The sequence below is a fragment of the Lates calcarifer genome, linkage group LG18 (genome assembly GCF_001640805.2).
Source record: "Lates calcarifer isolate ASB-BC8 linkage group LG18, TLL_Latcal_v3, whole genome shotgun sequence".
Taxonomy (NCBI): Eukaryota; Metazoa; Chordata; class Actinopteri; family Centropomidae; genus Lates; species Lates calcarifer.
Window position 1 is genome coordinate 1634570 of NC_066850.1, and position 72089 is coordinate 1706658.

The 72089-nt window shown below is 42.5% G+C and overlaps 2 protein-coding genes across 2 annotated transcripts; both read right to left on the bottom strand.

The window, feature by feature from the left end:
* Window positions 1-9080: 9080 nt before the first annotated feature.
* Window positions 9081-37799, bottom strand: pdzrn4 (PDZ domain containing ring finger 4). The gene is made up of 9 exons (XM_018685182.2): window positions 37337-37799; window positions 20146-20417; window positions 19137-19239; window positions 15814-15912; window positions 14058-14120; window positions 12878-12979; window positions 12568-12684; window positions 10932-11996; window positions 9081-10847 (listed from the first exon to the last, which is right to left on the bottom strand). Exons 1-9 carry the CDS (start codon window positions 37550-37552, stop codon window positions 10275-10277), a joined length of 2610 nt encoding a protein of 869 aa, XP_018540698.1. The 5' UTR covers window positions 37553-37799; the 3' UTR covers window positions 9081-10274.
* A 23838-nt stretch (window positions 37800-61637) lies between these two features.
* Window positions 61638-70685, bottom strand: cntn1b (contactin 1b). Its single transcript, XM_018685189.2, has 24 exons — window positions 70460-70685; window positions 67969-68112; window positions 67827-67862; window positions 67609-67735; window positions 67303-67484; window positions 67092-67187; window positions 66756-66968; window positions 66565-66664; window positions 66220-66404; window positions 65968-66092; window positions 65724-65841; window positions 65478-65628; window positions 65234-65361; window positions 64972-65144; window positions 64741-64864; window positions 64415-64582; window positions 64172-64321; window positions 64016-64086; window positions 63639-63891; window positions 63423-63544; window positions 63119-63308; window positions 62902-63023; window positions 62656-62812; window positions 61638-62570 (listed from the first exon to the last, which is right to left on the bottom strand). The coding sequence occupies exons 2-24, from the start codon at window positions 68021-68023 to the stop codon at window positions 62494-62496; spliced, it is 3123 nt and encodes a 1040-aa protein (XP_018540705.1). The 5' UTR covers window positions 68024-68112; window positions 70460-70685; the 3' UTR covers window positions 61638-62493.
* Between the last annotated feature and the right edge of the window lie 1404 nt (window positions 70686-72089).

Below are 72089 nucleotides of genomic sequence, written 5' to 3' on the forward strand. Positions count from 1 at the left end.
CCTCACCACCCTTAAACTGGCTGAAAATTAGCTGTAAAAATGTAGGTTATCATCTGCGTGAAGTGCACTTAACAAAAAACCCTTATAGGCTGAGGGATGTGCAGAAGTACTGCAGATGGCTGTGATATTCACAGAACTTCTGAGGGGATTCAGAGAGAGAGGAAACACACAGAATTATTCAGTTATTATTCTTGTCACAGGCCAGAGTGAACCACAATGTATGATCCATCATCGTCAAAACACGTCTGAAATACTGAGGATATCAAATATTTATTAGCGTCGGACTCATCGAGCAGCACTTTAATGAGCAGAAAGTAGAGGCTGTTTGGGGTTACGCATGAAGAAACATTTACTCTTAATGTCTTGCTATGAAACCCGCAAAAAGCAGCTTCTGCTGTACCATTCTGCCCTCATAATTACCATGTAAGCTCCAGTGTGTGGGGCTCAGTCTCCTCGCGCTGCGGGTGCAGACTTAAACTGCCCACTGATAATTGCTCTGGCTCCGAGGATCTATTCCCCGGTGCTTACATTGAACGAGGGGAGCAGCTAATGTACTGGTGTCAGAAAATGTTAAATGCCTACACCAGCAATAAAATGTAATTAAGCTTTTTTCTCCCAACAAAGAGAAGAAGAAACACAAACGTACATTAAATACGAGATAACAAACATTCCCACCTTTTTAAATGTACATTCTTCTTTCCCTTTATATATGCGGTCGTTAACGAGACAAATTGCAAAATGATCACAGAATATATTCAGACACCAGTACATAGTGGGCTTTTAAAAATAAGGCTACTTTACACAGAAATGCTGAAAAATCATCCCTTGGCCATTCGGAGGCAAGGCACAGCAGTAAAGCGTTTTTAAAGGGCAGGTTTAATCATCTGATCGTACCTGTGATCGCTTCCCTTCTAACCTAATAATGGCATGTATGTCTGTTGGGGCTGTGCGTTGATTCCAGGGAGGCTGTGGGCTACAGAGGAGACGATTAACCATTTGCATTTAGATTGTATGTTGACACAATATAGACATATGGCCCCGCGATGCAGACATAGGAAGGCAAAAGCAGGCGAGGCGCAGAGGGCCCGGGAGATAGAAGCTGTCTTTGGGGGCCCTTAGTGTTTGTGTGTGTATATATGGATGTTTGAACGCGCTTGTGGTCAAGGTGGTCGGGTGTTAATAACAATGTCTATCTGCCTCCCCCCTAACGGCTTTCCTCGGGTCTTTACCCCTATCAGTGATGAAGGATTGGAGGAGTCATAGTATTAGCTCCACTGTAGCTTATTGCTTATTAGGCTGGGAGATAAATATAAGGGGAATTTAAGGAGGTTCCATCTAGTGAATGGGTGGATTACATGATTATGAGGAGCCCTACGGCGAGGCTTCGATGCTAGTGGAGGAAAAATCTGAAAATACAGAGTAAACAGGAGGGAAGAAAGGAGGACACCTTGAATGTGCACTGATATTGAAGAAATATTCTGTGGGCGCTTGTTCTCACCATACTGTGAGTGTCAGTGTTACTGTACTGGCATGTTATTGGTACTATGCCCCAGGCAGAGATGATGGCGCTGTTATATATTGGGATTGTTAAAGGAAATGTGTGTTTTTACAGTAAAAGCTCCACTGTGTTCACCAGCTAGTCGCTAACTTTGCCTGTCTGTCATTCAGTGCTACATAGGAGTTCATTCAGAGACACAAGGCTCAAGCAGTTCAGAGGATTATTCAGAGCTGTAGAAACAACTAAAATTTTCTGATTTACCTGGCTGGTTGCCTGGTAAAAGTCCACAAAAACACTGAAGTACTTAATCCAACAACCAAAAAACTCAGGAGAACACACAAACAGGACTGAAACTCAAAACACAGGCGCCAAACACATACGCAAGATACTGACAAAGACCAAGGTGGTGGCAGGACTAAATATACACACAGGGGATAATTATCAACGAGACACAGGTGGGGCTGGAAAAAGGAGGGAAATGAGACAAAGACTGGAAGTAAAAACATAAGAGACACACCAAGACCAAGCAACTTCAGAATCAAACAGGAAGTACCAGACAAGGACGCCAGAGACACAAGGGGAAGAAATATTATAATGAAACACAAAACAGAAACCGAAGCACATTAGAAACACAAAGATAACTAATAATTTCAGACTAAACCAAGAAGCCAGAGTCATTAAGTTTTAGGGAGGTTACGACAGAACCATTGTTAATATTAAAAAGAAGAGATTCAAATTTTAAAACCCACACTTGAGCCATTTCATATTGTAAATGTCCATTATCCCGCAGAGCTTCTTTCTGGTTCAGCTCTGTTAGCTCTCAGTTTTATCTATCAATGGATGATTTCATTTTAATTGCAGTTTCCCAGTACAACTATACATATTATACTACAATAAAATATCGTTTTGAACCAAACCAATTGACTTTTAGATCGTGAGTCAGTCGTTTTGTTTGAAACTTCTTTTTTTTTTTTTGTTTGTTTTTTCTTGCACCACAAATCAAACTAGAAGAGCAGTTTCTGGAAGCGCATACACACATTACAAACCCATGTTTGCCTCAGTCATTTCTGCGGCTCATGTGCAGCTGGAGATCCAAACTTTTCCCACTCAGCCTCACTTTGTCAAATGGCAATTACTGATGCGACGGTTACTCCATCAGATCACGACAGGGCCCGCAAATAACTGGAATGTGTTGATGCAGCTGGGTGGTGATGGCTTACATGACAAATCTCCTCATAAAAACGCTCAATCGATCAGCACGTGAAGTAAATGCAACACCTAGAATGTATTGAGTTTGTCTCTGGTTTCTCAGTTGATATTTACAGAGCTCTGCTGTGTGAAACAGTTAATTAGTGTAATCGATCCCAGGGCGTACACTTCTCTGTCATGTCGTCAAATAAGCAGCTTTGGTGTAAAGCTGTTTTTATTGATGGCTCTCAATGTTTTTTGTGTTTCACACCAACTTACTTTCCTCGCTCAGATGAATCTTTTATTGATTCCAACCTTCAAACCTTCGCTGACTTTTTGCTACAAAAGTCTAGAGGTGCACTCGAGGTGTTTGAAAAGTTAGATCCTGTTTTCACCCTCTGACTAAATAAGTCATAAGAAAGAGACAGGACTCGGTAACATAGAGCAGCCCTGTCAGTATGTAAGACGTCTTATTCAGAGTATCTACAGAACATGTGTTTTATGTAGGTTTCTGATTGCCTGAGGGCAGTTTGATGGAGGAGAGATGGAAAACGTTTCAGAAATGACTTCATGAATTAATATTCAAATGGATGAATGATGGAAAGTATCAATGGAAAAAGCTACATTTCTGCTCTCAATGAGAAAGACCTGTGACCCTGAGATTATCTCCTTTAATCTGACTTCAAGAATTTTTTTTCTGATTCACTAATGGTCAGGTTATTTTTGTATTTTATTTGGAAATAAAAGTCATTCAGTCAAGTGGAAAAGGGGCTTATAAATGAAAAAAACTTTTAAAAAGTGAGTGAATTTAAGTGTCAGCACCATGGATAGCACCATTTCCTATCTCCCTCTCTCTGCTTCGGCCTAAAGTGCTATCCATGGTGCTGATCACCACACCATCAGCTGGTGCAGGGGGAAGCTGTGCACTCTGTGGTCTACCTCAGTCTACCTCATAGTGAGCAGCATTTACTGCTTTACTGCTAATTCACCATACTTGAGGCAGAATTGTATAGTGGAGCTTTAAGCAGCCTAATTATTCTCAGTATGATTGCCCCCACTGCCCCCTTCACCCCCCAGTGACTTAACTAAAACGTCACAGTGAAGCCTCTCATAAAGCCAGATCAATTACTCCGACTGGGACCTGATTTTCGTCTAATTTCCCGTGTTCATTTTTCACAGCATCACAGGGACCGTATAAGCAGGGGGCACCATCTGTGCACTTTTGCCCAAACAGAAAAAAAGAAAACATGTCCTCTCCGTGTTTAAGATAATCTCATGGAGGCACTTGTTCTTCTGGAAATCCTCTTGCCACTGAAATCAATTTGCTTTCATCAGGCCTAATGACACTTGGTTAGGGCCTCCATTTCCAAGTAAGCCATTCAGGGAGCTATTTGTGGAGGATGAAGTAACTTGGTGAAAACACTTCAGCATCCAATGATCCATATGGTCAATAGACTTTGGTGGAGCATATCCTAATTGTATCTCTGCTCGTTTTAAAATGTGAAAATTATATGCCTTCAACTCAAGTGGCCTATTTATTTAGTTATTTATTCTTTTATCGGTTTATTTGACTTGTACATGATCCTTTATGCTCCAAAAACCTATGAATTAACAAATCAGTTGATTTCAATTTTTAATGAGCATGAGCACTAAAAAGAAAAATAGTCTCCTATAAGTATGCTTTTTGTACAATATTTGAGAAAAGTAATTTGTGGAAAAGCATTTTTTAAGTTGATTCCCCCCCAGCATATTCCCAGCACAATATTAAACCACTGAGCCCACCGGGATGCCTGTAGTAAACCACTAATAACTGAGCAAGATAAGGAGCAGTCAGCCAGATCAATAGTTGAGCACATCACTTGCTAATCAAAGCCTTCACCCCACAGGAGCGGCTGAAACAGAATATGTTTTTCTCTCAGGATAAACCAGGTGTCAGATCAGTTGGATTATGAAACCAGCTGCAACCAACCGCTATTGTCACTCCTGACACAGAAAAAAGCTACTTGAAAGGGACTGTTTCGAAGCTCTATACTGAAATTACATGTTTTGTACATACTGTGGCTCCAAAAAATACAAGAAACAAGAAGTGAACTCAATCATTTTGAAGTTTCTTTTATTTTTCTCATGTCTTGAAACATTGGATCAAAAATCTTAAATGGAAAGAGCAGCAGTGCTAGAATGCTTCAGAATGTGATTTCATTTTTATCATTTTTTAATAGAAGCAGCAGCTTGTTTTGAGCATTTTTTTCATTTAATCTTTTTTAAAGGGTTTTATTCAGATTTTTAGAGGTTTATCAGCTAGCTGTAGAGGAACATGTAATAATTCAGATGAAATTAAAAGAACCAAAAGGGAACCATGAGTCGTGCAATATTCTCCAAAACACATACACCCACTGTGCCACACTCGACAAAATCGTAGACAGCTGTTGGCACCTCTCGGTCGTCTTCTCCCTCCACCATCATCATCCCACAGAGGAACAGTTACTGCCTTTTTTGTTCCCGACCACCCCACCTCTTCTGTACGTGTTCTGTTCCAATTATCTCAAGTGTTAAATCTGCACTGGGGCTCTGAATGTTTCATATCGCTCATAAAGTACAAGTTGAGCCACCTCTGGTGGTGCTGCTACATCTCCTCACGAGTTTTCATTCTAAAATATCAGCTCTTTATGCTGTGTGGTCCATGAGTGCAGGCATTTAACAGGCACTTTATGGGGCACTGCCAAAAGGTAGAATCAAACTAACTACTGCAGAAAAATTACAAAAGGTTTTGTATAATGTGTATACAGATATTCAGACGGTACTTCTCATAATCTAAAAATCAACATGATAAAAATTAAAACAGGTACTAAAGTAAATTCTGTTGTGCCATCAATGAAAGTAGTTCAGTAATAGAGGTGACATTTCTGTGTTTGAAACTGACTGAAGTTCCTCAGCAATAAATCTAGTTGTCCTTCATGGCAAAAAGAAAAAATATCCATTTTGTTAAATAGATTTCTGAGTGAGCCATTAGCGCATAATTGAGGCTATGAATAGAAGTTTAATGAATGGAAAATTATCAGTCATTACCCCACCCTAATCAGTCATTTATTCCGTAATAAGACACAAGTCTTGATTGTGCTGCACAGTATAATACATGATAGGCTTAGCTGTAGTTGGAACGACAAACAACACTGATTGATTAAATCTACATCTGCAGGACGTTCATTCTACAATATGTACAACACAGAGCAAGATGGAGAAGGAGTTTGTATTGCAGATTGTATTTTTCCCACTTTTATTTTTCACATTTTCCTGTTGTCCCCCCTCCTCACATTAATACAGTGAGACACATTCATACCTGGGAGCAACCCAGTATAACCACAGGCTTACACTGTTTACCATTTACCAAATTCACTGGAGCAATTGGGGGTTAATTGCCATGCTCAAGGGCGTCTGAGTGGTAGCTGCTGAGTAGGAGGGACCATTACTCACTCAGCACTGAGGTTTTCCCACAAGGTGTAAAGATTCAAACAAAGGCACACTTTAGGCTACATTCATTTCTTCAAGGTGTATAAATTAAATACATGCAATTTCCCACCCATACTGTATCTGTAACACCTCTTAAGCAAAATTTGATCATTACATACCACACAAAAGTTCTGTATTATTCACTGAACATCCAGCATCTTGTATTTCTGGCCTGACAAAATGTCAACAGCAACTGACCATTTGCTGAAACCCTCCCCCTAACAGTGGCTGCTCAGCCAAAGCCCGGTTTGGTTTGAGAGTTGCATATATTTTTGTTGCCTTTCCAACAACCAAACATTAGATACTCTCTTCAGCAGCTAATGTTAGCTAGCAAGTTAATTGCTAGGCTGTGGCTGTGGCGACTGATGTCAGCTAGAAATCTTCTTAATGTCTATGTGACATCCCTTACTCACAGTTATCATTGTAAACTGCCATGAAAGAGAGAGTTTAACAGGTCAGAACAGAACAAGCGTTAATGTATATTTAAAACAACTGGTGAGCAAAGCATTATGAATAAGATCAGCCAAGATCAAATATTTAATCAGTTAAACCACAGACATGCTGCTTTTCCACATTTTCTTTCTTCTTCTAATAGAGCATCTTCTGAGCATCTCTCAAATGTTGTTTTTATTTATTTTTTAATAAAGTAACACTATATACTCGCACACAATGACACACAGAGTCAACATCCACACACACACACACACACAGTGTCACACACCTCCCATCACAGCAACAACACTTGACTTTGTTCCAGTCCCGCTCACTTGCTGCCGCTTCAAAGGCATCATTGGATTAAAGAAAGCTGGGATACCTTTGCTTTTTCATCACTGCAGCTCTGCTCACATCAGCTGTTGGAATTTGAATGAGACAGATCTAGATGAGAAGAATGGTTGACAAGGAGTCAGTGGGAATATGTGAAATCCACATACTCATGTTACTGTGCTTGGGGCACATACTGCTGTGTGAATGGATCCGGATGTTAAGGGATAAACAGCTGTAAAGTTTCTTAGTTTTGTTCTCATGCAAATATCTTAGTGATAGTTTTTCTATAAATGTCACATCCATCAAAGGAATAGTTTGATATTTTGGGAAATACACTTGTTCATTTTCTTGCCGAGATGCAGCTCAGAAGATCAATATCAATAGACAGATTGGTATTTGTGCTAAGATAAGTTAGCTTAGGACACAGTTCTGTTTTTACATACATTAGACCAACAAGATATATTGTGTTAATTGATGAGATTTAGAGGGACTGTGGACAAATTTTGTTTCCTTTGGACAGGGCCAGGCCAAGCTTTCCCCCCTGTTGTCAGCCTTTATGCTAAGCTAACAGGCTGCTGACTGCAGCTTCATAGCAGCATAGCTTCATAGGAACATTTAATTTATAATGCTTTACCCTCTGCATCTAAAATAAAATCTACTTAAACTTTAAAGATGTTTTTTTCCTTCGAGAGAGAGAAAGGAGTGGATTTTCTGTGTTCACTTTATAGTTATGAGACACTGAAGCCAAGGCAGTGCTCCTTTGAACAAGCTTGTTCCATATTCTATAGAGTTATACTGGTCTTGAAAGCCTGTGGCTTGAAAGCAACTTAAGCCTCAACGCCTTAGCAGTAAGCCATGTATTTTGGTCATGCCATTGTGCTTCATACATGTATGGAAATCAGAGTCTATTCCAGGTTAGGCTACCATGCCATGCCACTGGTGTGTGAAAGATCAAGATTTAAAATACATTCAATTATCTTTGCTGTGCACATTGGGATTAATCATTTATAATACTAGGTTGACTGCGACGAATTATTCCTCAGTTCCTGTGCCACCTCTGTCACACACATAGAACTGTTTGGATATTACACAGGGAGATGAGTAGCTTTGAGAAAAGTGGGTGCAGTGCTTTACCTGGTTTAATGTTATGCATAAAGGCCCTGGCGATGGGAATGCCAGTCTGATGTCTCTCATTAATTCTTCAGCTCAGTGGGCTGTGGACAGACACAGCAGATTGACAGGGGATGAGGAGACTTCACCGGCATCTCCTTAATGCTTTGAAACTGCAGTATAGTTTAGCTTTGATGCCTCCTATCGCTAAATGGACATGCGCCCCTTTCCTGGTGAGCAGGGTGCACCCGTATCCCACCCCCCACACACACTGTCAGTCAGTGCTCCCAGTGTGAATACATGAATACTGTAAACTGTAGCGACAGGGTAAATTACTATGTGTGCTATCAAGCCACAAAACATCAAAATGCTTTATGACGTTCTGTGAGTGTGAATATGGAGATCAGGAAGCTTGGTTTGGTGCAGCCTGAAGGCAGGTGTGGTAGTTTTCCAGGTGCAGCAATCACTGCGGTTCCCATTTCATTTTCCCATGTGTTCGATTAAGAATAATTTTCTGTAGCTGTAGCTGATTGCATGGTGTCGATCAGTAGCAGCTCTTACCACAAGAATTTTCCCACATTATGTATCTTACAGCCGAGCTGCCTCTCAATTCATTGCCTGACACCAATTCAAACTGAATCATTGAGAACTTTTGAGCTCTTCGTATTTTCTAAAAGTACGTTTTACAACCTGCAAGTGGCTGCAGATCAAAAGTCTGGATCACCAAAGTCATCAGGATACACCCTCTGGGTACCATGCATATATTTTCCAAATGTCATGGCAGTCTATCAAAGAGTTGTTGCTGGAGCGCCACCAACTCTAGTAAGTTGCTCTGGATAAGAAAGTGATCTACTGTAAATGTAGTGTTTAACACCAAACTTTATTACTATTGCCATCCCTAGAGCTATACTGCTAAAAATTGTCAGTGTAAAGATTAATAAGCTGACATGTGAAGGTAAACACATTCCAGTCACTAATGACAAAAGACAAAATGTCCATGGGGTGATTACTGACTGAAAGAGAAACATTTTTTAATGTTTCTTTTTATTATTGTTTTATTACAAATATCACCATCAACAAATACTGAAGTGAAGGCCTCTTCAATGAACTTTACAGTGAAAAGCAGCAGGTTTTGGGTTGAAAGGCTGCAATATATGATACATTGTCTTGACAGCGCCCTGGAAAGGTGTCGGCCTTTCAAGGCTAGCCACATAACGTGAAACATTTATCAGATGAACCATAAAAATTAATTTACAATAAATAGAAATAACAGTAAACAATATAAATATGAGTATATTTAACATTTTTAACATAATTAACATACATATTAAGGGCTGACGGTTGGCTCAAGATTTCCTTAAGTCATTGATTCAGTTACCCAAGAATTCAAAAACACTTTCATAGATCAGAGTTTTGACTGTAAGTTGAGGTAAAACTGTTTCATAAAGTCCTCCCAGCCCATGACTAATACAAGCCTTCGAGCTGGCATATTGATGTTTTCAGTGCTTCAAAATGAGTGCCCTAAATTTTTCAGACAACTCTGACCCAAGTGACATTATCAACACAATAACAGGAGCATTTTAAGATGAGTTGTTGTCCTTCAGGGATTTCACAAAGTTTCTCATTTCTCTCTGGCCTGGACTGGCAAACAATGCAAGCTACAGTACAATCAAATAGTGTCAACTCTGACCTTGATGGTTTGAAGATACAAACATAAATAGAAAATAACAATTAAATGTTTACAGTACATTGACATTCAGTGTAAAAATTTTCTTACAAAAAGTTACTGAGTTTACAAATTGTGAAAAATATTGTATTTTCCCCATTATAAAAAAATGCCACCTTGAACGAGGCAAGTGAAGTCGCTTCATATGGAATGAAACAGAAGAATGGAGAGTATGAAGACACAATACATAGTATACATGAAATTAATGTGTTGGCTCCTCTCTTGAGTGAATCTGTTTGAACCAACATGCTACCAAACTCATGTGCTATCAGAAGCCAGTGCATTACAAAAAAGCCAGTGTAAAAACTGTTCATGTTTTAAATGGCTGACGTTAGCGCCGCAGAACTGTTTAAGTTTCTTCAGGAATGCTACAGAAGTCCTCAGCAGTGACATTTTTTTAGACAAAGCAGTAGTTCCTTAAATACAGGCTACCTGATAATAAAATGTACAGTACTTAATAAGCAGTACTGTATGTGTCCGTCAGACAGTTGTGACAGATAGGAAAGCGTTGTGTACTTTAGAGCCCTCAGGGACTCTGGCCCCATGGCTCATCAACTCCTGGATGGTCATCCAGTTGTCAAGGATCTTTTTGTTTCGTTTCTTCATCATTTTTTTGTGACTGAGCTCTAAGATATTAATCTCCTTCCTGCCCTCAGCTCCACTGGCTGGCCCCTCCTTTAGACACTCAAGGCGGCTCTTTTGCATGAACTCCCTCCTCTTCCTCTGCTCCCTGGCTCGTGCCAAGTGCTGCTTCCTTTCTTCTTTGCTCCAGTAGCGACCCATCTTCATCTCACTTATGGCATCATCATCTGTGGTCATGCCTCCGCTCCTCTCCTCTCGTATCCTTAGCGCCCGCTCCCTTAGGATGCGGTCACGAGCAGGCCTACGCGCCACGTACCGCGTGCCGTCAGCGCGGACTTTGACCTTCCACTCCAGACGGGGTTCCCCAGGGCGTCCGTTCCAGTGCACGGGATCTCGACAGACACTGAGCAGACTCAGCTGGCTCTGGGAATACTCCAGGGCTGAGTGCTGTTGTAGAAGCTGCATGTAGCTCTGGAACACAGAGAACACTGTTAGAAGTACGGTCATCAACCAAATCAGTGAATGGTTGACACGCCTCTTTTGTATGATACATACCTGGAGTTGCCTGGATCCTCCTTGGCCTTGATAGGGAGTTGTCTGATATGAACACCCATAGGGAAGCCCTCTCCTGGAATCTCTGGTCCTCCCTTTCTTCTCACACCTCTCATCGTCTGCAGGCAGGGCAGGGTCTGATTCAGACCTGGAGGGGTTGCTCTGATCTGGGCTGCTAGAGATAACAGGGCCTGGGTCTGCTGGTCTGCTACGACTGGGTGTACCCTGGGGCTTGGGGATAGGAATGGGGCTGGAGGGTGTGGAAGAGGCCACTCTGAGGTTTTTCTGGTTGGTGATGCTGATGTGTCTTTGCAGAGAGTGGTCAGGAGATCTCTCCATCCCCAGCGGTGTCGACCGTGCACTCTCTGCTGTGTTGTAGGCACTGGAGCTGTCCTTCTCCCTGATCCTATCGCTGTCTGACCTCTCTGGGTATTCGTGGATGTCAGCCAGCCTGCCGTGCCGCTTGTGTCCGTCTTTGGGGCTTCGTCCCGGCGAGCAGGGTGTGGGCTGTGAGGGGTCCAGCTGGTGGGTCTGGCGGAGCTGATGCGCCTGCATGATGCTCTGACACTCCAGCTCAATGCTGCGCAGTTCCTCATTTAGCATCCTTAACTCCTGCTCCACCCCTCCCTGTCCACCTACACTGTCCTCGCCATCTCCATCCGCTCCTCCCTGCTCAGTGAGGCTGCACTCTATACTGTGTCGAATGGAGTACACCCCACATTCGCCTCCATTCCGGATTTGACACTTGAGCTCCAGAAGTTGCTGGAAGCGATTCTCCAAACCTAGGATCCCACCTCCACCATTGCGAATACTGACTACCCCTTCATGGCCTTGGCCTTTGGACAGTGTCCTTTGATTCTGGGTGTCCTGTGGCACTACAGTCCCTTGTCTTGTGTGTGGATGCTCTGCCCGCCATCGATCCCTCAAGCAGTGGGCCGGGCTCCTCCTGTGGAGTCTGGCCAGCAGGGGTTGGTGCTCCGGACTGTCTGTACTGCGTCCAAACCCACTGTCTTGATTATTGGAGGAACAGGTGGCTGTGTCTGTTGTCATCTCGTCTTCAGCTTGATGCTGGTGTTTGAAGAGAGATAAAAAACTATTTTATTCACTTGCAGGAGCTTCTTATGTTCGTTGCTGATCATGTTGGTTACATGCAGTGCATTGTGGACAGGTCAATGATCAGCCAAGAATTCTTAGAGATTATGCCCATGTTGGACAATTCTACACCTCACAATGTACATCCAATGCCAACATTTACTGCCAACGCAGTAAGTAGTGTGCCCTATATGTAATGAGATGTAAAGTAAGGGTGTGGAGGTCAGGGTTATTGATGGATGTATAGCACATCTGACTTTCATGAATAGACCATAGCACCCTGTCATAGACTTTCTGTAACATTACCTAAACGCTTTGGTTGCCTAACCAGACCCATCCATAGAAAGCTAGAACGTTTGAAACATTGCCACTGAACATAATACAGGGTTTTACAGAATTGTCCAATATGAAAAGGTTGGAAGATTAGCCTCTCCTTCTTTTTACTCCATCACCTGTCTTCCCCTCTTGTCTTTCCCAGATACCTTTCTGCCTCTTTTTGGACATTCTTGACTCGTTTTGATTCATTTCTCTCAGCTCGCACTCTCACCTCATCTCCCCTGTCAAAGTTATGTTCCTTCTGCTTCCTCCTCTCCTCCAGGATCTGCATCTTCAGCTCTTCCACGAGCTCCTGTTGCTCATCATCCAGCCATACTTCCTCCTCCAGCTGAAATCACAACATCTTGTCAGAAACCTGTCTCTCTCTGCATATGAATGTTTGTGTGAGTGGAAACTCCAGACAATCATGCTGACAGGTGGAAGGAAAAGAAGAGGCACTTAGCAGGCAGCTGTTATTTGACATGACACAGGTTGTCAAGAGAGGGCAGGGAGCCCATGTAGGCGTGCGTCTGTGTGTTCACCTGGATTTCTGGTCTTGTCACCAGTAGTATGATGCTCCTTGCTTCTTCACTTGACAACAGGGCAACAGCTTTCTCTCGGTCTTGCACCTCACAGCCATTTATCTGCACATCATAGATAAGTATAGATAGTCATGTTAAGAAGAGAGAACTTTCAGAAAGTTCTGGCTACATACCAAGAGAGGACAATTTGTTATTTTAATCCTCTATTATCAACCTATTTTGCCTCCATTAGTTTCTTTTCACACTTTCTCTCTTGACCTCTCCGTCTGTCTACTCCACTGCCTCTCTTTCCTCCTTTCTGCCATCACTTCTTCCAACTTCATGCATCTGCAGGAAAGGAATGGATTGGCTGCACTCTCTGGTAAGGGAAGTCAATTGCGAGCGTGTATAGTCCGACCTCACGAGAGTCTGCTCTCACCGCACATCCAGACACACAATTAACTGTTCTTTGACAGGTGGCGTTCATCTTTTCCTCACTAGAGTAATGGGGCTGTCAGAGGAAGATAATAGGGCCAGGAGTACAGCGGGCCCTGCTCCCCACAATCATTCATGATACTGGGAAACAGAAACACTACAGTGACAGAATGAAAGTAACTCACAGTGCTGTATACAATAAATATGGAAGAAAGGTAATGTTGGTACATTGTTGTTCAGACTTTAGGCAACTTGAGGGCTTAGGGAGAGGACATAACAGTACATTTTGGCTGTATTTTTTATCCATCATTCTTACATTTCAATAGTAATCAATTGCTTGGATAATCTTTTTTAGAATTACACTATATTGCTGTACTGGGTGGTGCCCTTATACTATAAGCATTGTTACAGCTAAAGCCTCCTGAAGTGGAGGGATGCTGGTTGGAAAGAGAGCTCTCCCCATTCATGTTGTTGCATAATGAGAAAGGGCAAGACTGAGACAGAGAGCAGTGCTAGAGATGATGTAGTGCCTGGTGTAACTGCGACTAAGAACTTTACTGGACACACCAGCAGTTTGAATAAAAGATACTCTATAAAAAGCAGACTGGAGGATCTACATGGACATGTTTTTTCCACATGGATTTTTTTTTTCCTAATACAAAGAGTTACAACTAGACAGAGAGTGGGAAGACATGTCAGAATCCATGTGAGTTCATAATATAACCTGGTGTGAATGTGCTTTGGTCACTAAGATGAAACTACACACCTGTAGAATACGATCTCCTTCCTTGATGCGCCCATCTCTCGCTGCTATGCTGTTCGGTTCCACCTGCACAAAAGGACATGGAAATCAGTGCTGACAGCTGGTCATTGTGTAGCTCTGTATTCTCATAAAAACACCACTGACGTACCACTCTTTCACCAGAGCTCTCTCATTTCTGCTGTCAGGAAAGAAGTCAGGGTTTTTTTTTTTATTACAGAGAGAAGATACTTATTTTCTCACTGACAACCTTGTATTTTTCATATGATACAGGTTGTTTTTTTTTCTCAGTGGTGACGTGTATCAGCGCTCCTCATTTATTCCTCTGACTGACACCGAGTGAGGTAACACAAAAGTCCTTGACATTACATTACAGAGCGTGGGTGTCATATAAGAGGTATGAAAAGAGAGACAATAGGAAAAAACAACTAAAAACATAAAAAGCCGCAAGTGTTTATGGTGCAGACATGATTCTGTTCTAGCTGAACGAATCAACACCTCGTGTTTGAAAATGCATCTCAGTGGATATGCATATAAACCACAACAACACAATCCCTCAACAGTCATTTGGTAAACTTGTTTTGTTGCTCTTGCACTGAGGATCCAGACAGATGCCAACATATAGAGAACAAAAACCTTGGTGGAAATGCAAAAGAAAAAAAAATCACACACTTTCTGAAGTCACACCAATACTATCCGTACATACATTTTAATGAGGGAAATTAGCATTTTTATCCTTTTATCAGACATACAGAAATAGACGTGTTCTGCTTTCACAGTCTGTTGAGGTTCAGAAGGTGCTGGTGTTGTTTGTAGCTTTGCATTCTAGTCTTGGTGTGGTTCGAGAAGAACAGGTGCACAACCAGAGGAATAGGGAATAGCTGGCAGAGTTCACAGATTTATATACAAGTCATTTTTATAAAGGCTGAGAGGAGCTAAATATACGGCAGGTCGTTGTAATCCTGCCATTTATATCCTTATAGCTGCAGTCTAATCCTCATAGCAGCTCTTACTTCTCACTCCCTCGCCTTTGTGTTCGTAATGGGATTGAAACCGCACCTGGAGTCAGAATAACATTTTTCTAATTTGGTTCATGGTGCTTAAAGCCGTCTTAATTCCACCATTCATTCAGGTTTGTCTCAAAAAGTGCAATAATTTCTTTTCAGCTATTTTGCAAGAGGAAGTATTTCATTTTTCTGAGCCACAAATCCTCAGAATGTTAAAAAGAATCTCTGCAGTAAGCTCCCCCTCTTTGTTTTGAGTGTTTGGTATTCAGACGGTGCACTAAATGTGGAGAATGTGTCATTTAGCACACTGTGGTTGGGAGGGGAAAGAGAAGGTTGTCGCTCAGAGCTAATTAAAACCTTCAATTAAAACACGTTAAAGGAGGAGGAATGTGAATGGCAGGACGGGAATCACATTTCAAACCTGACTTCCTCTGTGGCCACGCGTGGCTCATTCTCCGGCTGATATTTCACTGGCAAACATTTTCCCCACCTTCCTCCCTAATTCAGTTCGACTTGCTCTCCGCTTCAGTATGTAAAGATGGAAATTCAAATGGGATTTCATGCCATCTTTTAATAACTTCTATCAGACTTCACTGGGGAGAGCTTGTTAATACTCCAGGGGGTTTCTAGGCCACAGTATTTTATTTTACAGAACAGTGGTTGTGTGGCAGGGGGGAACCAATTACCATTGATTCCTCAAAAGAAGAAAACAGTTAAATGTGCTAACAAGGCGTAACTATTTTCTCTGCGCCCACCTGGCTGACATAGATGCCGGTGTCCTCCTCATCGTCGGTCCTGTAGCACAGCGTCAGGCCGAGCTTCTCCTGGCTATTCTGCCTACACAGCTCCACCTCCTATTACACACAAACAAAACCAATGTTATGCTTGTTAGGAGCTTATGCTTTTTTTTCCTAAGTGGAGCCGATGGATTCCAAAACCGTATCATTTGAAGCATTTCTGTATTGCAGATGAAATGATACCACCCATGGGAGACCAGGCCCAACTTAATTTTTACGCTCTATATTACCGTTGCTAATCACTTTGGGCAAAGAGGATCTATGGTATTTCTACTCATGTACAATACCCAAGTGACCTCAAATGTCTACCTCTCACTCTCTTTGCTACATGTAGGTACACACACTCATAATTCACTTAAAATATTCCACCAACTCTTTCTCAGGATTTCTGGATGGGTCTATTGGGCACAGGCCCAGAAGCCCAGAGGGTCAGGAGGGCCTGATCCAGAGCCTCTGCCCCCTCCCACAGGAGATTTTTTCTAAATTTTCCCCCGATTTCCTACTGGCTCCCTTTGATCTCTGCTGTGTATAAAGGCAATCACATAAAGATAACTCCGTGGTAATCTTTATTAACCCCATGCTGCAAAATTCATTTCAGCGCTGTGAAGTTCTGAAAGGCAGGGTGTGGGGTAGAACATGAGGTAAGATTGACAGGGGAAGTAATTAATTTCTGTGGCATTTAACCCCCTGTGCAGACAGCCCTGACCTTCAAAGGTTGGGGTGTGTTGGGAGTTTATAATATTATAACACAGTGAACTGGGTTTGACTACCCACACTCCTCACCAGTTTAGTTCACTGGCTGATTTGTACAAACCCTGACAGTGAAATAAGAGCAGCACACCGCGAGATCAGACAACACTAACGCCTTAATGTCAGCGCACGATGGGTGGTACGCCGGGTTTTAGTGAATTACTGGAGTCAGTCATTGTGGTGTGACGCTCACTACTAAATGAATCTCCAGTTGCGTGGAACTGTGGGTGCTGGAGCTCTAGATGGGCTCAATTAGTGATGATTGGGTCATAATCTCTGCCGCTGTGGAGTTAAAATTATGGCACAGCGGTGACGTCTAAACTAATTTAATGTGGCTTACAATCACATGCATTGTGACAATTCTTGTCATTCTTTGAAATTAAAAATACAGCATTTACCACATGGTACTAACGTATATGAGAAATAAAGACATATTGACAATAGGTGGCATCCTGTCTTTTAGAGCCACATTAAACATCTGTCAGTAACATTTCAGTCTAACATGCACTTAATAGTTATTTCATGTTTCATTCACAAGAAATTACTGCCAAGCCTGATGTCCATTGTCTCATTGTTTCCACATCATTCAGCTGTTACTGTTTTGTCAGGCACAGTGATGATAATTCAGTCAGGAAAAGATTGAAAATGATTCATAATCAGAGGTTTCACATTGATACTCTGTTGTTTGCTGTAAAACTTCTTTTAGCCTTTTTTCATCTGCTTTGGTCCATGCCAGCCAATTTGATTATGATCATTATGGGCGGATGGCCGTCGACAGTGTCACCTCAAACTGTTACTGCTACTGGCAGGATGGGAGACAAAATACTCATGGCCTTTGCTGCATTGATTTGGACCATTTTGTTTTTTAATCTGTTTCTCTCAAGTTCCCCACTGTTATGAAAGTGCAATGCTAAATTACAGGAGTATCTCTTTAACAGCAGAGGCACTTACTTTTGCGTTTGTCACTGTCTGTATAAAACAGGATTCAGTTATTCTTTATACTTTTACAGACAAAGCCCAATAAGACTCTTTCTCTCTCTATTTATTTATTAAATTTTTAGGGGATATTCAAAAAATATTGAGTGTTTGAAGTCTGGCACCCGTTGGCAATCCATAATTAAGACATGTTTATTTTGACTAATTTGGCAAACAGCTAACTGGCTGCTGTCTGGCAGACTGCTGCCACTTCATTAACCACAGTATGTAACCTGGTGACCAAACAGAGCTTTCATTAAAATCTGACATTATTGAACACTGCTTTGCCTGGGAAGTGGATATAAATATCCCAAACTGTTGAGAATACCATTAACTCATATTTAATAACAGTATTTTTAGCAAACACTAAAACACATTGTGATTGTGATTGGAAAGGTTCTCTGTTCCGCTGTGCTGTAACAAACAAAGTGTCCGCGTATAAAACTGGCTGCTCTGAAAGCTCATTCTCGACACGTGCTGTCTGCTACTTGGCGATATTATAGTACGGTAGATTTGGCAGGAGTATTATGACAGCAGGAGTACTCATGTGGACAATCAGTTTGAAGTGAAGCTAAACCTGTCAGTCGGACGTAATGTTCCTGGGAATGGCGGCCCCTATTCTGCTCCATCCAAGAGGAAAGTCATTCATGTTTCAGTTAGATACACATGGGTGGACAGAGGTAAGTGAGGACTGCCGATTAGGTGTGCGTATGTCTGCCAAGTGAGGGTGGGAGTGTAGTAAAGCCAGCCTTGTTCTTATACTACTGCTATTACCACACACAGGAGAGTGTGCTGTGAGGTAAGGCCACAGCTGGCAGCAGAGGAATCCTAATGACCCACAATGCAGTTCACTGAACCAGGGAGTGCCTATTAAACCGGGAAAGACCACTGACACTAGCAGACGTCACCCATCACTGTCACCTAGCGTGACCTCAAGGTCCACTGTCTGACTTGTGTGATACATCTGTTATGACGGAGACACTTGTGGGTGCAGGTCACTGACTGTAAGGGACTCACACAACACAGAATCATCATCATCACTGTCTTCTTGTTTTATTAGTTTTTCCACTGATTTAGTGAGAGCTTTCTTTTTTACCACATAACATATTTACTGCTTCTGTTCAGCTTGAAGTGGCTGAAAGGAGCACAGATATTTCTTAAGGACAGTTCAACCGCCTGTAAGTGAAGAACATTGGTAATTCAAAAGAGAGATCTTTCTTTTGGTACCATTACATGAGCAAATGGCCTTCCCTCTTAAACCCAGGGCCTGTGTGTGGGACACGCTACACAAAACAATCTAAAGAGAGCGAGCTGCTTTGACAAAAGGCTGCCAATTTTCTTGTATTATTGTGGTAGGCAATTTTTCTTGTATTGTTATGGGACTTGTGAGCCTCACATGTAAGGTCTAGCCTTGGATTATGTCCTGGGATTTTGTATTGCTGACACAGCGGTGGCCTCAAATCCCACAGCATCAGTGGGAAAAAAATTAAGCCTATTCAATCTGTGTACAGTGGCTTTGAAAGCCACAAGTTTGATCCATCGTTGGAAAACTGTACCTCATATTCATACTCTTCGGTCCTCTCCACCTCTGCTGGGGTGTTAGCCAGGTACTCTGGACATTCATAAAACTCATGCTCCATGGTGTGGATGGAATGACAGCTAGAGAGAAAATGGGAGAAAAGTCTGTTATTGTGTGTTAAATCTCATTACTGAATGCTCTCATACGTATGTTCCCATTGTATGAAATACCATATTATATTCAGCGGGTCCAGTGCAATGCAAAACAGGGATGGGTTACATCAGCTGTACATTCCAACTAGCAGTAAAACACCACACAATTAACATACTACTGAATATGCAGTGAATGTATTTGGTGTAATTATTTAAATGTTCCAACTCATACAGGGACGTAAGGGTAATTGTGCCTCTATCTATTCCAACAGCTGCATCACCAATACACAGCCTGATCATGTTTTTACAGCATTGATTAGAAGAAAATAATTTGCTTAATTATTAGGTTTTTAGGTTTTTCCTAGCTGTTAATTAAGGTGCCTGAAACCTCCTGGGCATTTTGCACGTGCATGTGACATATATCTTAATAACACTTATCTCATTCTGCATCAAAACTCTGAACAAGCAACATGGACATCAAACGTTTCTGCCGTAAAAGCCACGACCTCTGTAAACTGTCACCAGGATAACTTCCTCTGCATAATCATTCACCAACACTGGCAGATTTGTAGTTTTAGATGACAAATTGATTTCATTTGCTGCCCAGCAGAGCCCTATAAATAGCCACAGAATGGACGCAGTGCTGGAATGCCAGCTCTATCAGTCCATTGGCTTTTAATCACCCAGCAAAAGCTCCCATTAAAGAAAATGGATGTAGCACACAGAAGCAATTATTGCATGTGACTTCAGCTCTGCATAATGATATCACAGGGACAGAGTACTTAGCTATGCTGGGGATTTCCACTCTATGACACAACATGGAGAACAACATCCAACCTCTCTATGTTGTCTCACTGTGTAGATGTGCATTTTACATAAAGTGTTTGCCCTCACCTGTCAGACAACAGGAAGGGGCAGATGTCAGGGACGGGTGGGGTAGCGGGCCGAAGCTTGGCCAGCGCCATGATGTGCTCGAAGGTGATGTCTGTTTGCGTACAAACGTCCACGACACACACATCCTGTGGCGTGCCGCTGTGGTTGTGTGCGACAGCCCCCGCGGCTCTGGTTGGGGTTCGCCGGAGAACCTGGACAACGATGGGGTCTCGCCTGATGGCCTCCACCACCGCCTCGTCATGGTCGACCTTGGAAAAGTCACGAGCGTTCACCTGGTGAAATGGAAAGCAAAGAGTCACTGGACTGAGAGATTTTGAGCTTCGTTGGGAAACAGCAGCACTAATGACGAAAACATAGCGTTCTTTCTGTTTGCTGTTGTAAGTTACGGTGGAAGGACGTAAATCATACCCTGTTCCAACATCTACATTTCCTCGTGGCAATGGTAATCATTCTGAACTGTCTCTGAAAAAGAAAAATCAGAGGAAAGGTGTGCACTCTTATCTTACCCTTTTTTTAACCGTCATATGTCCAGGGACGATCTGACAGACATGCATGCTCTTTCCAGAAACAACCTGGTTCATGTTTACACCTGGGGTCCTCGCAGTACCTTTAAACCAACTACGAGTTAAGTACTTTATAAAAGGGCACTTTGCCGGTAATTCTTGATTGAGGGAGCAAATTACATATTCTCCCTTTGTCTCCCTGCACAATACACTTTCCCAGCAGGTTTTAACTGCTGACCAGCTATTCACAAATGTGCTTCCATAACCTTTAGGCAACTGCCAAATTTACGGAGGCTGTATAATGTACTACATTTTCTGAAAGAGGAAAAACTCCCAGAAGCATGCTTTAATGGGCTCATTTAATCTCATTCTGTTTTGCTCCAGTATTCTTTTTCAACTCAGTCCAGCTCAGATGCATTATTTACATTGCATTCCTACCATTAAGCCCATTAGACATAGAATAATAATACTGATTTAGGCAAATGAGCTGCAAAGTGGGGAGGGGCAGCGGGCGGTAGACCTCACTCCACTGGGAATATCAGTTTTAGCAAGCAGCACCTACTTAATTTGCAAATTAAGAAAAGGTTGTGCCACAAGGGAATCAGTGGAGAATAGGTATGTAAGACATCATACTGACAGCTGTCAGAAAACACACTCATACATACATACTCCATCCATGGCACCCTGTCACTTTCTTTGACCCAATTACAAGCTCTCTGTAAGCCTGCGCCTTTGCTCAAGTTCATTTTCAGTCTGTCATACACTGAAATTGACTAATTGCATTGATTTTGGGTCAAGAGTGTTTGTCAAGGGCTTAAAATGTGGAAGCACAGGCCCAATGTCAGCATCATCATTAGGAGAACAGAGAGGAAATATGGGGAGCTACATTCATTTAGTGGCAGAGTGGTTCTCTTTTTGTGATCCCCTGGAATGGAGAACTGGATGTTACCATTACACTGGATTTACACATGATAAATTTGTCGATATTTTTATGGCACAAGTTGAGAAAGTGTTGCAAAAACTCTGCCCATCAGTACACACCCTGTACGGCCATCTGCAGCTATGATGTTTTTAATGGATCAGACCTGTGACCTTTCTTGCTTTGTCACATTTCTGCCACATGACAGCTCTTTCCCACACACATTAACCCCGTTTGTGCGTCTTTGAAAAAGTGTAGAGAAAGTTCCATAACCATTTTTAAGTTGTAATGAGGTCCAGATGGACACATTAATCTCCAATCAGGGCGAATGCTCTGGAAGGCAGGAAGTGATTGTGCGGATACACCTGCCAGTGTGTTTACCTGCTGTTGTTCCTCCATTCAATCTGCCTGTTGATGAGCTAACTGGGGGCTGATTAATAGCCAGCAGATGTGACAAAGACGGGGGATAATGGCTCAGAACGTGCAGGTTTTATGTGTTTGTGTGCATGACATATTTTGTACATCGTATACACTGAATTTACAAAGCATTAGGGATAATTAAACCACAAATGAGGAGATAAAGAGAAGCAGACTAGTTAGAGGAGGTTTTAAAGCTCTGAGACAATTGAGGTGTTGATTATGCAGAACGGTTCAGAAACACTCATTTATGTATTTCTGTTCTTTCTTAATTTATATATTATTATATATATATATATATTATATATATATTCTGTTTTCTGTTTTTATCAGAGTCTTCATTAAACCTTAAGAGACACAGAAATGCATCAATCAATTCTCATACATTTAACAACTGAGAAGTCTTTCTTTGCAATTTCTTATCAATGTCATATTATTGTTTATTCTTGCAAAGACTCCTTCCCCATAGGGATTGTAATTTAATTTAGCCACAGAGTGGGATTTTCCTCTCTGTATATGTGTGTAAATGCACAGTAGATATACATGCAGGTGCCATATCTGTGCTGAGACATGTAGGTGTGTAGATTCCATCAATATCAAACAGTAATTCCATTTTTATTACCGGTTCCCTTTCTCATCACTCAACTGCAATCTTCTGACTGAGATGACAGAGAGACAATATCAACTCGTTACATCATCTGATATAACCCATGAAAGCTCCACTAAAAATAGTCTGAGGTGAAGGGGGGGGGACATGGGGACAGCTGTAATGAACCAACAACCTAGCACAGGCTTCATACACCTCTCAAGTTAAAGGTTACCATTGCCAATAAAAATGGTTCCCAGTAGCCCTAAACCAAAGCTTCTTGTCCGTCCAAACACTTCCTAAAGGTCAAGGTTCAAAGTGGTGCACTATACAGTCTATGGGGAGGACTGAATATACTGTAGCTTATGTGTGTGTGTGTTACTACTTATGTGTTCGGTGAGCGCTGCCTTTTGTGAAAATGTCATTTGCTTGTTACCTGTCCACTTCGTATGTTATGCCTCTTCATGATACTCTATATAAATCTATATATGTTTACTGGCTGAGAAGAGAAGGTTAGCATGCTAACACAGTTTGGCTAGTTAGCCAAAAGCCTTAATTTTGTGAATATAAAATAAACATTAAAATGTCACATATCTTGATACTTAGACTATGGACAGCGTGAAGGAATGCGCTAAAAAGAACACAACTTAATACATTACATTTAAATATGTGATCACAGCGTAGTTACACCACTAACGTTACTCTGCTAACTTAAGCTATATTAGCATGACTACTTGAACTACTTTTGCTTTATGTTTGGATTTAGCGAGTGCCTAATTTATGAGACTGAAGCACTAACATGTTGAATAATTAAAATTAAACTGATTTGTGACTTACGAGAAACAGGAAAAGGTATGTAAATGTATATCTAGCTGAGGCTAACTGAGAATATCTAACTAGCTAGCTTTAAATTCACATAGATTTCTTAGCTGATAGAATTTCTGTTTTGTAGTTACTGATTTTTTTTAAAAATATATTTTTGCAGAAATTCCAAATTTTGTTGCATGACATTTTTTATACAGTCAAATAAATTTCAATACATCATCCTCTGGACTCAGTTTTGACCAAATAAGTATTACTGCATTTTACCTTTGTATGGAAGAATAATGTTAAGGAAAATAACCTCCATTAATCATATGTCTCATCCGCTCACTTGGAACTTTTGTGCTCTGGAAAGTCCAGAGGACTATTGAGCATGCCTTGATATTTCACCTCCTGACTCTAGACAGACTTTTTAAGGTTATGCATATTGGAAATGGTGGGTCTCAGCCATCAGCTATTAATGTAACATTTTACTCCTTGATGCCCCAATTACACACATCATTGACTATGAGGGCTTGCTAGCGGACAATAATGTGTAAATGGCTGTTATGTGTTAAGAAGGGGTTGAGGCTTTCAGTATGCTCAATAGAAGGCCCATGTTAACCTTTAAATGCGTCTCAGGGTTTTATCAGTGGACCGCTAAGATGGCTAAATGTTGTTTCCACTTTTGAATACAAACAGGAGCGATAAGGAAAACCCAGAGATTAGAGAGAGTGTTTGTCTGTGTGTGTTGTGTGTGTGTTATAGGGCGGTACATGTGAATGGATGAGTTTGCTGCTCAGAGATAAGAGCGTGATGGAAACCGCTCAACCTCACAGCTAAATCTGACAGATATGGTGTCATTGTGAGCAAATGGACACTCACACACACACACACACACACACACACACACACACACAGAGCGTAAACATTACATCAGGTCCCAACTGACTTAAAACAGCTCTACAATGCGGTTGTTTCCATTACCCATGTTTGACTGAATAATGCCAGTATCTCACACTGAATAGGCTTACAATAGACCACGAAACAATAAGCCGCCAAGGACAGAGAGAGAGAGAGAGAGAGAGACCCCTCCTATTCAACATGGACCTCGTCCGCCCCTGAGGAGACATGGCGCTCATACACCACTGGAGAATTGCCTGGATCATGATTTTTCTGAACATCAGCTCAGTAGAAGAAAGATTGTTTTTAAATTCATGGAAATTGGCATATTGTGATGAGTGAGAAAGCACAGGTGGCGTGCTCCAGTAACCTGCCAAATCTCATTTCTCTTCCTCCTTTAGCTGCATTGAGATGATTCAGGAGGCCACTGTCATGTGGCGAGGGCTCACTGTCATAAATGTCTCATTTCAATAATAAAAGTCTCTGACACGCAGTATCACCCGAGTGCAGCGAAGGCAAAAAGAGATGATGGTTTCATAAATTTGAGTGGCAGGCTGTGCAACTGGTGGGCCGTGCTCGGTCAGGTGAATCACATTGACCCTTGCCTTGTGCAGGATGAGAATACCATGATGCTATTGATGCATGTGTGACAAGCACAGGGAAAAATAGCAACCAGAATGGAGGGGGGAGTCTCTTTCCAAAACATTTTAGTATATGTAAGTTAAACATTATTTATCAGCTAAATATCAGCTAACGTGATTTAAAAATGGACAGTAAAGGGGATAGAGGCAAATGAATGCAGCTAGTTTGGTTAGCAAGTTGCATTGTGAGTGGTTCTCTATGCAGTTAGCATAGCTGTGGCAGTCTCTGTGTTTACTTCAGATTGAACTCAGAGACAACTTTACTTGGAAAGCTTTTGGAAGCTTGCAGCACTTGTTCTGACACATTGTTATACTGGAGTTTGCAATTCCTGACTGTACTCAACAAAGACGGTGGGTGAGAGCAACACATCGTCCATTGTTAGCTAACAGCTCCCAGTAACAGTGTTTATTTCTAATTGCTCTGGAAAAAAAAGAGACTCTCATACTGTCTCTCACTTACTGTACAATTACAACATCTGCCATTTCAGGGGAGTTAGAGAATATCATAGCTTTGATGCAGCTGAAAGTGGCTAAAATATATCATTTGCTACAATCACAGCCAATTTCAAGCCTGAGTGTGATGACTGTCTGGGGTAAATGAATGCTGTTACGCTGTGATATCATTCATTTTGACCTATATTTAGCCACTGAGGATTTACTAAGCATATGAGTCCTACATGTCAGCAAATATATTTCAGTCTGCTTGTAGTTGATCAGAACAACTGCTGTCTTTTAGTGTTGGCAAGTGACCAACTCTGCTGGAGCAGCTGGGGGTGAACTCAGGGGCACCTTTGCATGCTCTCAGATGCCGTAGAAGCCACGTAGATCACGTGCATTGTGGGATTGGCGTGAAAGGATTCACCTCATGATTAGAAAAAAACACTGACTCAACTCTAAAAGTGCGTGAGGAGTTGGTGAGATTTCACCTGTTTTACATTTTTAGCCAAACATGTTCGTCTTTTCCAATCAGCAACTGTTCACTATGCATCGTAATGCTCTGCTGTTTTACATTTCTGTATCGCACCAATTAATCAAAGTGACAAGGTATTTAATGAGAGGCAATTAGAGTGTTAACCAAAATGCAAATCAGATGGGGGGGAGTGTGGGAGAGAGAGGGGGGGTGTGTGTTTGTGTTCATAGCGGCAGTGGTGGCTTGGGCTGTGCATATGTGTGTGTTTATGAGTGTGTGTGTGTGTATGATAAGCCATGGCAACGGGTTCAAGGAGATTCCGCTCAGTGCTCTTGATAGGACCCTTATTCACCGAATCGAGTTCAGCACTTCCTGTCTGTGTTTATGTGCTCGTCTACACCTGTGATTGCATCAGTGTCCGCGCCTGCGAGTGTGTGTACAAGTTGTAATGAGTGTCCTTCACAGTTTTTCACAGACATGGGCTCCTGCACAACAGGCGAAAACAACCAATTAGTTCTGCATGGGGACGACCGCATGACAACATGAAACGTGGATTAAATAGCTGCTGCTGGGATGGATGTTAAGTAGCCTGCTCAGGTCAATCCCTTCTACATCACACAACATCTGTATGCAGTAGATTAGACTGTGTTTCCTCTAGGAGCGGCTTTTGCCAGCGCTAACTTGTTTTTGCTTTTAGATCTTAGCTTCAGAGGGAGAGTTAAAGTTTAAAAATTCATGAACTTTAAGCTCAAGTGTAGTGCGCTTCGACTGATCTTGTAACAACGGCAGAGGCCAGCGTTTCTCCGCATGTGTGTGTTCAATAATACCTACTAAAAGTGACAGACTGGTGTACTGTCCTTCAGCTAGTTATCCTGCAGTCAGGCCCCTCATTGTGAAGTGTCTGCAAAACTGAAGTGTCCTTCAACGAGCTGATCATACACTGTTACCTCCCCATGGAGGAATAAAACAAAAGATTATCCCTTACAATTCCCAGAACCTTTTAAGACAATCTTCATGATATGCAAACACAAAATTTGATGTTACTACAGTACTGCGGGGTTAAATGCCATTTTGCACCACTGTTCCAGCGATTCCTGTGAAACATGAAATGTTCCATCACCACAGCCTGTGTGTGTCCATGAAATCAAAGTTAGGATTAATGGACTAACATAATATGTCTAACTTCAATTCTTGTATTATTCTAATATTTTGTAGCACTCAGCAGCTGTACAGTTTTCACAGTGTCGTTCTCTCTCATTTTTCCTTTCTGTGTTGAATTAATTGGACGTCATCACTGAAAACAGGCCACAAAAGTAAATTGTCTTTTTTCCCTGAAATGACTCATGGATTTTTGATCTGATCTGGTCTTTTATTCCTCTCGTTCTCCTCTCTGCAGAATGTTTTCTTTTCTTTGTCTTGCTCTCTAGGTGTTTTCCACCCTTTTTGTCTGTCATTGTCACTGTAAGTCAGCCTGTTTCATTTCAATTCAGTGGGTTAAAAAACAGACACTACATCACTTTCTGTTTCTACCTTTTTTGTGTGTGTGTGTCTCAAGGGTTTTCTCCCCTCTTGCTCTTCACGTCTGTCTTTCCTCACCACCAGCAAGTAGAAACATGCACGCAGACATCAGAGACTGTTGACTTGTGACTGTCATTCCAAGCAGCCATTTCTGATGTAAGTGGGGGGAAATCAAAGGTTATCATCTGTCAGTGAACGCATTAAGAACCATCTCATTTCCTGCTCTTTGTACCACTTCCATATGCAAGGCGGGCTTCCTTTCAATTAGGCCTCATGAATACAGATACTTCCCAGTGGTAAAGCCTTGGAATGAAACATGATTTGTCTTGTATTCTGCTTTTTTGGAATTATAATACAAGTAATTTCTTTTATTCATAACACAGCCGCAGTAGGTTATGTGCTAGTGATACTTTCAAGGGAAAAACAACCTCCTTTTGTATTATCCAGTGACGATAAAACTCCAATTAAAACATTCTTTCCTCCAATTTGTACCTGAGTATGCTGTTAGATGAAAAGACAAAAAACCCCATGGCAAAAGTCAAGAGGCATGCTTCACACTACCTAGTTTAATCCACAGTCTTGTTCAATGTGGACAGTTTTCTTCATTTTCTCTCATAAAATGACTAATGCCCTCTTCCTGGTGGGCTCATACATCATGGCAGGGCCAATGTGTCTGTGTTTAACTAATAGGCTCTGTGTCCTCAAGCAGCCACGGATGGCACGGGTTATGACAAACTGCATCAACAAGACATTCATTACCCTCAACATCCTAGCAACCAAATCACAATTACCGTGATCCACGAGTGAGCATCCAGCCCCGCTGCCACACTCTTATTCCTCGCACACCATGTCGCCAATGCATAAATTAGCCTTCTTTTGTCACATTGGGGGGGCAGGCGGGTTGAGAATTAGCTCCGTTTGTTTTGCTCGTGAGGAGATGGGGCGGCGCTGACGCTAGATGACTGCAAAACTTCCTTACTGACAAATCCATAGCAGTCGCTTTCATTTTCACTCAGCGTGGATCAGTACATATGAATGTGTTTTAGCAGAGTGTTTTTGTGTGCACGTTTTTACGTCGTGTGTATGTGTGTGCATCCATGCAGATAGTTGTCTTGACTGACTAATGTACTTGGCCTGTGCTGTACCAGGACTCTATTGCGCAGTGTCCTCCCCACAGTCATTAGATCACCATTAATCTCTCATCTGCCATTAAAACAACAGCCACTGAGCTGGGCTCAACAATAGTGTGGCCCTTCCTCCAGCCCCTCGACACATACTAGCAATGAGTTTGAATTAGGCTCTCGGGGGTCACCGATTAGACCCACATAATTCATCCAGACGGCTGAGTTCACAAAGAGGTTACGTGTTACTCCTCTATATGGAGAAAGCTGAACAACATACATTCTCCAGCCGAGCAAGTCAGCGATTCTTGGTCTTTATTTAGCTCTGGCAACAAGACTGCTGATATTCTGTTTCTCTTACTTTCAACAAATTCAAATGTGTATTAATCTGCAGATATTTTCAGCTGCGGTTGGACTCATTGGTTTTGGTCTTTTCATGGGGTTTCTTGACAGTAAAATATTCTTAATGGTATTCTGAATTTATGTTATTTATCAAATAGAACAAATGACTTGTGGCATACAGCATTTTATAGTAAACACTAAGCAATCTGTGGTTGAGCTGGCAGTAATAGTATTTAATTTATATTTTGATTTATAAACGTGTTGATGACTGAATACAGCAGAAGTACATTAGCATAGCGTCCCATAGCTTGAAGCACTTTGTATCCTCATAACTATGGAACAGCAAAACAGGACCAAGCTCATAATCTTTTCTTTAAACTAAGGCAGGAATCGAGAGAGTCCAGGTGCTGGACCCAAAGTCATTAAGGAATGAGTTATCTTACAGTAGTTTCACCATATATCAGTGTTCATCTTAAAATGAATACTCCTACATTCAGAGTGGAGACATTCCTATTGGATGAAGTCTTGCTGAGAGAGTCTTTGTTATTCACATGAGCACAGATTTGGTTGAAGGCAAAAAGAGCCGGCTCCGGATGCAGGGGCATAATTAGCAAAACATGCTAAAGCTTGGAAAGTGAAAACATTTTGCTGGGGGAGTTGGAAAATAAAAGATTTATGTGCTGCTTTTTGCATAAAATTAAGTCTTGGGTGTGAACTTAACATTTTTTTCCCATCCTCCCACCAAACCTTTGCTTTTCTCATTTTAAAGTGATATATGTTTATGCTCAGTGGGAGCACCCAAACCATTAGTATTATTCATAGCATGAAGCTTTGTCAGTCTGCCCTTTGGTGGAAAGACTTTACACTCCACAAACTGTGTGCGGGCGAGAGGAGCTCTTCCTGCAATAAAAAAATACCTTTATCCAAAAGCATGGTTGGTTGGTTAGGTGAGAGACGCACTGTGCTGCAATTTACCCCTCATTCCAACCTCCTCAATCAAGGCTTCAGCTGTATTCATGCATTCCCCAAACCTAACAAGATTTGAATGAAACTGTACCACAGAAAAGACAATACAATCCATTTCCTCAAAAACTAACAAAGACCCGTCCACAGTGCTTCAGCCACTCTTCATCCTGAGGGTATTTCCCACGTCAACACAAGGCTTATGGTTACACCCTGCACTAAATGTAATCATCCCCCCTCTACTATGCAGATGGTTTAGTGTTATTCTATCTGTAACTGGACTCGACGCCAGGCTCTGAGTGGGCCTAATGACTCCTAAACCCAAGTTGGTTAAGTAGTAATTCAATACCGTCACCCTGCTGTAACCTGATCTCCCTTTAGACCACCTGGACCCAGGATCCACCCATGTAGGTTCAGAACGCACTTGGCAGTGGCACAACAACAGTCCATTTTCATTTTTAGGCATTTAGCTAACAACCCTGCATGAAGAATTATTTAGCTTTGTTAGGATGCTGTGGAGCAGACGTCATGGTGGCTGTCAGAGAAAAATATCATCACTGACATTACAAGAACTGATCTTTGAAAACAGGTGTAACAGATAACCCCCGTCTCCCTCAAATGATTATGTGTGATGGAGGAATTCTTGGCACCGAGAAAAAAGAGAGCTTACTTTCTTTTTATAGTTTAACTGACATTTGGTCTCAGATGAGAATTGCTCCTCCAAAGATCTGACTGAGAGAATTTTTATGCTAATGTGAGGGATGTTAGCGGTTTTTATGTCTCAGAAGTTGTGTGTTAGCATTTTCCCCCCACACTGGGTAAATGGCTAGGGGTGTTTTTTTGTGCGTTTTTGTTGCACTATGTAGCAGTAAATGCCTGCAACGTATCCATAACAGCTCCAGATGGTTCGTCATAACATCTGTCTAACCTGACAAAACAGAGCTTGCAGCGTGTGGCCATAAGGTGTATTATTGGGTTATTCTGGCACAAGGTTGGCTTCAAACCGTACAACAGTCACCGGCTGACAGCACACACACTGAGACTAGACAAAATTAGCGTCTCTCTCTGCCACACATGACTGACGGGGCTGTCTCTGTGTCTTCCATCACTATCTTTTCCTTTCCAGGGCCTCTCTGACACATAGGGCAAATCTGTGGCACCTCTGAAGGTATAGGCTTGTGCCAAAGTGTATTAATGAGCAGGACACGCAGACAGTGACAAACAGGCGGCGAGACAGACAGGGGCAGCAGAACGGAACGGACTTGAAACAGTGTCTGGCGACTGATAAGTGATGGGAGGAGGAGGAGGAGGGCGAGACTTTGTGTTTTGGAGAAGGCGAGGTTAAGAGGTTAAAAAAAAAATCTGAAAATTGGAGGATTTAAAGGACTCATAGATAGCACACAACTCGTTTTTCCTCGCACCGGTTCTCACCCCTTTTGCTTTTACTTATTGTGCTGTTACCCCTTTCTTTCCTACACCTCCATTTTCCCCCTCCTTTACCTTTCCATTTTACCTCATCCATCTCCACCCCCATCATTCTCTTCCCTCGTTTTCACCCTCTTCTGTCTCCTATCATCTTGGCCAGGCCACTTGGCTGATCGGTGAGTATGGTAATCAGCTAGAAGCTGATAACAACTGATAAGTCCTCTTGTCAGGTGCTAAGAGCTTAAATGACATTTTTACACAGTCGTAAAAAAGGAAAAACACGTCGTAAAAGCTGATGAATGGATGGACCTTGTGTGATTTTACATGAAAGTAAGCAGCGTGCACAAATAGGCATATCTACCTCTTAACATTGCGGCGCAGTTGTGTGTACACGCATCATGTTGTGTATCCTTTGCCTTGTTTGGAGGGGAGACAGGAGGTGGGGGTGAGGAGTGTCACTCTGCCCACAGAAAGGGCTTTCATCCTGGCCTTATCAGAGCCAAAGCAGGGGGAGATCGTTGGCTGGTGGAGCGAAACGGCGACTGTTGCTGCCTCCCCACCCCCCCACTCCCTCCATGCCGGACCTGTCTTCCCCTGACTTTGTGATTCCCCCCTCACACATGAACACACACACACACACACTCATGCCAGAAAGTGGTGTGTATGTACTGTATGTCTGCTTACAGCCAAGCAGACAGATACACAAAGAAGCTAGACACAGACATCAGCGTACAGACTGACAAGCTTTCTGTCATCATCTATCACTCATGTCACTCTTTCCTTAAAATACACACTGCAGAAGACCAACAAAAACTATTCCACTATTTTTTTATATCTTGCACACACACACACACACACACACACACACACACACACAAAAAGGATGCTGCTTCCCGCATTAACCTGACGCTGAATAATCACCCATTTCCTGTTTCCATTTTTTTGGCCGGCGCCCAGGAGATGTGCTACCCACGGTGCCGGTGACGGGGCCATATGCACCTCTAAATCATGAGGCATTATCACCGTGCTGTGCTCCAACGAGCAACTATAACCATGATGGAAGACACCAGATGATCTGTACTCAACAGCAGAGTTCATCTCCATAATGCTAGATTAACATTTTAGGGCAGAAATAATCATTACCCAAGTTTATTATTCAGCACGTCAACACACTAAAAGTGTTGTGTTGTTGGTTTGTTAACAAGAACCAGTTAAACGTCTTTTTTATAGTAAAAGGACTGTAGCTGTCAGATTTTGAAATATTTTTTTCTGTTTTCTTGCAGTTAATAACTCTGAGAGCTGAGAAAACTTTTGATGCTACATTGCAGCCACTGTAGTTTAAAAACAAGCAGTACAAAACTGCCATTCAAAACCACACGCAGCAAGTGTGTGTGTGTGTGTGAGAGCGAGCGAGAGACTTGTCAAGTGGAATTACACTCACAGGTGGAAAGGTCAAACTCACTGACCCACACAGACAGGTGGACAACTTGTTGGGCTGAAAAATGGAAGAAAAAAATGGAAAGGTCACTTCAGTCAATACTTTGTGCGAAGCTGCAAATCCCTTCACAGAGACAGAGAGAGGAGAAAATAGTGAGCTCAGGACCAGTGTTGTGCTTTTCTGATAAATGGACAGCTGATGAGTCAGGTGATATCACCTCCCATCATCCCCCCTGTTGGTCATTTTACAGAGGAAGATTATATTCATCATCATCCCCCGAACCTCTGACTTCCCTTTCATGCTCACTCTTGGATCACAGGAATAGTTTCCTGTTTCCTATTTCCATATCATTTTCTACCTTATACGTCCCCGCAGGTTGAGAGAAAGCCCCAACCTCTAGGGCCGATGTAGGCGATAGCGCTGACATATTTCATGTCTGGATGAAATCATGGTCCAGGTCCGAGGTGGCCATATGGAGGTGACGGCTGTGTGGGTCTGACCACAGCTTCCCCTGCTCTGTGTGGCGCTCTCTGGACACCACAGGTGGCGGCGGGAAGAACTGGTCTCTGTCTAGCCCCTCCCATGCTGTCTAACAGGCTGGACATGTGGCACAGCATCTGTCTCCGGAGGACAGGCTCTCACCAAGGATTGGCCTGATTCACAACCTCACACACCCCCATATGTACCAGGGGAAAAGGGTATAAATAAAAGTAGTAATAGAAATGAAAGTATCACACACATACGCTGCCTTTCCTCCTCCTATTATCTAGCACTGAGCAGAGGAAGACAACACACAGGGTAGTAAATGGTTGTTGTATAGTGTGATACAATAGTGCTGACTTCCATACAACTAGTAGGACAAAACACGTGGGTCCTGTGAGGCTCTGAAGGCCAGAGGCTGAGGGACAATTTAACACAGCCACAAGCAAAATATGGAATTGCTACGGTCTGGATAGAGCCCTGCGGCCGCAGGCATGGCTGTGTGTTACGATACACACACACACACACAATCACAAATGATACGTTCAATGTAAATGGCCTGACGAGAGTCATAAATCTCTCAGTGGCCGCTGGGCAGCCTGGGTCGGGCAGCCAGCAGTGCTGTCAGAGCAGCGCAGCTGTGTGAACAGAGATAGCCGCTGTGGTGTGCGACACCAGGGCAGGTCTGCAGGCTGAAAACTGGAATTGGCCTCTGAAATGCTCCATTACTTTTTCAGAATGAAAGGTGCTGAATAGGTCTGTTCATAACACTGTATATCTGTTTTCAAGGGGGGGTTGAAACATTAGCATGTATTTTCAAAATGGCTGCAATCCATTTTGTAGAGGCGTCATTGTTTCCTCCACTAAAGACATTTAACATCTTTAAAAAAAAAAAGAAATATCGCCTCTAAGGCCTGGTCACCACAGAGTGACACTGTGAGATTAATGTGGTGATGTTGTGACTCCTCATAGGACAATTAGGTGAACTACTGTAGCTGGTGTGCTAACTGCTAACATGCTAGTCAGCTGGTGCTAGTTAGTTACAATAGCTCCCCAAGCTTCTTCTCCTTCTCCTCACTCTGCCCTGGCTTTTTGTTCTCAGGATTGTACATGATTTCATTAAATAATGAGATTTTTCGGACAGTGACTGTCACTTAGCTCACTTGCTAGCTCAGTTGCTAATGGGGCAGTAAGCTCACAGTTTCTACAGAGTTTATTCCAAAGACATTACCACCATCTACACCTGTCTCATAACTACATGCAAACCATCTCCCTGACAGTTGACGTTAAGTAAAACTGGATGGCGGAACATAGCTAATAAGCTACGATAGCTCCTTCCATTTCAGGCTTTTCAGCTCCCTGTTCCCTTAAGAATCGGCACAGGATGGCTCGGTAATGGTGAATGGTGCCAATTTAAAGTTCAGCAAAGTTAAACTTCATGCAAGAAAAAAAATATAATAAAATAAATTGCATTGCCTTGCTAGATTCTGTTGGCATTAATAGATTTTGCAATGAGTTTTGCTATTTAAAAAAACAGAATTATGCTGCCCTAAAGATTTTGAGCAGTAAAATATACATGTCTACAAAAACAGACCAATGTCTCCACAACATAAAAATCAAACATCCACATTTGAACCAGATAAGAACTCGATTAAATCCAACAGCTTGTTCATTTTCATCAGGTTCTCCTTATTTTGACCATCAGAAAAACAAATTCAAACTGAGAGTCCTGTCCATGTCTTTCTTAAAAGAATGGCAGCAGCATCACACTGTTATTTTTTCCCCAGATGTGTCAGGAAACAGGAAATTCCTGTTGGTCAGGACCCACCAACCAACACAAAGGGAGAGAGAGTTACAGTTCTTCTAAAGCATCAGTCCAGTGCCACTGTACACCTGCTCTGGCCTGCTTCAGTGCTTTACTATCAGCATCCTTTGTTTTTTTCACTGGTATAATGAGCAGGTGGTGTCGTATTGTGTAGCACCGTTGGAAGTACAGCAGAACAAAAACACATTTAGAATCTGTAGTGTTGTGTGTGTGCCAAAGTAAAATGAGAGAGGGGAGAAACAGATTGCTGAGAGGGAGGAAGACGGAGGGAGAGCGGGACTAATGAAGGTTATGGAGAAGGAGAGAGCATGAAAAAGGAGGAAGACGAAATGAGTCTGGAATGATAAAAGGGAAAAGAGACAGAGGGATTGTCGAGGAGTCTCTCTGGATTTGCAGAATCCCCTCAGCCTCGAGTTTTGGGACAAAGTCACAGTGACACACTTACTGCCTGGTGAGCTCTCTTCTCTCTCTCTCTCTCTCTCTCTCTCTCTCTTCCTCTCTTTCTTTTGCGCTGGTAATGAGAGCTGTAGGTGTCCGCCGACTGTCACATACACACCGCAGAGCGTTTAACGTTTTAGCAGGTGTGCTCGCTCACACACTCAACACGCAGTACTGCTGGATGTCTGCCACAGTGCCAGGACACCTACAGTGTGATGCGGAAATAGGAGGAAACCATATGGGTCTTTTTTTTTTTTTTTTAGCTCCCGCCAATCTCCATGCAAACACCATGCTTTATGATAAAATACATCTGTTGTTCTGTCAGGCCAAATATAAACTGTTTGAGCTATAGCTGCACATACTGCACCCGTGCCTTTGTTTTGGCCTGTATATTCAGTTCACCCAAACAATGCAAAAAGAGCCATGACCTCCCAGGGCTTCCTTTAATTGCCATGGCTAATTTTCTTACACTCCACCCAGGCAGACAACACAGACATCCAGTATCTCGTTAAAGCATGGGGGCATTTAGTCTGAGAGCTTAATGAGCTTGAGACTGCAGCACTGTGAATAACGTTCATAAAAGTAGCGTCTAGCAGCGATGGAAAGCTGGGGCAGCGATAATTTCTAACATTTTAGAGAGAAAACAAGCAACATTATTATCGTGGATTCAAACTGACAGCAGCCTTAACGTGGTGTTTTGGGCGCTTAAAAGTTTCCCATCAGTGTGATACAGGCGTATATTCCTGATATGACATTGCAAAACTAACGAGAAGTATTCAGCAGTCCTGCTCATTCTCATTATGCCGTCTCCAGTTACCCGGCCGACTGTAACCGTGTAAGATACTAAATGATGAATGAATCCTCGCCGCTGGTCAGCCTGGCATTCGCCTGTACTGTACCTCAACAGCAGAGAAAACCCAGAGCACGTGGGTTTTTTTCTCCATCGCAGTCACAACCATATCTGCTGCTGGAGAAACAACGCCATCACTCTTTTGTATCCTCACAGTCTCCTCACTTGAATTTAATGTTGACATTGAAACCTGCCATGAGCAGTTTTAGAAGAGTGTTCATAGAGAACAAACACATCCTTTTCTTTTGTTTCTAAAAGAGTGATACTCTGGAAATGTGTTTATTCACACTTGCCTGCAGCTTACTATCTAATCTATACATTCCAGCCAAGCCCAGTGCAAAATAACAAGTTACACATTCACAGTGTTTTACTGCTCATAGTGACAGTATGTTTGTTTGTGAAGGTAATATATAAGGCTGACATGTATCTATAAATACAAACATTTAATTTCTACCCATGTAGTTTGGGAATTTGGAGAGTTAAAGGGTCAAAGGTCAATTAACTCATTCAGCACATCAGTGAAAATGTACACTTTCAATTAAAGCACTGAAATCGCAGTTGTAACAATGTGAAAATGGTCATATCGGGTCAAGAGGAAAATAACAAGTCCACTTCTGACAAACGACAGGGAGAAGGGAAAACAGCAGAACACATCTGCTGCTTGTTCTTTGAACTGTTTTGCTTCTAGACAGTCACAGGCGGAGGAGATGTGATGAATTCCCCTGGAGCCAGCACGGGAAGAAAAGCTCAACTTGTTCTCACATCTCCTGCTACTGAGGAGAAATAACTAGCTCCACTCACTTTGATGGAGAGGAATATACACACTCACACACAGACACACACAGACACACACAGGCTTTCTGCCTGGCTGCTTGGAAGTAACTCATTTTTTGTATGTTTCTGTCATGTACCTCTCCCATTTTTTCTCCTGGTTCCCCCACTCAACCTGTCTGCTTTCTTACTCTGCAGAGAAATCCACTTGTTTTCAGACACCAGATCCCTCCTGTCATTATCATCACCATTGCCTCTGCTGTCATTAAGTTTATCCCAGTGATGACGCTCTTCATCAGCCACACCAAGCCCTCTTCCCTCTCCTCCCACTCTCACTTACCTGTGCGATCTCATACAGCAGTTTGTAGTGTTCCTCCCGTTTCTGCAAGGTACACAAATTGCAGCCCATTCTAGTTGTCAGGGAAACAGTGCCGAGCGCCCGCTGGAGTGTGTGCGCCTGTCTGCGGAGTGTGTGTGTGTGTGTGTGAGCTCCCCCTGGGGCGAAAACACACTCGGGCTCCTCTTCCTGGCTGGCTCCCCCACACCTCTTTCTCATCCGTGTATCCTCAGAGATCCCCTCTGTCGCTCCGAGCGCGGCGCGGCGCACATGTGCCTCAGTTCACGGCTTTAGCAGAGGTTGTGGGTGTAGTTCCTTCAGTGTGTTTGTGTGTGTGTGTGTGTGTGTATCAGTAGTAAGATGAGTAAAAGCACCTGGCTTCTGTTTCCCTCTTGCCTGTCACTCCTTCCCTTGATTCTCACTTGCATGCCTACATACACTCTTTCCACTCTCTTGTCTCCACCACCTCCTCTGTCAGTGTGAGCACACGCTCCTACATGCACACACTTTTGGCTGGTGAAGACACACCTCCTCCTGTGGCAGGCTGTCTACACATGCCTGCTCCTACTCCGGCTCATGAATAGATGGCATCCTCATTGGCTGTTTAAGGGAAGGGGCTGGGAGAAGAGGGAGGGGACTGGTCTTATCTTGGGCAGATTCAGTATCTGAACATCAGTGTTGTTGTGTGCTGGCACAGGGAAGGACTTGCTGAATGTGTGTGTGTTTGTGTGTGTGTAAGAGATAGATTGCACTACTGGCTGCATCTGTTTGTTGTCTGTGTGTACACATTCCCCCAAAAACCCCAAATCCCTGCAAAAAAAATCAATGCAAAAAACTCTCTGGAGTTAAAATGCCATCCGCACAGTTAATCAAGTTACCAAGAGGCTATTTGTCAGTGCTCACATTTGACAACTGGATTTGGCATGGAAATCAATCTCATTTGGATTCAATCTGATAGCCCTTTGCACTCAGTACAATGGCTGGAGGAGCGGTGTTTAGTGGCTGCCATAGATTTACAGTCAAGAGAGCGATAGTCGCCAAACAGACGCTTCCCTCCCTCTCTGCCGGCAGTTAGACAAGGGCACCGGACTGAGCTGACACACAGGAAGAAACACAGACAAGTATTGATTGGCTTCAAATTAGCTTCCAGCCCAACTGGCCCCACGCTACGGGGGTGAGGGACGCAGGGGGAGTGAAGCAAAGAGAGGGTGATGGAAAAAGGAGGCGAGAAGTGGATGGAAGACTCAGAGATGCTGCTAAAATAAATTGAAAATCAGTGATGAGCATTAGAACTCTGTCACGCTGGAAATCATGCTTCTTTGCCACAGTCAATATGTTTTGACAGATACATAATGTAGTTGTGTAGTTGAGTTTAGGCACTAAAGGCACTTGCTTAAGGTTAAGGAAAGATTGTGGTCTTGATTTATTATTAAAAGGTCAACATAAGTGACTTGAAGAATGAGTTACAGGGTGTTTACTTGATTAACATTTAAAGTCAAATGGAAATTGGAATTTTCTACACTTTTGTGTGAGGAAATCTAAAATGATACACACAGATCATCTGCATAGTTTTCCATTTTTCAAAGCAGAATAAAAATACATATTTGTTTAAACATTGCCTAAGCCTCAGGAGAGTATTTCATGTTTGACTGACATTTGAAAAGCGACAGTGATAGGAGACATGCAAGACAGATTAACCAGCACACATAATGCTGGTCACTGATTCAAGACATCTTTCCCTTTGCAACATTTAACATTTGGGAGGGAGGACGCATTAAGTTTATATTTCACACTCTTAAGTGGAAGCCAGGTAGCTAAGCTAACTAGCTTCCACTCGGAACATGGACCTAGCTTGTCCCCATTAGCGCCGGTTCCCACAAGATTTTGTGGTTCATGTTGTTTTCTGTCAGTGGAAACAACAGTATGTCAAAATGAAGCTGCTAGTAAGAGAGTTACAAAACAATATATTACATTATCCAGAGCAAAGTTCTGGATAAAGTTTGCAAGGACAGCCTTCAGCATCACAATGGGCAGTGTGGACGTCAATCGATGCAATCAATAATGTATTGTTCTGCACTGCATGTTTTCTTTCCCAGTGTATGGTTAGGTCATTCTTTCTTTACAAAAGGTCAGTACAGTTCATACTGTGCCAGCCGGTTGTTCATATCTTACATTGAAATAAGTCAGCAGCACAGGCTAACGGTATAAAACAGAGAGTTCCCGGTCAGAAGGCAGATACGCCACGCCCGCATGACGAATAGCCGTCACTTCTAAGACCATGAGCAGAGAGCACAGATGCGTCATCCTCCTTATCACCAGTCATGCAGGTACAAGGACCATAGTGGAGCAGTCAAGGGCGTCGGAGCAGATCCAGATACAGCCCCCCAGATAACACTTAACCCCTTCTGTCCGAGCACTTTTGTCCCATTCTGATGATGTCACCGCCGTCTGCGCCGACCTCTGAAGGTGACTTCTCAGGGTGACATCACCAGCTAATGACCTTTAGGGTTCTTCTCTTTCTTTGATTATTTTCCTGCTCCTCTTCTAGCATCTCTCACTGGTTTCCAGTGCTGAAGTTTGCAGTCTGAGTGTGGGATTAGCAATATTACCAGACTCTGGTTAAACTGTCACTGTGATCATAGCCCACATAAGCTGGGATTTGCTGACGGACACAAACACAGAGCTAAATATTTGTCCTGAACACACTTCTCACTCACAGCTCTCGAAAGCTTGACATTTCCATCTTATTCCTCCATTTATCAAAAAGGGAAAGTAAATCTGAGATGAACGGTGTTTCTGCAGAAGGTGACATCATCATTGTGTTCATTTATGGCCCATCACCATCCCTTTCATTGTTCATATCACCCACTTTCCATCATCGCTACAATTTCTCTCCTCCTCCGTTTCATCATCCTGTATTATTGCTGCTGTGTGCGTGAGACACTGGACAGATGTCTAGCTCATGTTCTCATATAAAATTGAAGAGAGTCGTATAATCTTTAAGAGAGGTGGGATTTGAAACCTAGAGATGAGAAATTATACAGGGGAATATTGCACATTTGCACAAACAAAACCCGCCTTCTCGTCTTTGATGTCTGAGCTGGACTTGCAATACTGCGGCAGAGTGGTGTCATACATGTAAGGTTGTACGTTCAATAAAGTCTTAGGCAAGTAGTTAACTTCAGGGTGAGGGGGGCTGAGGTGGGTTCAAACAGCTGTACCGGTCAGTTCATATTTTATGGTAAAGTCCGTCAGTGTGATCTGCCAGTCAGTCAAAGGTTAACCAAAAATAGCTTGCTGCAGGGGGAAAGTGTTGCACTTCAAAGGAAGCCTGAAACGCAACATTAGCATAATGTCCTGTACGGCTGTGATTGAGAGAAAATGGGCCACTTCACACGTTCCTCTCTGAAAATAGAAACATGTTAGGTAAGCTTTGAACCGTTTCAGTATTACATTTACAGTAAATCTGAGTGTAAACTTTTATAAAACTTTTCAGGGTTCTGGTTGATAACTGCAGCCATGTGAATCCTGCACTTACATGTGCAAAAGCCACAGTATCCTTGACGACAGACAAGGCAGTGCGTCATGGGTAGGGAGCGAATCTAATCAGGAAAGATGATCACGCATTCGGCCTGCCCTGCAGAATGCTAACAAACTGCTGTTAAATAAGTTACCAGTGCAAACTTTTCTCTCTCTTTCTCCCACAAAGCTGCCTTGAAGCGTATCATCGTAGACACATCCTGAACACGACGCAGTGGCGCACCTTTAATGTTAGGAAAGCCAGACTGAAAACACCTCCAGGACTCATAAATCTTGTTTTTTTATGATGATCTGAGAGTGTCCTTTGTGCAATGTCATTTAGGAGTCTTTAGGATGACAGGTTTGATTTCAGGAACAGAGCCTGTGACGCTTGCAGCACATTTATTACGCCAAAGAAAACATGCTAGTAGATTCTTATGTCAGACAGTCACGGTGGTGAAAAGAGTCAACGCTGGGCCCCGATGCTAGATGGTCAAAGAGGGCCCTGCACATCATAACTAGACTGAACCAGTTTAAAAGTAAAACTTTTCTTTTATTGTGATGTTTAGGTGTCATGGCATGTATGGAAATGTCAGGTTTCTGCCAGCTGTCTAAGCTGACTGCGTGAGAAGAGCCTGAGGCTGACCCACACACAGCTCTCGACAGCCATAACCCATACATTATTTAACACTCTGAACCATTCATCTAGGTAAAAACACGATTAGAGTGCTACTTACAGCGCAGAGCTAAAGGCCAAGGGGAAATGATGGTACGTGATGGTAATTGAAAAGTCCTTTTCTGTTTTTTGTTCTAGTAATTACATTGTAACTATTCATTACTGTCTAATTACTTTGCAGGAGGCCAACGTTCAGATCCAATCCTCATAATGACTATCTCTCCTCCACTCATTGTCTCCTGATCCTGATTGTTGAGGCAAAATAACCGACTCTGTGAAAAAAAAAAAAAAGCGCCCGAGTGATTCCAGTCATTCAATTATCAAATTATGAACAGAGTTATAAGAGGAACAAAAGGCGGTCAGGCCACAAAAGTAAGGAAAAAGACAAAACAACTAAACTGGGATCCATTCAGCTAAACACAGAGGGACCTTTTGTTCATAATTTGCAGACTGCCAGTTGGGCAAAAATCATTCATTAGTGAGTTGTTGGAGAAACAGTGTGTTTTATGTCCAATCTTAGTAATGTCCCCTTTGAGCAGCCAGGCAAAGCGAGGCCAACACACAAATTCACAATATATATACAGGAGCAGGACAAAGTGTGCGATAATGAAACCGAGGAAGCCATTAAAACAAGTCAAATCACTGTCGAATCAGTCGCTAACACTTTCTTTTTTACTGCACCATTGAACAAGGCTATTTAGAAAAGCAAATGGCGGCATTTCAGGATCAGACGCCCAGGGGGCTGTGTTACCCTCCCACTGGTTAAGTTCCCTATTCAATATATACAGGAACTTAACCACCACAGAGCAGCATGACCGGGGGGGAATATGAGACCGTGACAGCCTCTTTACTCGATAAGCCAGCAGCCAACCTGGCGTCTGACCAGCTGACCTCACACCATGCTGGCCATGCAGGGTCAAGTAGCCCATAAGGGTGGAGCTGTCCTCAGGCGCTGGTTCAGATTTCCCCGTCAACAGCTTGAACACACAAGACGAAACTGACTCAGAATCAGCGTGCAAACCACGGAAGAGCTTTGTTCCACTAAATATCTTGAGAGGAAGCAGTCGCTCTGACAAAAGGAATCTTTCTTGTGTTGGTCTTGCAGCCTCTCCTTCATTCACTTTATCGTCATCATCATTTCCAGCAAAAGTATATCTGAGAGCTGTGATCCCATGCAGTTATTTGATCACAGCATCTACCAACAGGAGCTCATCTGCTGCACAGCTGAGCCTCAGGTTTCATCCTGACCAATGTGTGTGTGTGTGCATAAAGGACACATTATTATCTGTGCTATAGCCTTAGGGTGTAAACATACACAGATACGCCCCGTCCACACACACACATCTACACTGGAGTGCCACTGGGCTCTGGGCCTGACCCTGTTGTGTTAACCCAGTAGCATCGCTCCAATAAAACTGATTAGAGAAGTCTTCCCCTGCTGCTCCCAGACCCTGCTGCTGGACTAATGGCACAAGTGGGCCTCTTAAACTTTCCACAACATCTGTGCCAGTATTGAACCATGAGGATGGATGGTGCAAAAGGGCCAGGGACAGCACCACTGGAGACCCAAGGCAGGCAGGGAAAGATAAGACCCGACACAGTAGATAGATAGAAAAATAGATCAATAGATGCCTATATTTGTGCATCTTTTTTTTTTGTCTTCATCTGAATGCAGTGTGCATCATCCTGTCCTCCACTCCATGCTGCAGAGTGCAGGAAGGCCAAGCCAGCTGTTCTTCCATTGTGCAGGTGCTTAACAGGATTACAGAGGGGCACAAGGCCAGCCTCTTCCACACACACACACACACACACACACACACACACACTTCCATACAAAGACTTAACCTAAAACTTCGAAGACACACAGAGAAGCACAAGGACACATCATCCCTGGACTTTACGGATGAGGATTGGAGCCACCCTCGACGAAGCATGGAGATACTGTGTTACTGGCTGGTAGTGTAAATAAACAGAATAAGTACACAGCATATTCAGACATAAAACTCTTATTTCATGTGTTTTTATTCACTTGGACTCTGGCCTGTAGTTGTTCTCTCTGAATTCATGAAGCACTTTTCTTTCTTTTCCCCTTTTCTGTGTGTTTTTGTTGTCCTGGAAATCTTTCCCGCCTGGAGCCCTCGTGATCTGTATCACTTCTCAGTCTGGGCTTGAAAAGACCCTTTATGCACTTTATATTGAACAAATGCACTGTTCTCTGGTCGAGAGAGTACACATCTAACCTCTCCCTCGCTGAGGTTTTAACAGTTGAAGAAATGAAGAGTGGATTTCCAAAAATAGATTGCTATAATTGATGCTATCATTCATTTTCTAACTGGGAAGTACCAGATTTCGCCTTTGAAAAATCTGTCACATTCATGTCCTCCCCTTGGTGCAGCACAGTCCTTTTGATTTTTATCAGTGCACCAGCTGGGTTTAAAAGGGCTTCCCTGTTGTGAATTAATGTGGCCTTAATCTGGCCCTCCGCACACGGTGATAAAGCGGCATAAGAGACAGATCGCGTTCGGTCAGAGGACACAAGATTAGTCATACGCCGCTGAGCCCGAAGTGGAGGGCGCTATGTCACGTGTCGACTCACTTCCTGCCTCCAGCTGCTGGTTCCTCTCTTCCTGTCTAATCCCGAGTGCAGGACAAGCAACTACTGCCTGTCAGGAAGATAAGGAAGTGTCCATTGTCTCTCCCTGATCCTCTTTATGTTCTGTATGTTACAGGGCTTCTGGTGTCAGTGTGCCAACCTGAGGTGTGGTCGGAGCAGAAAGGCGTCAGGAACAATGGCTCCATCTGGAAAGAAAAAGGTACAAAAAGGACACGTCGAGGTGCCGTCCTGCACCAGAGTTTCATTTATTTCATAGACACACAATAGGACATCAATTCCTTTACATGGCAAGAGAGGCCTTCACTGGGTTTACATCTGAATGCTTTGCGTGCGCTGCATTGCGTCCATGACAACAGGGGCCTGAGCCCATGTAGTGAACAAGCACACAGTATTGATTCGTGGCCCTCTGTGGCTAAGGGTGTGGCTCGCTAACTGGCAGCGGTTGGCCTTACAGTCAATATGCTCAATAAAGTGCAGATTGTTGAACATACAGTAATTTGGCAAATCCCAAGGAACACAGATCTATACTGAGCAAATCTATACAGCAGGTCAGCGGGGGATTTCTGTGTACGTCTGTTTTAACAAATCATTTAATTGTTTGATGAGTTCTTTAATCACAGTTGTGCATATCCAGTCATTTTGACCTTTAAGGTCATTAAAATGTTTGTTTTATAATCACACTGTAAACTTTTATTCAGATTGCTGTTTTTAGGGTTAAAATATTGTTAGGAAATGTTTATTCTGTGTCCCTTTATGACATGATACACCGTAAATCCACTATCATCACGAGCTGAAGCCATAAGTTGGCTCCAGATGAAGCCATACAAATAGTTCAGATTGTTGTTGCTGCACCATGACTGCAATAAAATCACCAGATAAACAAGTTTAAGCAACCCTTGATGACACTCATCTGTTACCCAATCTATCCCACAGTGCACTTTATTTTATTCGGTTGCATCTGCTGGAGAGCCACGGGGCGTTTGGGTCTACAAACGTTCCCTGTTGCTGTGCTGTGCAGATATTTTGAGACTGAGTGATTTTTTTCCTTCTTCAAAATGATCTACACATGAATAAATGTGATTGATTGCTTGATTGACTGGGCATGCCTTTAGCACCCTGCTGGTCCCAGTGTTCCCCCAAAGTGACCAATAAAAAAATTTACTGTCCCCTCGATGGCTATACAACAGAGGAAAAAATGACTTTACGAGGAGAAGATGACCCATCACAGTCCAACTGAATGGTTTCATTTCATTCTGCGGTATACAGTTTTTATTTGGAACACAAACATTAGATATTTAAGTCCCAACATTACCAGCATGAATTGGAATCATTTTGTCTGAGATTTTAAATGTTTTATTTCATAGATGTATCTCGTAGATTTCACTTGATGTTCGAGGGAAAAACAGTAAGAACCACGATGTAAAAATCACAAGTCAAGCAAAAGGACAAAATTAGCAATGTCCGTTTCTGCTAGCAACAACCATCTGTTTAGCATTGACCTATAGGTCATTTCATAGATTATATACTAATGCTACACGGTTCAAACCAGCCTGAGCACAGACGGTTTAGTACACACCAGCTCTGTGATGACCCACAGGTCAAAGGGATGTAAGGATCAGATGGCCTCAGTCTTTACAATGCTAATGAGTATTGTGGGGGACCCGGTTTTCATAAGTATCAAGTCCAGCGACACACACGCCATTTCTGAATGTGTTGCCTAAACCTTTACCAACCAATTTTTCACCTGAGCCTAATCCAAAACTCAAAGCTGAAACCAAGCTCTAACGTTAACGTTAGCCCTTTAACAGAGTGACGGCCAGAGGAAATTATTTGTTCCTAAAATCTAAAGTCCTGGTCACCACAGAGTGATGCAGATAAGTTAATGGTTGGTTAGAATCAGAATAGACTTTATTGCCAAGTAAGTTTGCACATACAAGGAATTTGTCTTGGTATATCGATGCTAAAAACAGTGCTAGTAAACTAAAAGGAAAAAAAAGTTAGCTCATTGGTTTAGCTCAGTTGCTGAGGGGACAAACGTTCCCTCAGTTCTAAAGATATATTAGCACCATTGTCTCCCATCTCATAATTAGTCTTCAGATCATTATTCTGCTGTTGAACAGTTATGATTTCTTTCTCTATTTTGGACTCTCTGCCTCTCCCCTCTCAGGTTAGCAGCATTTTGTGGGTCAAAGCAAAAGTTGAACTCAACACAAAAACATGCACTAATCACTTTGACTTCTTTGAAAAATGAACTGAATTTGCCCTCAAGTACTTTGAATGCATTTTCAGTGCTGCTGTGACCTGGCCTTAACACTTGGTTCTCACAAGGATAGAGCCACAACAACATCCATTTACTGGATGTTTACAGCTCTTATAAAATATAAAATCACTTGTTTTTGTAATCTAGCAGCAGCCTTGTCAGTTGTTTATGATCCAATATTAAGCCAGTTTTTTTACAGCCACCCTGGATGGGGGCAAAAAAGCACAGAAGGTCAGAGTGTATGTTTTTATTAGTACATACCAATGGTTGAAGTCATAATCCTGTCAAAAGTATTTTACAGCATTTTAACAGCTTGTTAAAGACACATCAGCTCGTCAGATACGATTGGCCTCGTCACATATTCCTGAATTTTCGCATTTCACCTACACGTACGGTGCCACTATCATCACGAGCTGTGTTTTAACCAAATGAGTCTCATTCAGAAATAGTAGGTGCCAGACAAGACCTTTTTTTTAACCTTCCTCTTGACTTGACATCATTCTGCGGTTGTCATGGCAACCATGCAATATGACAGCGCTGATGACAGAGAAGCGCTAAGGGGAGATCTGTCACTGAAATAGCCTCGTACGGTGGAGCCACGCTATAATGATGTGTGTACCTGTGTGTGTGTGTGTGTGTGCAGAGACGAATCGACACACATCGCTTTTCTCCGTCCGCTGTGTCTACAGAAAAGCCAAATTATTGCAGTTTTGATTTGACCTGGGAGTTCTCCTCTCTCCCCGAACATGACAAAGAGGCGATGTCAAGTGTGTTTGGAGACTGTGTCATGTATTGATGGCAGACAAAAACAAACTGTGGTTTCTGTTTGGCTGCACTTGACTGAAAGTTCGGGTTGCAGGAGTAAAAAAGTAATCCTGCAGGAAGATGTCTGGAGGAACATTAGCTGGTCACTTGAAGCAGTGGCGGAGCCGCAAATGGAACATTAACTCCTCTGGCATTTTAGGATTGGGCCATTACAGCCTGCTTACGAATTCATTTGAACTAAATACATAGTAATTTGTGTTACTTCAGACTCAAAGTGTGCCACTTTAGCTACAATGGTAATTTTTCCAGCAGTAGACTGCTACATTTCAGTGACTCGATCAGTGTTTTCCTAACAGTCCTGGTGGTTGTATCCTGATGTTTTGCCAAACATCTATTTTTTGAGGCCAATCTGTTTCTGTACTGTTCTGGAAATTCAGAAGCACAAGTCAGTCCACGAGCTGTATCTTTGACACAGTACAGCAACATATAGTGCACAATGGACATCAGTGTAGAACCATCACAGCAACTTTCTTTTCAAGGCCTTGAAGGAGATGATGGTGCATCAGATCATGTGTTTGGAAAATGATTTCAGATTTGTTTGTCTGATTCTCTCTTGCCTTGAAGAGGCACTTTCTTCTTTGTTGACCTTTAGTGGTCAATTCATCAGAGTGAAGCATAAGGGCATGTTGGGGTCACCCTGTGTCCCAGCGGGGGTCCTCTTCGGTCAAAAAGATCAAAACGGTTGAGAGGCTTAGTCTCATGAGAGGCAAGCTTCTTCAGTGGATCCACAACGCCACGAGGTCAGAGTTCAACCTTTTGTTCTCAGCTTTCTTTCTTCCTCTACGAAGTTCTGAGGAAACAATCTCACCAGGTGAAAAAGTTCTGTTACTTTACTTTCTGTTACTACTTAACAGTCTAGCCCTGAGGTTGTCCTCACACAGTACAGGGGTCTTGGGTAAAGCTACCAGAATTGTAAATAGCTCCTGGTCACAGGTCTGATTCCACAGCTCTCTGCAGACTCAAACCTCTCATCAACCATTACCCTTGGTTTTATTGTTGTGTTTTTCCATTTCATACAACTCTACTATGTGGGAGCAACAGTGGTGCAATGCAGCAAATTTTTTTCCATCATGTTTTCTATACAGTTCAGTCAAGCACATGAACTCTGGATGTGTGCTGCCAGCACATCCAGACATATTGACATTGTATTGTGTTTTCACAGTGCAGCTGTGGCACAGCATGTGTGGTGTGTAAATGAATCTTTGAACCAGCTCTGACTCATCTCACCCTTTTCACTCCAGATAATACCACGTATTACTGCAGGGAGAAATTGCTTTTTGATTGATTTTTGATTCTCGTTTTACATGTGGTTTAATACAGAGAATCTTACATATAGCAGGACCTGTGTGGGCAATATGATGCAGAAATAGATTTGAAGCACCTAGATTAAAAGTTATAAGCCACATTAGTGAGAATGTGCTAGTGCTGTTTGTGTGGTTGTTTGACTTAAGAAGCCATGTTTGGGTTTTATGATAATTTCATCTTGGGCTCACAGCGTTCATGAGTGTCTTCAAGTGCTGCAGTGGTAACCAAGACCACTCAAGTCTTTAAGAGCATGAAGGATAAAAATACAAAGAGCTCTATTAAATATCCCAGCATCCAGTCGTGTCAAAACAGTCATATCTCGATATAATGGCTGATTATTAGGTGCATTTAACAGGCCACTTCTGTGGTCAGGTTTCTTTGCTTCCCCAGCCACTACTTTTCATTACTACCTCTCATTTTCCCAGTATTAGTCAGCCAGTCCAGCCATGTACCCATCTATTTCTTGCTCTCACCATTTTCAGGAAACTGTTACACCATCATAACCCACACAAAGAAAGAAAGAAAGACAAATCGTGTCATTGCCTCTAGTTCAGTTATCACACTCTGTGTTCTGTGTAGTGGTACCATACATGACTGATGTCTGAATGAAATGTTTGTTTAATAATAAATGGTTTAAACCATTTAAAATCCAAAAGTAAGGTTATATAGCCCACTTTCTGACCGCTATGGTTCCCATAGTAGATGGCACAAATGCTACTGTGTCTACTGGTGGTGTGTATGGAAACTATAAAAGGGAAAGTACACTGGTATGGGACAAAAACCGGCAGAACGTGAGGGAAACAGTGATGAAAATACCATTGATCAAAGGACAGGGCTGGCCTGCCCCGCTCTGAGTGAGACAAATGGCAGTAGCTCTGTCAGTATCTAGTAGAGTATATATATGGTGTGTCTCCCTGTCTATCTGTGCCCGTCATGCTCCCTTGCTTCCAATGCATGACAATTATCCTGCTCCAGACTGCGTGGACAATAAAAAACAAGGCTCCATGACACTTACTCGCTGCCAGTGTTGCAGCACAAAAACTTAAGCTGTCAACAAGTTCCTCTGTGTCTGCCACACTTGTGATTTCAGAGGTTTCCTGATGGTTTAGCGTTTGAGTGATTGTAATGTATGGGCATCATGGTGGATTGTGCATGTTATCCCTCACTGCTGTAGCCTTCTGTGGGAAGGCTAGAGAGCCCCGCTTACTTTAAAGTAGAGAGAAAAAGAAAAACAACTGTTCCAACTTTTCCCCAAAATGACATGATTGTGCAGCAGCCCATCGCTCATACTATGAAGCTGATGGAGAAAATAGTTTTGGAGGTGCTTTAAGCTCCACCAATATTCAATAATAAATAATAGGGTTGGTCCAATTATTCCCTACACAATATGGATGCCTAATATGGATTTATGTCTCTGGTCAGAAGCCTTTGTATCCTTTCAGTGGCTTCACAGGTCATAAACTGAGAGTCACGAGAGGTCAAATGAACGCTGAGGTCACCTCGAAACAGCCTTTGTATTTGTCATTACCTACATGTGTCCACAGCTGTAACTACCCACAGTGTACAAATGATATGTATCATATGAGTGAGCCAATTAAAACACTTGGGAATATTATGAAAAATATTCTTATTCCTAATTAACCCAAAGAAAGAAAATATATTTTCACTGACGGCTCATTTGGTAAGTAATTTTTAAATTAGTAAACTGGAAAAATAAATTTGTAATAATGAAGAAAAGAAAACCATAAAGGCTTCAAAGGCCACACAGCAGGGAATGAGGAATGAGATATTGAATTTCCCTGCCAATGAAGGAGAGAGGAGCGTAATGAATGGATTTGTTGTATTATTTAACATGTTTTTCTGCCTCACTTTATAGGATTTAATGTTTTTCACTTTCAAAGTTAGAGCGGCCATGTATTTCTCTAATTGGCCAAATAAAATTTGTAGAAGGGAATTTAAGTGGCAACATAAATTTCAATTACTGATTCCAATTATCTGAAATTGGTTTCACCTCCATCTCGCAAACAATGACAAAACAAAACAAACCTCCGTTAACTTCCACAGGTCAACACACAGCTGCACACATGCATATACACACACTTGTACATGCAGAGAAACTCCACAGGGATAAAATAGCCTTACAAATGAAAACAATTATTAGAAATATTAAATAATACAAAGTAATTTGTATGCAATCATGAGATGCTTAAATTAATTAAAAAGTCAGAGGGATTCAGAGTCGATTACAAGTTTTATTGTTTAAGGAGAAACTACTCATCCGCCATTGAAGAGCTGCAACTGACGCTACTGAATTAATTTATTTTTATCACAGTCACTTTCTTGTTAGATGAGAAGATACCACTCTCAGTTCTGTGTGGTTAATACTGCCAGCAACTAGTTAGCTTAGCCCAAAGACTGGAAAGAGAAAGAAGGAGCTAGCTGTAACATTTTCTTATGTTCGTCATTGTTCTGAAAAATGTTGAGAACAAACTGTGACTTTTATTTTTAGATTTTTTAATGGTGTTAAATTAATAGTTTGACATTTTGGATAATATTTGTGTGTATATAATATTTGTTGCTGAGTATTAGATGAGAAGCCAGTTAGCTTCTAGCCTGGCTCTGTCCAAAGGTAATAAAGCTACCTGCATCTCTAAAGCTCAATAATTAACATGTTCTATCATTTGTTTATTTTTTAAAAATCTGTTGAATCTGTTGCTGTTTTTCTGCCTCTGTGTTTGCGAAGCTAAGCTAACTCACTCTCAGTGAGAAAGTGAAGAACCGGACTTTCCAAAATGTTGAAGTATTTTTTTAAACTACAGTATCTGAGTTAGAAAGGTCATTAATGAGTAATATCTCATTATGTGCCCGTTAAACATGTCTGAGTGTATTGAATATACATTCCCTTTGTATAATGACCCACAGTATTAAATTATGTAGCACAGCACAGTGCACCCATATTCTTCAAAAGGAATAATGAGTTAACTAAAACACTGATTTTCAACAACACATGGTTTTAATGTATTCTCTTGAATAATTTTTCAATATTTTCTCCTCAGGTTAATTTTAAAAGCTGTGCTTTTTGCACCAAAATGTGCAGATTTGGCTGGAAATTCAGTGCATTTACTAATCTTAGTAATTATATGAAAATGTATTACTCCCTTCAACACATTTTGACAGCACTTAGTAACCTTCATTCATTTCCTCAATCACATTAAGATGCACATAAAAGCACAACAGGCACACAGCAGATGTTCCTCCTGTATTGAAAAGTATTTGTGTGAACAATGTGTACACTCAAATTTTACATATTCAAATCAATGTGTGCTATATATAGGGCACATAGAAAAACTGCTGGTGCTACTGGATATTTTTTCCACACTCAGTGATCGATACCACAGCCAGCAGCTGTGTTAAGGGTCTGCAGGTTTGAGGGTAACCTTGTTTGAGGATTCACCAATGGAGCAGTGGAGGCTGATGGAGATTCGTGTTATTTGCTTCGCTACAGCCTCATAGACAGGACCTGTTGACCCCTCTGTTCAGCTGCTGATTATCTTTTCACTGGCAGAGAAAAATATGTTTCTCATTATAAGCATTGGAGATTGATTGCGGTTTTCTTGCTTCAGCGCAGTGTGTCTGATTGGCCTGTGGTGGAGATAATTGCAAGTCTTGTTGTCTGAGGAAGTGGTTCTCATACACAGGACCTGTCTGTCTGGCTGCCCACACCAGGGCCCAGTGCTTTCATCAGTCGCTGGGTCTTTGGGTCACTGTTTTACTCTTCATTACACATGCAAATATGCCTCTCAGGACAACACTTTCTATCTTTAGTGGAGGCAGAATTTACAATGATATCACTTGTTATAGAATTAAAGGTTGGACTGTGTGACTCACAAAAAGTTTTTGTTCAACATTACAGCACATTTCGGCACCCAAAAATGCGACTCAGCTTGAAAGTAAAGTTTGTTAAAAGATGTCATAGCTTTCTGACGTTTATTTTTTCCCCAGGCTGGTTAGTCCAGATGCTACCGCTAATTAAGAACGGTTTCAGAAAGCTCCAGACGCAGCGCAGCAGCTTTGTACCTATCAGTAGCCAAATATGATCCATCAGCTTTGTGCCATGTCAGATGTTCATCGACAAGCCCTCACTTTTTTTTTTTTTTTTTGGCAGATTGCTCCATTATCTGCAAACAAATGTGAGAGTGTCAGACTCTGTTTGCTTAGCTAACATTTGGGTGTAAATAACAGCTGCATTTTAACGTACTTTCCATTAAAGCTTCTTAACCTTTTGATTAAAGATGGATCAATAGTCAGATCTCTGCCTCTCCCCTCTTTTTCTAACAGCTGCTAACACTCATTATTGTTAGCTGTACTCAGCTGTGACCAGGGTCATTCTAAAGGTTAAAGGTCACTAAATAATCTTCATACTTTGTTGGAATTTCTGTGTCCTTTTTATAAGCACTAGGATCTTTTAAGTCAGGGGATCATGACTGAAGAATGTGCAACCATCTAAAACCTATGAACTCATTTGAAATGTGACTGCACGACAAAAACCAAACATCTATTCAAAGCTTATTTTCTCACTGACATCCATGCATTTTTAAAAGTATGCGAATAGTGGTCAGATGAATTACAATGTTAAATTTTAGATAATAAAAACCCCACACTCTGGGAAGACTAGATCTCAAAACCAAGAAGGTTGCTTCTCTCAGTGCCTCTTAAGATGAAATTAGTCTTTCCAGCTTCTCTTTGGTTCCATCAGTTCTTGAAGAGTTGTTTGCATTAAGGCTACAGTAATGTGTCACTGTCTGAACTGATTACCCCCAAAGCCCCTGTCCTCTGACCTCTGACCTCATCCTGACGTTCCCGGACACACTGGGGTCACGCCCTCTGTCCACGATTGTCACTTCTCTAACCTTTGCATGGAAGAGAAGCCACGTTCTGGGCAGAGGAGTCCACTTGTTAACCTTTATTCGTGTAGCTTCCCTTGTCACAGTGAAAAGTTATTGGAAGCGATTGAGTGTTTCTCTTGTTGCCCATTTGAGAGAGTGTGTTTGATTATTTTTCTTTGACTTGCGGTGTGGTGCCTTAGACTGCTGATCCACAGAGCGCACCTTGTACATTTTAAGGAGTGTGAGAAATGGGTTCAGAAATGAAACCTGACAAAAGGGAGTCTGAAACCAATGGGTAAGGCCTCACTGTGCAAGAGGTTAATAGTTTGTTGAGATTGGGGATTGTGCATTTTGTGTTTTTGAGGATTTACTTTGCTCATACTGGATCCAGTGGAGAGACATGAGAGGTGAGACAAAAGCACAATGTCAGAAGAACCCAATCATGTACTGTACTAACCCCCAAAAAATTTGAAGCACATCACATAGTGCGTGGCTTTGTGAGATGATCCATGATTGACAGGTGGTGTCGGCCATTTTGTGCTGTTGCTGCATGAGTGTGAATTTGGGGAGGTACAGTTGTAGGTCATAAAAAAAACAAAACAAGGAGCTGGAACAGGAACTGTGGATTTAGGAGCAAATTCAATGCCTTACACATTACATATAGCTATTTGATCCACTGTTAATATGAAAATATCAGTTACAGCAGTTGTCTAGTGAAGTTCATATCTCAGTTTTTGCAGGACATATGGAAAATGCAAAACAACAACGTGCCCTTGCGAAGTGTCCTTGAGTAAGACGTTAAATCCCTACACTTCTTCAGTCTGGATCAGGGTGACAGCTAAATTCCCAGATCTGAGAAGTAAAGAAATCCCACTCCTTGATGACTGTAAGCTTTATACAATCCTTTATCCAAACATAACGATCCAAAAGTAGAACTGCGTATCACTCCTAAAAGAAAAAGCCTTATTAAAGGCTTATTCCTTCAAACAGATGATATTAGTAACTAATCTACTCTCACAGAGGGGCTGTGGTGACACCAGCAGGGAGTGGGCTTAGAGACTCAGCTAATTTGTGTAATGTAGAGGAACAATGGCATAGAGGGGCTTCACTGTGTCATCCGTCAATGACTAATACAAGGCTGTGGAGTCACCTCTACTGGGAATTGACAGGACGTGGTACCTATTGTCCAAGAAGCATTATTTTCAATGTGGTCATCATTCCTTTCTCCAGATGTGTATATAACAAAAGTGTAGAAATAACATTTGTCATTGCAGACAGCCCTGCTGGGTTCTCCTCTGCAGGTCCTGACTCAGCTTTCTCTAGTTGTCCTTCAAAAAGACAATCATTAACAGAACGCAGATGTTGCTCCAACAGTTTTGCGTGGGCGTCATTAAATAAGTGACATTATTACATGACAGGGACACAGGAAGCATCCTCATGTGCAGTGAAACTGGCAGTCCTCTTTTGGAGGTTGGTATAGGAACTTACAAAAAAGCAACCCAAACATCTGCTATGCTGTTCATTGTAGCACCCAACTGTGGCACAGTCTGCAGCCTACTGTAACTCCCCTGAGGCTTCTTCAACTGACAGATGGCAGCAGAGGAAATCAGTTTATTTGTGTGAGTGTCTGTGTACATGCATATCCTTCTGCACCCACATATGTGCAAACAAATTTGTGCACTTGTGTTTGTAGAGCTGTGTTTTGCATTAGTGTGTGTATCTGGCAAATGGTCCTGGCGACACTGAAATGTCTCTGATATCTGCCAGATTCTCTCCAGGTGTCGCAACAGAGTTAAAATACCACCTCAGGAGTGCAGTCAGAGCCGAGGCCTGGAGATAAATACTGCTGAACGGTGGAGGAGAACAGATGTTTTGTTTGGTGATTGTGAATATTATTGTGGATCATGAAGCAGTGCACAGTCTGTATTTGCGAAATGAACAAGCAATAAGCTAAACAACACGCATACCAAACAGATTCCTTTTGAAGAATGAAATAATGAAAATGTCATATTTATAAGGCTTTCGTATGTGTACATACAAAAACAGATTTCACCAGGGGAAATGACATAAAAAAAAAAAAACAAACAGAAGAAAAAAAACTGCAAAGTTCGTCTTTCAGCAGCAACCCAGAGCCACAGCCAGGCCATTAGCATTTTTCACTTACTTAGCATAATTTGATGCCTCTCTTGCTTTGAGCTAGGACCAGTCATTAAAAATGCATCTGTCTCAATTAAGACGGTAGCATGTTAGCTCTTTACTGCATGAGACACTTTCACCTCTTGTAGTTACTTCCATGCGTGTGACCTACTGCCGTTACCTACTGTAAAAAGTCTTATTCCTCAGTTACAATGGAAGATGCTTAGCATGTAGCTTCATTGTGGTTTTCTCTGCATGTGTATGTTTGAATTTGAATAACAGGTTATTTTTCTTTTGATTTTTTTAGTCTCAATATGAACAGTCCTGTGAAAACAGTTGTATAATGGCTCTAGAGGACTAACACATCTGGCATAATTGACACCTCTGATGCTACAACCTTGATATTGATAAGTCTATCAATATCCGTTGATGAAATTATCAATATCCAGGCAGATAAAATCTATGAGATGGGCCTTCTCCAACATTTGGAATAGTGGGGGCAATACCATATTTCCAAAAAATAACAGCATGTACTCGCACATTACACTCATAAACCCAAACATGACATTGCTGTCAATGTCACACTCAGACAAAGAAGGGGGACCATTATTAAGGCCTCCAATGTGACATGTTTGTCTGTGTTTGGCCCACACAGAGAAGTCATCATTTATAGGCGATGACATATTTACTGCTGTGCTGTGTTTTTTCTGTGGAAATAAAATTTTATGACTGACAGAGGATAAAATTTCTTGTTAAGATGGACAATGTCTGCTGTGTACAGATGAGCTTAACACAAGACGACACGCAACAGATTGGATCCGTCACTTTTATTTAACAATGTAACACAACTAATGACTATTTATGTAACTGCTGTCACTGACAATAGAGCCTGTCTGAGGCTGAACCTGAGCCTGTTTGTGTCTGCGACACCTGACGCAATCTGCCTGCCTTACTGACACCAGTCTGAGATGATGTGAGAGACTGTGCGCAGAAAGAATTTCATGTAGCTTGCTGTCAGGAAAAAAAAGGGGCAAATTCCCCCAAAGTATTTCCTTTAGAACTGAGACAAAGGACTATGCAAGACACACACAAGCAGATGCATAGACAAAATATGCAGACATACACAGAGCTCATCTTGTTGTGCATCTGTTTCCTCTTGAGATACAGATGAAGACAATGTTTTAGTATGAAAAAAAGACTTCAAGTTGACATTTTCATCATGGCTCCCAGACAGACATCTTTCAGAATAACAAGGGGGGTTTGAACAAGATGTCTTTGTTGGGTGTGCCTGTTTTATTATGCCATAGAGCTGCCTCTAAACTTGAATCCGACTTTCATGTCATCTCCTCCCTGCTGCAGAAATCTTCCCTATGAATGGGGAATGCGTGATAAATCCTGCCATTATTCCGAGTGTGTGAGGAGGGATGGAGGTGATGATTTTGCCTCTCGGGCACTGAGCGATGCCACATCATTTTGTGGAGTCTTTCAAAGTCTATCTTCTTTCCCTTTTTTCCCCTGCCAGTTTGTTTCCTGTCTTTTTTTCCCCTCCATCCCTCCACCCTTTTCCTTCCTGGCAGCACAGGTATCACATTCCTCTTTCATCACCCTGACATCCATCCCTCACTGCACGGCCTCCTGTGTGACAGCTGAGAGTGCACCACACTAATGGCTCAAGATGCCCCTGTCTCCTGTCTACAACAGAAACAAAGGCAGCACTGAGCAGATGTACCAGTTTTTACATTAATCTTTTTATTTGTCTTCACCCTCAAAGAGTTTCAAGATCAAGGTTACTGCACTATCAAATCATTATATCTTGATTCCTTGATTTGATTTTTTTGCAAGGATTTTCTAATTTCAGTCTTTTGTCAGATGTTTTTCAGTTGTTGATACTGAGTAATTTAAAAACTCAATAGTTCTTACATGTATACATAATATTAAAAGTGAGCCAGTGAAGCCCTTTCCATTCATCTGCAGCAGAAATGTTCACTTATATGAATTATTGATAAATAAGACAAATAATTCAATGGATTTCTCTCATACTAGTTTCACTTGTTGAGAAAATGTTACACTGAGAGTCAAACACAAGAAGAGCAATGAATCATTTGTGTGCTCCCCCACTCTCCATCTGATTGACTTGATAATTATAAATACTGGAGACTGGAGACTGATAGTCTCTCAGTAATTACAGATGCACAGACAACCTTCGTCTCCTTCAAACATTAGGGGTGGATCAAACTGGATCACAGATAGCAGAGTGATATGTCAAATACGCTCTTCTATTGATAATAAATAAGAGTCTACAGTCATGCAAGCAGCTCTGAGAGGCTGCTAAATGCAAATGCTAGCACAGCTACCTGATCACAATGACACTGTTACCATCCTAAGATTTGGCAGGTTTAATGTTCATGATCACCATCACTAAATCTAGGAACCTGCCTGTATAAAACATTCAAAACCATCTGGCAGGTGTTGAGACATTTCACTGGATAAGTGGAAACTTTGACCAACTGGTTCATCTTCTGGGGACTACGAACATCAGCATTACATTTTGTGGCAATCCATCGAATATTTGTTGATAAATTAAAAACAAAATCCTAATAATATAAAAAGAACTTCACGTGTCGGACTGACGCTGCTATAAAACGTGAAGAAACGTCCTCATTTCAGCAGATAAAGGCACAGATTGTCTGTCCTTGTTTACCTTCAGTGAGTTATTTGATCCAGATCTTGGAAGAAATGTAACCAGGCAGCTCAACACCTCCTTCTCCTCTCTCTCTGTTTACCAGCACTGCTACAGTTGTCAAACAGTGACCCTGTTAATGGTGTGTTTTGTGTGGACTGCCCATTTTCGTAATTAGCAATCACACTGGATGAACATCTCTTAAACAAAAGCTGAAAAGGGTAGTTACAGCAAGAAAGGTTCCTGGCTCTGCGGACGCGGTGCTGTTAATCTTTAATTGGACTCAAAGAGGATTGGAAACTGTTTTCCTGGCATCAGCGTCAGCAAGCATCAGCACTGCCAGCACAAGACAGAGAGGAAGAGAGAGGATTTGGTGTGATTGCCAAAGCAGACTAGGGGGTCCGGGTGCAGAGGGAGCACAAATCTGGCAGGGTGCTGATGAGCTACACAAAGCTAAGTCACACAACAGTACAACCTGTCTGTTGTTATTTCTGAATTTAGACAGCACTGTCAGTTACTGGGCACCCAGGGAATATTTCCACAATGAAGTTTCCCAATTTAGCCAATGGAGAGAAAAAGTCTTTCTGGGAGAGTATACAGTGAACAGTAAGCAATCTATTCTCCCTCAAAGCCACACAATACAGATAAAATTGTTTCCTCCAGCCTCAACGCACACATTCTTTTTGTTCACTAATAGTGTGAGAGCACCTCCATCAACCATCAGCCTGATGGAGTACCACCACAAGAAAGAGGGCTATGTGAAGGAGCTATTCTTCACAGGGTAAACAGGGTCATAAACCACCCATAGAAGAGGCAATTACTTCCTGATCTGACACCGCAACCCATTTCAGCCAATCGAACAGCGGGAGGGGCCTCCAACTGTGATCTTACAGGCGGCTAACCAGGTTAGCTGTGCTGCTAACACAGGCCAGCTCTGCCACACCAAATTGGCCTGAGAGATTTAGTGTGGCTCTTTCCAAACCCCGGGAGCCATCTGATGTTGCTCAATAGGCTCCTCTGCTCTGTGGACCAGCAGGAGTGGCTTCTCTAGCCTGGGCTAACTAGCTCGCGAGCCAGGGGGCCCTGCCAAATGCATGTGATTTATGGGCCAGTGTGAAGGCTAATTCAGGCTGCTTTGCATATGTCCTGGTTTGGCTCTTTGCTGGCTTTATAGGTTTAAATTTTTTTTAGCTCTCCCCATACCTGATGCTTATAGAATTCATAACACGGCTGCAGCACAAAGGGGGATGCTTTGTGCTGCAGCAGTGCTGCTAAATTATAGAAAATGTGTTCTCTATTTAAATTTATAGTGTGCTGTTGTGCAAAAATACAGCCACTGGTATATGGGTAAGGATGAGGATAATTCAGAGAATGGAAATAGGGCTAAAAGGGTTGAGAGGGTTTGATAAAAATGCAATGAGTGCATGTGAGAGGCAGGAAATCACACAGACTGAACCTGCTTTGAGCACTAAGGGCTCCAGCAGTGCTATTATTAAATCTATTTATGTGCTCCCACCATCACAGGTCCAACCTGACAGCCAGAGAGCTGCTTCTGATCAAATGGAAAGCAGCAAAGGGAATATCTAATATGTAAATAATCAGCTGCATTCCACTGCATCATGGGAGTTATCTACTGTATCTGACACCTGGGATTAGTGTATCTGGTGTCTGTAAGAAACAAAGTGAGTTTATGAGGTAAAAACAAGAAACAAAATATATACACACACACACAGGATAGAAAGGGAAGACAAAGGACCTACATTATATTCATACATAATGCAGGTCTTATTTTGTATTGCTTTATACATCTTCAAAGAATACGTCATAGTTCATAACCACGGTTTAAGTTTTGTTTTTAAAAGTCTGTAATCTGAGTAACTGCAAACTGTAGCTGTGACATACATGTCTGAAATGTAGTGCAGTAGAAGTACACAGTATCATAAATGCTCAAGTAAAGTACATCAAAACTTGGCGGCTGGTTTTTCTCTCATATAACACAAATCACTCAGAAGATCGACATAATCTTCCACTGGCATATTTTGTATGTGGCTATCAAAGATCCACCAAAGAACCAGCGTTCGCACGTCTGAGCAGTCGTGAAATCTGTTCACCACTCACTGTGCCGCCACACAGCACAGCCTGTACCAGAGTTTAGTTTGCATATGCATCCTTGATCAGGCGAGTTGACCAAATCACCTCTCTTATTTACACCAACAGTCCGGGGGAGCGTGGTGCCTCTGCACATATCTTACCACAATATCAACCAGACCCACTCGCTGATAAACATATTAGCAGCTGTCATTGTTTTGCATGCACACAGTCCTCTCCTCCACAGTGGCACCTTTCTCTGTCGCTGTGAAAGGAGGAGTATTTTACTTCACATTTTGAGGAGTCGGTTTGGCAAATATGAGGTCAAAAGGTCACTTCCACCTTAAATCTGCGTAAAATATGTTGGCACAGTCACTGGCATGTGCCTCCTGAGATGTGATGAAATTCACAAACTTGTTTTTCAGATCAGTCTGATTTATAAGCTGCAGCAATATAATGGATTCTATTGAAAGGTTCGGCAACATTTTAAAAAAAAGGTGAGATTTCATGCCATACAAAGTAGATCTGAAAGGTCCACTGCCCCAGAGACAGAGTAAAAGGCACATACAATACACTGCTGTTGTTTGTTGTCCACAGAGAAGCCACACTGGGCATGTAAATAAAAGCAGAAGGAACCTTGTATCACAACAACAGGCCCTTCAGTGTCCTTCTCTGGAGGAAGACTCATTTCCCTGCCATAGGAGACTCACCTTTGTGCATCTGCTGTGATTGTTTGTAAATGATGGCAGCATTGATTTCAGCCTCACATGGGATTTTCTGTGTCCGTGTAATTTGTTTGAAGAGAAGGAGGTAAAATGGGAGAAATATTGGTAATGGAGGTGGAAACAGGAGAGATAAAAGCCTCCCACGCAGAGACTACTGTACTGTTTACAAGGAAGGCTGCTTTAAAGCACTAACAAAAGCCACACAGCCAGGAAGAGAAAAATCCCTCTTTTCTCTCTTGTTTTTGAAAGCACATCACATGTACTTGAAATGATCAGCAGCAGAGGACACCGATGCAACAGAAACATCTTGTGAAACTAATGGTAGATGTAAATATTACTGTGATGCTGGATAAGTGCAAAGCAAACAGAAGCATTATTCTAATTAATCAGCACATTTTGCAGTACTGAAATTATAAATGATAGGAGGGGACTTCAGATTTGATATAAAACCAGTCTGAAAAGATGTTGCATTGTGTGATTGGACTGGTGAATTGTATTTGTGCATATAGTGCCATCTGCTGACTGAAATCACACCCTACATGTCAGTTTGCAGGCTCAGTGAGCTCAATAAGTCAATGAGACAATACAGATAGTAATACTCTGTTTAATGGTTTTGCAGCCTGACAAAAAGAAAACTAGCACACTGATACATGAGATATACAGTAGTTAATGTCCAACCCTGCCTCCACAGTTCATTCAAATATAATACTATACACTGTCACTGTCAGAACATGATCACTGGGCTCAAAAGAAGTTGTCAGCAAAGTAATATGGCTTTACCAGTTCAGCTAGAACTCAAATAGTCAATGCACATGATTGTGGTGAGGAGAAAAATCACACCTCTGCACCTGTCACCCAGCACCATTAGAAAATTAATTTAAAAAAAAAAAAAGTTAAACAAAGTGTCTTTATGATTTAAAGTGTAAGGTTATTTAAAATAAAAGTGATCCAAGAAAATCCACTAAAAGCAGTGATTATTACAGTTCTTTACATACTATTCACTGATTTGACTAAGTTACACCTTAGTACTGTTTATCCAGCTCATTTCAACTCCAAACAGGCGGGAGGAATTAGAGAATCATCCAGTGGTTATCATCCGATTTCATTCGTTTTGACTTTAGAGTGACTTGAGTAAAAAATCTGGTTCTGACACAGACATTTTGGATCTTCTCTTTAATATGACGGATGAAGGAGTCCCATGTTTTACTGCATGTATCCTGCAGTTTCTTTGATGGTCTAAAAAAGTGCAAGACTCAACAATCTATTCTAATTTTGTGAAACAACAGCTTTAAGTGTGGTGTTACAGCGGAACAGAAGCATGGTGTATCTTAACCAATGACTATCAGTGTGAGGAGTGTTTGGAGGTTGAGTCTGGATCTCTTATTAAGTCCTCATATCTGCTTCCCAGAGTTTATTATATACACGTTGCTTGTGGCAGGCTTAAATTTACAATCCCAGAATGCACAGCGCCAGCAGCACCAAGGACACCAGGCTTAGAGTGGGCGTGACCATGGATGCTTTACCTGAGGAGGCAGAAACATTGTGAGATAAATGGACCAAGAGGACAAAAAAAAACTTCAATCAATCATTAGATTATTATAGTTGTACCCATAATCCTAATCTTCCTGACTGGTCCATCTCCTCCTTCATAACGACCGCGCACCATCAGCTCATAGTCGCCAACCTGAGGCATGGGGAAGTCCATGAAGTGCCAGCCAGTGATGTAGACTTTCCCATAGATGTAGCCTGTCTTTCTGAACATGACCTAGGAAACAGAGGTTTTCAGCATTTCGGTTACTGCCATGTAGACCATTAGTCTGAAAAGTATGTACTGTCAGGCTTTTCCACACCAACCTTGTAGTACAGAGGGAAGGAAACATTGCCGAACCAGTCGTACTGGATATGATCCCACCACACGTACAGCCACTTCCCTGTCCAGGTGATATAGCGCCACATCCTCGGTGGCTCTGGTGGTGCTGTAAACAAATTTTTTATCATGACCACATGTTATCATAGGATAACTCTCACCGTATGTGCTTCTTGTCCATAGATTGTGAGTAATTAGTCTTACGTGGTCTCTTTGTGAACATCTCACAGTGTTCACCAGGGGGTCCGAGGCCGGCTCCGTTGAAGGCACGGACCTCGATGAGGTAGTGTGAGTCCGGCAGCATGTTCTCCAGCCTGGTCTGGTTGACTGTGGCTGGAACAAATATACGGTTGGCTCCTGGCTCCGGGTCATCGTACTTTCTCCAGTATTTGACCTGGGAAGTTCAGAAACACGGATCTTTTATCTACTGCTGATTTGTGATTTGTTGATTTAATTTAAGCTAGCCATTATCCTAGCCATTTGAAGCTAGTGTGCTAAAACTTTATACCTGGTATCCCTCAATGTACTGCTGCAGGCCTGTTCCAGTGTCAACCACTGGCAGCCACCACACAAGAGCTTCCGTGGAGGACACCGGCCTGGCATAGACATCTGTCGGAGACTCTGTAGGTACTGGAGAAGTCAGAGGAATGGATGAGGTTAAATGTCATACCCTTTCACTTTCCCTTGGAAAGTGAGGACCCAAAACTGAAACCAAAATCCTCACCATCTCGTGGGTAGTAGATGACCTTGGTGAGGCTGTACGGTCCATCTCCTTTCACATTAAACGACTTGACCTTCACCTGAAACTCTCGCACCTGGAAATCTTCCTCAGTGGGAATGAAGTATGTGTCTTTATGAACATAACGCCTTGTCTCTGGGTCTGAGATGGTCTCATACCACCAGTCGTATGCATCGTGAGGCTTGAACGCAACTATGTAACCAAACTTCTTGCCGTAGAAATACCACGGCTGCACAGGCTAATAGATGGATATGGAAAGAGAAATGGAAAGAAAACACACTTATAAAAATGTGTTCAAACAGTTTTCGCGTATGATGAAGTCAGAAATTAAATAGTGTGACATGAACTGAGGGCTTTCTTACTGTCCATGTGATGACAATCTCGCCATTTCTACCTCCATAACCTGCCACATCAGTGGGCGCTACTACTGGAGCTGCAAAGAAAAAAGTAATCTCAGTTTTTACCCCCACAGCTGTTCTGACTTAAAGACATGTCATGTATTAGTATTCTCTCCTTACGAGCATCCCAGGTTTTGATCTTGAGGGAGGGAATGCTGGCCTCTCCGGAACCATACTCGTTGGTGGCGATGATCCTGAACTGATACTCCATCCAGGGGTAAAGGTCTGTCACCTCTGCCCTCTCCATGCTACCATCAAGAGTGGTTGGAGCTGGGGGATGGAAAGGTCATCTGAGTCAAATCATCTGCAAAAAATTGGACTGTGGAATGAGTGTGCCCTCTGCTGGTGGAGAGCAGTACTCACAGGTGGTGGCGTCCCTCCAGTCATCTTCATACAGAGCCCAGTAGTGCCTGGTCTGAATGGTGTAGGAAAGAATGGGGCTATTATGATCAGCTCCTTTAGACCACAATAGCTTCACCCACGTGTCTCCAATCTCTTCCACCCGGATCACACCAGGTGGCCCAGGAACACCTGGATCAGGGAGGAAAGATACATGGAAAGAGGGAAGACAAGACTAGTACCAACCAGTTTTTGATCAACTCATTTGATTTGCATAAGAATTTCAACCAAACATTAAGTGTAATCTTGAGGGTCTCTCATCATCTGAAGCAAACTGTGCTGGTACTGACCTACAACCTTGAGATCAGCATATGCTGTATCACTGTCCACCACGGTCTGAGCCGTGCAGGTGTAGCGACCTTCGTGCCAAATTTGGGCGTTCTTTATTCTAAGGTCACCAGTGCCGTCTTCGCTCTGGACAGCCGGGAGCAAAACGAGGAGGAAAAATATCTGTCTTTAGCTGAGAACACCAGTAGGATGTTAAGTGAGAAATCTGTAAGATGTAAAATGAGTCACCCTACCATAACACGTTCGTAGTGTTGCCACTCAGAGTCAAAGTCAATGACTCTGAAGTCTATGGCCCAGATGAAGGTGATGTCCAGCATGGGGTCATATGAAGCAGTGCAACTGAGAATAATCTCATCACCAACCTTAACCTCAGAGTCTTCAGGAGCCACCGTGATGCTGGTCGCCTCTGGGTTAAAAAACAATTATTTGGTCGCTGCAACATTAGCTATTTAAATATGTAGATGAGTACACAGTATATTGAAAGTGCACATTAACCTGTGATGGTGAGATAACCAGAGCTGTTGGCCTTTCCTCTGTCATTCTCAGCAAAGCAGGTGTAGGTGCCCTCATCATTTTTGGTGGCGTTAAGGATCTCCAGACTCCCATCAAACATGATGGAAATGCTAAAAAAATGAAAATAATTAATAAAGCCAAGCTGCTGATTAAACAGGAAGGTTAATGCATATCAAGGGACTGTACTGTCATTGTGTCCGGTCTCTTTCTAATGACTTGTACGGACCGTGAATTGTTGAAGAGCAGCTCTTTGCCCTTTGTCCAGGTGAAGCGAGGTCTGGGAGCAGCTCGGGGTTTACACTCGATCACCACACGTCCATCTTTAGCCCCAAGGAGCTGCTTCTTCACAGGATTAAACTCGAATGTAGGAGCACAGGCTGGAGAGAGATTATATAATTCAGTCGTTGAAACTTTGTTTTGTTTTCAAGTATCTAACAAGCCAGTGGGAGAACAGTTTTTTGAGAGGACTCACCGATGACTCGCAGCTCAGCGTTGGCATATTTAATTCCCCAGTAATTCTCAGCAATACACTGATACATCCCTGAGTCATCAAAAGTCAGACTGGAAAACTTCAGCTCACCTTTACCGTACTGGTGGAAAAAACCCACAGATACATATAACCCAAATGTATAAGAAAGAAAACCTACACACACATCAAAAGCCAAGCTGAGACGGAATAAATCCCGTTATTAATGGTAGGTGTTTTGAGTTTTCACCATGTATCCGTCTTTGTACCAGCGGATGAAAGGGAAGGGCTTCCCTGATGCCACACAGCGCATGGTGTGCTCTGAGCCAATGTCGATCTGAGTGTTGTTGATGGTTTCCGCCCACTCTGGGGCAGCTGGGAAAAACAAAATGAACATTTATATAATTTTCATCATTGCTCATCATTGAGTTTAATATAAGAAAGAATATCCCTGGTCTCTCTACATGTGGACTGTAGATTACGCTCCAGTAACTTTACTTACACTCCACATAGAGCCAGGCCTTGTGCCAGTCCTTCCCTTTAGTATTGATGGCTTCACACTCGTATCCTCCCACATCTTCATACTGCACATTGTACAGATGAAGCACAGCTCCTGATTCACTGATCTCGTGGTTTGGTGGGAGGTCTGTGTGGTCCACCTTCCTCCAAACAATATGAGGGATGGGACTGAACAAACACAAAAATGGGTTTGTTGTTATGATAAATTTACATTAAATGGAACAGGTGCACATATAAGTGCACTTACTGTCACAGTAATCAGTACCCACTCTATGTGAGAACATAAATCTCATGCACCCTTGTATTCCTTAAATGACTGCAAACTTACTTTCCCAGAGCAAAGCACTCTAAAGTAATATTAGAGGCCAGCAAGGCAGTAGTGTCTGGGAACTTCACCCTGATGTCTGCTGGGTACTTCCTCTCCTCACCTGAGGCAGGTAAGAAGAGTAATTTATATTCAAAATAAAGACTTTTAGACTTTATTCTTGTTCATCTGGAGCACAGCTGCTATCTACCAACCATCCTCAGGTGGTAAAGGGATGAGAGGGATGAATTTGGAGAAGACACTCTGCCCGATGATGGGACTGGACACGTAACAGGAGTAGTTTCCTGCATCCTGAGCTTCCACCTTGGAGATGTACAGGTTTCCGGTCCTCTGGGAGACAAATCTGCGGCGATCTGTGGGCAGGAAAACTGGGAACTCGTTGTAGATCCAGCGGTAACTCACCGCCTCTGAAAGACAGTATGAAGAATAAAGTCACGTGGTCGTACTCTGAAGTTTGTGGAGATGTTGTTGAACTGAATGCAGTGAAAAGACGGGACTTGTATGACGACGACGTGAAAACCTGAACATACCGGGCCAGGCTTTAGGAGGGGCACACAGCAGAACCGCTCCCTGTCCCTCTTTGACATACACCGGCTCTCTCTCCTCGTCAGAGAACTCGTGCAAAACTACACAGCAGATGAGGCCAATTAACATAAAGGCTGCTGAAGCAAACACAAATACTGCAAAACACTCAAACTCAAAAAGAGGTAAAAGGAAAAAGTGTTAGCTATAGCTGCTCACATCCAAACTTGACCCTGGCCTCCTTGCTGATGACGGTGCCGTAGATGTTTCTGGCCACGCAGATGTACGTCCCTGCGTGTTTCTTCTGTTTGGGGTTGGTGATAACCAGATTCCCTCCCACCAGGCTGTAGTGCTCGTCTGGCTGCTCCATCAGCTTGATCTCCCAGTTATCCCGGCGCCACCTGGCAGTGATGATATCAGACCGCATCACTTTATATCACATGATGCATCTGTGGCAGTGCAATGCAGTATAAGGCACTCTGTAGTATTGCCTAGTGTGAAAATCTTTTTACAAGGGTGTGTAACCTGTATGAGGCAGGTGGGTTGGCACGTGCCCTGCAGTTCATGGAGATTCTCCCGTCGGGGGAGCCCTCAGTATACACCACATCTATAGGCTCCTCCTCAAAGATGGGACCATAACCAGTTGCATCCTCTGACAAATTTAACATAACAATTAGCTGATGTACTTATCATGCATCAAGACCTACATGCAGCATGCACTGTTTCCAAGAAACTGAACTCACCTCCAAAAATTCGAGGCTCACCAAACAGGACTGCCACTGCAACGCACAAAGATGTACATATGTATATGTTAGTGTGCAAGTTTTTCAAGATGTCATTTATGGGAGCAGGTGTTATATGTTCAGGCATCACTGTGTGCCTAACCTGTGAGAGAGATGGAGGAGGAGAGGGCCAGGAGCAGTAAAGCAGTGGACGCCATGTTGGTCAATAGATGGACTTAATATAGCCGCAAGAGTCGGGCGGACGGATAGAGGGACACAAACAAAAAGTCGATGAACAGGGCATGAACTGGAGAGACAAAAAGAAAAGATTTGAGACAGAGAGAAACAGAATCACTGTTTTATAACAACATAAGCAAGTATTTGTTTAAATGTGATCTTCCCTCCCTCCGTATGTACCCTAAACATTTTCAAACACCAGAAACAGAATCAGTGAAGAACTAGCTGAATCCTCCTCCTGCGCTTATAAATGATTCAGGATGTGAGTGACTCAGCAGAACACAGTGAGCAGAGTGCGTGCACATCCACATGGACGTGCACCTGCAGAGACACACACACACAAGCCTGTACTGCTCCTGCTGGGCTGTCACACATGCTTTCACATCACTTCTGCAGGATGAAATGGATGCAGGCTAAAGCTGCGAGGAACTGCAGCGTCTCAGCTCTCACACAGGACACCAACACAACAGCCCCGTGCCCCAAATCCACTCCATCACACAACAAACACTGGTTCTAAGCATGTTTTTAGATGTAGTGTGTTTGAACTGGAAAAGTGGCAAAATAAAGTGTACTCAAAGCCTGCAGGAAAAACATACAGGACAGAGGAAATATAGATTTTATAGCAAAATCCCCAGATTTCTGTGCTCTTCTTGTTATTGATGACCACACACAAGCTTTACAGTTACTCCACTGATCCATGCTTAAACAGTCAGCTTAGCTGCAGCTGATGGTAATCTTCCTATAACGCCAAAGGCCATGAGACTCTGATCAGGAGGAAATGAGCAGAGAAGCTTCTCTTACAAATGTTTTGATGCATAAACCTTCCAAAAATCTAAACCTCTGGAAAAACGTGTGTGAACACTGTGATGCTATACTGAGGAAAATGATGGTACATGCTTATGAAAAGATTTATTCCAAGTTCGAAGTTCACTGTTTAGTAACAGAAGTAGAAATCATCTAACATCTGCTTGTATATGCTATTGTTAGCTAGCAGCCACAGTCCTTCACCGAGTCCGTCTGGATGTGAGAGGAAGAAAGGGAAGAATAATAGGGAGGGCACAATCTGGGATGAAAATGAAACATTTGCCAGACAGGCAGCTCCCATGTGCCTCAGCAGCCCCACCCTCCCAGAAAGAGAGAGCGAGAGGCATGCACCCAGCATACAGCAGAGACTGCAGCATGGGCACTCTTGATGACTCAACACTAATATCACTACAGTACAGCAGCAGCTGACTGCATCTACCCTGCACTGGCACGGCTGTAATCGAAACTGAGTGAGAGCAGCAGAAAGTGACACCTCTCCTGCATCTGCAACATCCTAAAGATGGATGGATGGATGGAGGGATGGAGGGAGCGTCTCACGTTGATGCCACAACACATCACAGCTTTTACAACACGTTTATATCCAGCTTTGGCTTTATAAATTATAGTGGCAACAATCTGCTCCACCCATTCTGATCAATTCAGCAGAGTGTGTTTTCCCCCCGGCAGTAATCCCATCACAGATCCTCTTTGGACAGACCAGCGAAATTTAGGTCAGCACATGTATTAAGCCCTGTGTCTTAGTGACCGCCGGAATAAAAGCATGTTTTGCTTTTGGGGGGTTTGTGGCTGCAGAGAATCACATTTAAAGTCATGTTTGATTTCCACAAAAATCAGGCCTTATACTGAGAACGTGAAGGGAGAACACCTCGCAGCCATGACAGTTTGCTCTATCTTTGACGTCTAGATGAGGGGGTGGCTGGCCTCCCTTGGGCGGGGGCGGGACAATTCTGTTAGAGGGATCTAGACTTACTGTCCTCTGCTTTCATAAATAAAAGACAGATTCTGCAGATCACTCCATTTGCAACTTTAAAAGTTGACATTGAGAGGATGTGGATCCAGATCATGAAACAGTGCTGCAATATTTAGAACAACTTTGTCCCAACTCAATGATAAATTTAACAATGTCGACTCAATGAGATCTGACAACAGGACAGTGCATACAGTCTTTAAACAGTTGGATTAATAGGAGTTACCCTCTCATCCATGAAGGACAGTTAGTCCTTTACCAAACAGATGCAGCTCACTGTGCCCTTGACGCATTCTGTATGACACTTTCACCTTGCATCTGCTCCCTGCATCCACACTTTCTTCTTATAGCAGAACTAAAACTGCAGAGAGAGAAGATAAACCCTCTTTCATCAGACTCTGTTGGTTCGCACCCATCCTCTAACTGCGCAGCCCCTTACATCACTTCATCCCGGTGACGACTGATCGGCACCGGTAGTTCACTGCTCTGCATTGCGGTACTCCTGTGCCGGTCCATTTCTGCACTACAGAGCTCAACACTCTCACACATCCCCGGTTCATTCTCGCATCTCGCCGAGTCCCGACATCAGATCCAGTAAAGTGGTCATATGCACGCGCTCTCTTACCTTTGGAGGCAGAATTGGGGGTGGAAATATCAGCGAGCTGTCCGCGTGGCACACCTGGACCCGAACCGCATCATGCCCCCCCCTCCCACCCAACAAAACAGCCCCACCATCCGCCGGAGCGTCCCGTGCGGCTGAACTTTTCTATTGGAGGAGAGAGAGTGAGCGGCACCTCTGGGCGGCGGCGAGGACGCGGCTGCGATTGGTCCGCGAGAGAGGGAGGATGGGAGGGATGCGAGCATCATGCTGCTGCTGCGCACCTCAGACAGGGGGAAGAGTCAGAGCAGAGGGTGGGAATAATTACGATGTGATATTTAATGGAAAGAAATGAACTTGACCGCAGCAGTATAAGAAAATGTGACAAAATGAAGGGGTCTGAATACTTTCTGAATGCACTGCAAGTCCATATCGTACTCCCACCACGTGCTGTGCATCAGAAATGACCTTCAGATCAATTATTAATAACAGACACCAGTTACAGTGTCATGAGCAGTGAACATTCTGGTGTTTGGTCCCGTTAGAGTGAAGCGTTAAAGCACTGGTGGTTCTGATAGAAAGAGCAGGTGTGTGCAGGTGAAAAATCATAACTGTGGGCGTCACATTGCACAATTCACGATGCTCAACACTTATGAGTGCTGTGTCGAACATCCGGGTATTTGGGCAGGTACGCTTGGAGGGGAATTTAAAAGGCAGCCATTTTCTTTCACTCGCATCGAGAATGAGAAACAGGTGAGTATCTCACACCTAAACTTTGTTTAATCGCCATTTTGCTTTAAAGTGTGCTCGCGTTGGTTTGGCATTTAAATTTTTTTGGATGCATAAGGAAACTTTTTTGTATTAAATGGCCGTCGTGCTCGCACGTTAAACGGACAGTCCACTGAGGATTATCAACCTGAAAGATCACGGCTCCCTCAAACCTCAGCCTTCAGGTGAGTGACGTTGGAGTGAATATTTACCTGTGCAATGCAAACGTAACAGTGTAAAGTTAGATATTTAAACATGTGTATGTTAAATGTTTCAGCAGTTAATAGTTGTTGGGAAGGTATTTACTGTGCACAGATTATACTTAATTACGGTTCAGTTTATCTTGAGAATTGGTGAGGTAGCAGAAAGGTGGAATAAAGGACCAGCTCTGTGTTTTTCAGTGCGTTTGTTTAACAGTAAGAGCAATATGTAAAGCTCCAGACGTGTCAGGCAGGAAGAGAACATCTGCATAACCAAACACTTCAGTTACAAGACAAAATGTTTGATTTCAAAATCTGATTCTGTCAATGAGGTTATTCCTTTTGTCTTCTCTTGGATTCAGGTGCATCTCTGTCTCCTCCAGAGTTCGCTGAGGTCTCACAGGAATCAGAACAATGATGAATCCTCTCCACTAAAGAGTTTCTGAACAGCTAAGAGTCAGGTTCTTTATTAATGTGCAGGTGTCATATTTGTAGATCTGTACATGATGCACCTGCATTAATTCGGCATAAGCTTTACTTTTTGGTCTCTGGAATGGAGACATTTGTTTCCCTGCTTGTCATGTTGTTGAGAATATTCATAATGTTTCAGTTGTTACACCTCATGACTGCAGATAATTCAAACCCTTTGATGTCCAGATGTCTCATGACTCATTTCTTTGTATTTATGT

Excerpts from the sequence above, each read along its gene's own strand:
- pdzrn4 (XM_018685182.2), bottom strand. The coding sequence starts at position 37,552 with ATGAGAAAGAGGTGTGGGGGAGCCAGCCAGGAAGAGGAGCCCGAGTGT. Across the intron at positions 14,121-15,813 it reads CCGGCATCTATGTCAGCCAG|GTGGAACCGAACAGCATAGC; the intron begins GTGGGCGCAGAG and ends CCTTTTGTGCAG. Across the intron at positions 11,997-12,567 it reads ACTTTGACAGGGGAGATGAG|CATCAAGCTGAAGACGAGAT; the intron begins GTGAGAGTGCGA and ends TTCAAACACCAG.
- cntn1b (XM_018685189.2), bottom strand. The coding sequence starts at position 68,023 with ATGGCGTCCACTGCTTTACTGCTCCTGGCCCTCTCCTCCTCCATCTCT. Across the intron at positions 66,969-67,091 it reads CCCTCCTAAAGCCTGGCCCG|AGGCGGTGAGTTACCGCTGG; the intron begins GTATGTTCAGGT and ends ACTGTCTTTCAG. Across the intron at positions 62,571-62,655 it reads CAGGAAGATTAGGATTATGG|GTAAAGCATCCATGGTCACG; the intron begins GTACAACTATAA and ends CTGCCTCCTCAG.